Source organism: Chiloscyllium punctatum, chromosome 21 (assembly GCF_047496795.1).
Source record: "Chiloscyllium punctatum isolate Juve2018m chromosome 21, sChiPun1.3, whole genome shotgun sequence".
NCBI lineage: Eukaryota > Metazoa > Chordata > Chondrichthyes > Orectolobiformes > Hemiscylliidae > Chiloscyllium > Chiloscyllium punctatum.
The window spans coordinates 21,673,509-21,743,559 of NC_092759.1; the positions used below are offsets into that span (position 1 = coordinate 21,673,509).

The window sequence follows — 70,051 nt, forward strand, 5'->3', positions numbered from 1 at the left end:
TACTCTAACCCCCCTCCCTCAGTGTGTACTCTGACCCCTCCCTCAGTGAGTACTCTAACCCCCTCCCTCAGTGTGTTCTCTAACCCCCCTCCCTCAGTGTGTTCTCTAATCCCCCTCCCTCAGTGTGTTCTCTAACCCCTCTCCCTCAGTGTGTTCTCTAACCCCTCCCCCTCAGTGTGTACTCTAACACCCTCCCTCAGTGTGTACTCTAACCCCCTCCCTCAGTGTGTACTCTAACCCCCCTCCCTCAGTGTTAACTCTAACCCCCCCTCCCTCAGTGTGTACTCTAACCCCTCCCTCAGTGTGTACTCTAACCCCCTCCCTCAGTGTGTACTCTAACCCACCTCCCTCAGTGTTTACTATAACCCCCCCTCCCTCAGTGTGTACTCTAACCCCTCCCTCAGTGTGCACTCTAACCCCCTCCCTCAGTGTGTACTCTAACCCCCCTCCCTCAGTGTTAACTCTAACCCCCCCTCCCTCAGTGTGTACTCTAACCCCCTTCCTCAGTGTGTACTCTAACCCCCCCTCCCTCAGTGTGTACTCTAACCCCCCTCCCTCAGTGTGACCTCTAACCCCCCCTCGCTCAGTGTGTACTCTAACCCCTCTCCCTCAGTGTGTACTCTAACCCCCTCCCTCAGTGTGTACTCTAACCCCATCCCTCAGTGTGTACTCTAACCCCCCCTCCCTCAGTGTGTACTCTAACCCCATCCCTCAGTGTGTACTCTAACCCCCCCTCCCTCAGTGTGTACTCTAACCCCCCTCCCTCAGTGTGGACTCGAACCCCTCTCCCTCAGTGTGTACTCTAACCCCCTCCCTCAGTGTGTACTCTAATCCCCCTCCCTCAGTGTGTACTCTAACCCCATCCCTCAGTGTGTACTCTAACCCCCCTCCCTCAGTGTTTACTATAACCCCCCCTCCCTCAGTGTGTACTCTAACCCCCCTCCCTCAGTGTGTACTCTAACCCCTCCCTCAGTGTGTACTCTAACCCCCCTCCCTCAGTGTTTACTATAACCCCCCCTCCCTCAGTGTGTACTCTAACCCCCCTCCCTCAGTGTGTACTCTAACCCCCCTCCCTCAGTGTGTACTCTAACCCCTCCCTCAGTGTGTACTCTAACCCACCTCCCTCAGTGTGTACTCTAACCCCCCTCCCTCAGTGTGTACTCTAACCCCTCCCTCAGTGTGTACTCTAACGGACCTCCCTCAGTGTGTACTCTAAGCCCCCTCCCTTAGTGTGTACTCTGACCCCTCCCTCAGTGAGTACTCTAACCCACTCCCTCAGTGTGTACTCTAACCCCCCTCCCTCAGTGTGTTCTCTAACACCTCTCCCTCAGTGTGTCCTCTAACCCCCTCCCTCAGTGTGTACTCTAACCCCCCCTCCCTCAGTGTGTACTCTAACCCCCCTCCCTCAGTGTTAACTCTAACCCCCCCTCCCTCAGTGTGTACTCTAACCCCTCCCTCAGTGTGTACTCTAACCCCCTCCCTCAGTGTGTACTCTAACCCCCCTCCCTCAGTGTGTACTCTAACCCCCCTCCCTCAGTGTGTACTCTAACCCCCCCTCCCTCAGTGTGTACTCTAACCCCCCTCCCTCAGTGTGAACTCTAAACCCCCCTCCCTCAGTGTGTACTCTAACCCCCTTCCTCAGTGTGTACTCTAACCCCCCTCCCACAGTGTGTACTCTAACCCCCCTCCCTCAGTGTGTACTCTAACCCCCCTCCCTCAGTGTGTACTCTAACCCCCTTCCCTCAGTGAGTACTCTAACCCCCTCCCTCAGTGAGTACTCTAACCCCCCCTCTTTCGGTGTGTACTCTAACCCCCCTCCCTCAGTGTGAACTCTAACCCCCTCCCTCAGTGTGTACTCTAACCCCCCTCCCTCAGTGTGTACTCTAACCCCCCCTCCCTCAGTGTGTACTCTAACCTCCCTCCCTCAGTGTTAACTCTAACCCCCCCTCCCTCAGTGTGTACTCTAACCCCCTTCCCTCAGTGAGTACTCTAACCCCCTCCCTCAGTGAGTACTCTAACCCCCCCTCTTTCGGTGTGTACTCTAACCCCCCTCCCTCAGTGTGAACTCTAACCCCCTCCCTCAGTGTGTACTCTAACCCCCCTCCCTCAGTGTGTACTCTAACCCCCCCTCCCTCAGTGTGTACTCTAACCTCCCTCCCTCAGTGTTAACTCTAACCCCCCCTCCCTCAGTGTGTACTCTAAACCCTCCCTCAGTGTTAACTCTAAACCCCCCTCCCTCAGTGTGTACTCTAACCCCATCCCTCAGTGTGTACTCTAACCCCCCCTCCCTCAGTGTGTACTCTAACCCCCCTCCCTCAGTGTGGACTCGAACCCCTCTCCCTCAGTGTGTACTCTAACCCCCTCCCTCAGTGTGTACTCTAATCCCCCTCCCTCAGTGTGTACTCTAACCCCATCCCTCAGTGTGTACTCTAACCCCCCTCCCTCAGTGTTTACTATAACCCCCCCCTCCCTCAGTGTGTACTCTAACCCCCCTCCCTCAGTGTGTACTCTAACCCCTCCCTCAGTGTGTACTCTAACCCCCCTCCCTCAGTGTTTACTATAACCCCGCCTCCCTCAGTGTGTACTCTAACCCCCCTCCCTCAGTGTGTACTCTAACCCCCCTCCCTCAGTGTGTACTCTAACCCCTCCCTCAGTGTGCACTCTAACCCACCTCCCTCAGTGTGTACTCTAACCCCCCTCCCTCAGTGTGTACTCTAACCCCTCCCTCAGTGTGTACTCTAACCCACCTCCCTCAGTGTGTACTCTAAGCCCCCTCCCTTAGTGTGTACTCTGACCCCTCCCTCAGTGAGTACTCTAACCCACTCCCTCAGTGTGTACTCTAACCCCCCTCCCTCAGTGTGTTCTCTAACCCCTCTCCCTCAGTGTGTACTCTATCCCCCCCTCCCTCAGTGTGTTCTCTAACATCTCTCCCTCAGTGTGTACTCTAACACCCTCCCTCAGTGTGTCCTCTAACCCCCTCCCTCAGTGTGTACTCTAACCCCCCCTCCCTCAGTGTGTACTCTAACCCCCCTCCCTCAGTGTTAACTCTAACCCCCCCTCCCTCAGTGTGTACTCTAACCCCTCCCTCAGTGTGTACTCTAACCCCCTCCCTCAGTGTGTACTCTAACCCCCCTCCCTCAGTGTGTACTCTAACCCCCCTCCCTCAGTGTGTACTCTAACCCCCCTCCCTCAGTGTGAACTCTAAACCCCCCTCCCTCAGTGTGTACTCTAACCCCCTTCCTCAGTGTGTACTCTAACCCCCCTCCCACAGTGTGTACTCTAACCCCCCTCCCTCAGTGTGTACTCTAACCCCCCTCCCTCAGTGTGTACTCTAACCCCCTTCCCTCAGTGAGTACTCTAACCCCCTCCCTCAGTGAGTACTCTAACCCCCCTCTTTCGGTGTGTACTCTAACCCCCCTCCCTCAGTGTGAACTCTAACCCCCTCCCTCAGTGTGTACTCTAAACCCTCCCTCAGTGTGTACTCTAACCCCCTCCCTCAGTGTGTACTCTAACCCCCCTCCTTCAGTGTTTACTATAACCCCCCCTCCCTCAGTGTGTACTCTAACCCCCCTCCCTCAGTGTGTACTCTAACCCCCTCCCTCAGTGTGTACTCTAACCCCCCCTCCCTCAGTGTGTACTCTAACCTCCCTCCCTCAGTGTTAACTCTAACCCCCCCTCCCTCAGTGTGTACTCTAACCCCCCTCCCTCAGTGTGTACTCTAACCCCCTCCCTCAGTGTGTACTCTAACCCCCCCTCCCTCAGTGTGTACTCTAACCCCCCCTCCCTCAGTGTGTACTCTAACCTCCCTCCCTCAGTGTTAACTCTAACCCCCCTCCCTCAGTGTGTACTCTAACCCCCTCCCTCAGTGTGTACTCTAACCCCCCCTCCCTCAGTGTGTACTCTAACCTCCCTCCCTCAGTGTTAACTCTAACCCCCCCTCCCTCAGTGTGTACTCGAACCCCTCCCTCAGTGTGTACTCTAACCCCCTCCCTCAGTGTGTACTCTAACCCCCCTCCCTCAGTGTGTACTCTAACCCCCTCCCTCAGTGTTAACTCTAACCCCCCCTCCCTCAGTGTGTACTCTAACCCCCTTCCTCAGTGTGTACTCTAACCCCCCCTCCCTCAGTGTGTACTCTAACCCCCCTCCCTCAGTGTGACCTCTAACCCCCCTCGCTCAGTGTGTACTCTAACACCCTCCCTCAGTGTGTACTCTAACCCCCCCTCCCTCAGTGTGTACTCTAATCCCCCTCGCTCAGTGTGACCTCTAACCCCCCTCCCTCAGTGTGTACTCTAACCCCCTCCCTCAGTGTGTACTCTAACCCCCTCCCTCAGTGTGTACTCTAACCCCCCCCCCTCAGTGTGTACTCTATCCCCCCTCCCTCAGTGTGTACTCTAACCCCATCCCTCAGTGTGTACTCTAACCCCCCCTCCCTCAGTGTGTACTCTAACCCCCCTCCCTCAGTGTGGACTCGAACCCCCCTCCCTCAGTGTGTACTCTAACCCCCCTCCCTCAGTGTGTACTCTAACCCCTCCCTCAGTGTGTACTCTAACCCACCTCCCTCAGTGTGTACTCTAACCCCCCTCCCTCAGTGTGTACTCTGGCCCCTCCCTCAGTGAGTACTCTAACCCCCTCCCTCAGTGTGTACTCTAACCCCCCTCCCTCAGTGTGTTCTCTAACCCCCCTCCCTCAGTGTGTACTCTAACCCCCCTCCCTCAGTGTGTTCTCTAACCCCCCTCCCTCAGTGTGTTCTCTAACCCCTCTCCCTCAGTGTGTACTTTAACACCCTCCCTCAGTGTGTTCTCTAACCCCTCTCCCTCAGTGTGTACTTTAACACCCTCCCTCAGTGTGTACTCTAACACCCTCCCTCAGTGTGTACTCTAACCCCCTCCCTCAGTGTGTACTCTATCCCCCCTCCCTCAGTGTGTTCTCTAACCCCTCTCCCTCAGTGTGTACTTTAACACCCTCCCTCAGTGTGTACTCTAACCCCCTCCCTCAGTGTGTACTCTATCCCCCCCTCCCTCAGTGTGTACTCTAACCCCTCTCCCTCAGTGTGTACTTTAACACCCTCCCTCAGTGTGTTCTCTAACCCCTCTCCCTCAGTGTGTACTTTAACACCCTCCCTCAGTTTGTACTCTAACCCCTCCCTCAGTGTGTACTCTAACCCCCAACCCTCAGTGTGTACTCTAACCCCCTTCCCTCAGTGTGAACTCTAACCCCCCCTCCCTCAGTGTGTACTCTAACCCCCTTCCTCAGTGTGTACTCTAACCCCCCCTCCCTCAGTGTGTAGTCTAACCCCCCTCCCTCAGTGTGTACTCTAACCCCCCTCCCTCAGTGTGTACTCTAACCCCCTTCCCTCAGTGTGTACTCTAACCCCCTTCCCTCAGTGTGTACTCTAAACCCCTTCCCTCAGTGAGTACTCTAACCCCCTCCCTCAGTGAGTACTCTAACCCCCCTCTTTCGGTGTGTACTCTAACCACCCTCCCTCAGTGTGTACTCTAACCCCCCTCCCTCAGTGTGAACTCTAACCCCCTCCCTCAGTGTGTACTCTAACCCCCCTCTTTCGGTGTGTACTCTAACCCCCCCCTCCCTCAATGTGTACTCTAACCCCCCTCCCTCAGTGGGAACTCTAACCCCCTCCCTCAGTGTGTACTCTAACCCCCCTCCCTCAGTGTGAACTCTAACCCCCCCTCCCTCAGTGTGTACTCTAACCCCCCCTCCCTCAGTTTGTACTCTAACCCCTCCCTCAGTGTGTACTCTAACCCCCAACCCTCAGTGTGTACTCTAACCCCCTTCCCTCAGTGTGAACTCTAACCCCCCCTCCCTCAGTGTGTACTCTAACCCCCCTCCCTCAGTGTTAACTCTAACCCCCCCTCCCTCAGTGTGTACTCTAACCCCCTTCCTCAGTGTGTACTCTAACCCCCCCTCCCTCAGTGTGTACTCTAACCCCCCTCCCTCAGTGTGTACTCTAACCCCCCTCCCTCAGTGTGTACTCTAACCCCCTTCCCTCAGTGTGTACTCTAACCCCCTTCCCTCAGTGTGTACTCTAAACCCCTTCCCTCAGTGAGTACTCTAACCCCCCTCTTTCGGTGTGTACTCTAACCACCCTCCCTCAGTGTGTACTCTAACCCCCCTCCCTCAGTGTGAACTCTAACCCCCTCCCTCAGTGTGTACTCTAACCCCCCTCTTTCGGTGTGTACTCTAACCCCCCCTCCCTCAGTGTGTACTCTAACCCCCCTCCCTCAGTGTGGACTCGAACCCCCCTCACTCAGTGTGTACTCTAACCCCCTCCCTCAGTGTGTACTCTAACCGCCCTCTTTCGGTGTGTACTCTAACCCCCCTCCCTCAATGTGTACTCTAACCCCCTCCCTCAGTGTGTACTCTAACCCCCCTCCCTCAGTGTTTACTATAACCCCCCCTCCCTCAGTGTGTACTCTAACCCCCTCCCTCAGTGTGTACTCTAACCCCCCTCCCTCAGTGTGTACTCTAAACCCCCCTCCCTCAGTGTGTACTCTATCCCCCCTCCCTCAGTGTGTACTCTAACCCCCCTCCCTCAGTGTGTACTCTAACCCCCCTCCCTCAGTGTTAACTCTAAACCCCCCTCCCTCAGTGTGTACTCTAACCCCCTCCCTCAGTGTGTACACTAACCCCCCTCCCTCAGTGTTAACTCTAACCCCCTCCCTCAGTGTGTACTCTAACCCCCTTCCTCAGTGTGTACTCTAACCCCCCCTCCCTCAGTGTGTACTCTAACCCCCCTCCCTCAGTGTGACCTCTAACCCCCCCTCGCTCAGTGTGTACTCTAACCCCTCTCCCTCAGTGTGTACTCTAACCGCCTCCCTCAGTGTGTACTCTAACCCCATCCCTCAGTGTGTACTCTAACCCCCCCTCCCTCAGTGTGTACTCTAACCCCATCCCTCAGTGTGTACTCTAACCCCCCCTCCCTCAGTGTGTACTCTAACCCCCCTCCCTCAGTGTGGACTCGAACCCCCCTCACTCAGTGTGTACTCTAACCCCCTCCCTCAGTGTGTACTCTAACCCCCCTCCCTCAGTGTGTACTCTAACCCCTCCCTCAGTGTGTACTCTAACCCCCTCCCTCAGTGTGTACTCTAACCCCCCTCCCTCAGTGTTTACTATAACCCCCACTCCCTCAGTGTGTACTCTAACCCCATCCCTCAGTGTGTACTCTAACCCCCCTCCCTCAGTGTGTACTCTAACCCCTCCCTCAGTGTGTACTCTAACCCACCTCCCTCAGTGTGTACTCTAACCCCCCTCCCTCAGTGTGTACTCTAACCCCTCCCTCAGTGTGTACTCTAACCCACCTCCCTCAGTGTGTACTCTAACCCCCCTCCCTCAGTGTGTACTCTGACCCCTCCCTCAGTGTGTACTCTAACCCCCCCTCCCTCAGTGTGTACTCTAACCCCCTCCCTCAGTGTGTTCTCTAACCCCCCTCCCTCAGTGTGTTCTCTAACCCCCTCCCTCAGTGTGTTCTCTAACCCCCCTCCCTCAGTGTGTTCTCTAACCCCCTCCCTCAGTGTGTACTCTAACCCCCCTCTCCCTCAGTGTGTACTCTATCCCCCCTCCCTCAGTGTGTTCTCTAACCCCTCTCCCTCAGTGTGTACTCTAACACCCTCCCTCAGTGTGTCCTCTAACCCCCTCCCTCAGTGTGTACTCTATCCCCCCTCCCTCAGTGTGTACTCTAACCCCCCTCCCTCAGTGTTAACTCTAACCCCCCCTCCCTCAGTGTGTACTCTAACCCCTCCCTCAGTGAGTACTCTAACCCCCTCCCTCAGTGTGTACTCTAACCCCCTCCCTCAGTGTGTACTCTATCCCCCCTCCCTCAGTGTGTACTCAAACCCCCTCCCTCAGTGTGTACTCTATCCCCCCTCCCTCAGTGTGTACTCTAACCCCTCTCCCTCAGTGTTAACTCTAACCCCCCCTCCCTCAGTGTGTACTCTAACCCCTCCCTCAGTGAGTACTCTAACCCCCTCCCTCAGTGTGTACTCTAACCCCCTCCCTCAGTGTGTACTCTAACCCCCCTCCCTCAGTGTTTACTATAACCCCCCCTCCCTCAGTGTGTACTCTAAACCCCCTCCCTCAGTGTGTACTCTAACCCCTCCCTCAGTGTGTACTCTAACCCCCCTCCTTCAGTGTGTACTCTAACCCCCTTCCTCAGTGTGTACTCTAACCCCCCCTCCCTCAGTGTGTACTCTAACCCCCCTCCCTCAGTGTGTACTCTAACCCCCCTCTCTCAGTGTGTACTCTAACCCCCTTCCCTCAGTGTGTACTCTAACCCCCTTCCCTCAGTGAGTACTCTAACCCCCTCCCTCAGTGAGTACTCTAACCCCCCTCTTTCGGTGTGTACTCTAACCACCCTCCCTCAGTGTGTACTCTAACCCCCCTCCCTCAGTGTGAACTCTAACCCCCTCCCTCAGTGTGTACTCTAACCCCCCTCCCTCAGTGTGTACTCTAACCCCCCTCTTTCGGTGTGTACTCTAACTCCTCCTCCCTCAATGTGTACTCTAACCCCCCTCCCTCAGTGTGAACTCTAACCCCCTCCCTCAGTGTGTACTCTAACCCCCCTCCCTCAGTGTGAACTCTAACCCCCTCCCTCAGTGTGTACTCTAACCCCCCTCCCTCAGTGTGTACTCTAACCCCCCTCTTTCGGTGTGTACTCTAACCCCCCTCCCTCATTGGGAACTCTAACCCCCTCCCTCAGTGTGTACTCTAACCCCTCCCTCAGTGTGTACTCTAACCCCCCTCCGTCAGTGTGTACTCTAACCCCCCTCCCTCAGTGTGTACTCTAACCCCCCTCCCTCAGTGTTAACTCTAACCCCCCCTCCCTCAGTGTGTACTCTAACCCCCTTCCTCAGTGTGTACTCTAACCACCCCCTCCATCAATGTGTACTCTAACCCCCCTCCCTCAGTGTGACCCCTAACCCCCGCTCGCTCAGTGTGTACTCTAACCCCCCTCCCTCAGTGTGTACTCTAACCCCTCTCCCTCAGTGTGTACTCTAACCCCCCTCCCTCAGTGTGTACTCTAACCCCTCTCCCTCAGTGTGTACTCTAACCGCCTCCCTCAGTGTGTACTCTAACCCCATCCCTCAGTGTGTACTCTAAGCCCCCCTCCCTCAGTGTGTACTCTAACCCCATCCCTCAGTGTGTACTCTAACCCCCCCTCCCTCAGTGTGTACTCTAACCCCCCTCCCTCAGTGTGGACTCGAACCCCCCTCCCTCAGTGTGTACTCTAACCCCCCTCCCTCAGTGTTAACTCTAACCCCCCTCCCTCAGTGTGTACTCTAACCCCCCTCCCTCAGTGTGTACTCTAACACCCCTCTTTCGGTGTGTACTCTAACCCCCCCTCCCTCAATGTGTACTCTAACCCCCCTCCCTCAATGTGTACTCTAACCCCCCTCCCTCAGTGTGTACTCTAACCCCCCCTCCCTCAGTGTGTACTCTAACCCCCCTCCCTCAGTGTGTACTCTAACCCCCCTCTTTCGGTGTGTACTCTAACCCCCCTCCCTCCGTGTGTATTCTAACCCCCCTCCCTCAGTGTGAACTCTAACCCCCCCTCCCTCAGTGTGTACTCTAACCCCCCCTCCCTCAGTTTGTACTCTAACCCCCCTCCCTCAGTGTGTACTCTAACCCCCCTCCCTCAGTGTGTACTCTAACCCCCTTCCCTCAGTGAGTACTCTAACCCCCTCCCTCAGTGAGTACTCTAACCCCCCTCTTTCGGTGTGTACTCTAACCCCCCTCCCTCAGTGTGTACTCTAACCCCCCTCCCTCAGTGTGTACTCTAACCCCCTTCCCTCAGTGAGTACTCTAACCCCCTCCCTCAGTGTGTACTCTAACCCCCCTCTTTCGGTGTGTACTCTAACCCCCCTCCCTCAGTGTGAACTCTAACCCCCTCCCTCAGTGAGTACTCTAACCCCCCTCCATCGGTGTGTACTCTAACCCCCTTCCCTCAGTGTGTACTCTAACCCCCTTCCCTCAGTGAGTACTCTAACCCCCTCCCTCAGTGAGTACTCTAACCCCCCTCTTTCGGTGTGTACTCTAACCCCCCTCCCTCAGTGTGTACTCTATCCCCCCTCCCTCAGTGTGAACTCTAACCCCCTCCCTCAGTGTGTACTCTAACCCCCCTCCCTCAGTGTGTACTCTAACCCCCCCTCCCTCAGTGTGTACTCTAACCCCCTCCCTCAGTGTCTACTCTAACCCCCCTCCCTCAGTGTGTACTCTAACCCCCCTCCCTCCGTGTGTACTCTAACCCCCCTCCCTCAGTGTGTACTCTAACCCCCCCTCCCTCAGTGTGTACTCTAACCCCCTCCCTCAGTGTCTACTCTAACCCCCCTCCCTCAGTGTGTACTCTAACCCCCCCTCCCTCAGTGTGTACTCTAACCCCCCTCCCTCAGTGTGTACTCTAACCCCCCCTCCCTCAGTGTGTACTCTAACCCCCCCTCCCTCAGTGTGTACTCTAACCCACTCCCTCTGTGTGTACTCTAACCCCCCTCCCTCAGTGAGTACACTAACCCCCCTCCCTCAGTGTGTACTCTAACCCCCCCTCCCTCAGTGTGTACTCTAACCCACTCCCTCTGTGTGTACTCTAACCCCCCCTCCCTCAGTGTGTACTCTAACCCCCCTCCCTCAGTGAGTACTCTAACCCCCCTCCCTCAGTGTGAACTCTAACCCCCCCTCCCTCAGTGTGTACTCTAACCCCCTCCCTCAGTGTGTACTCTAACCCCCCTCCCTCAGTGTGTACTCTAACCCCCCCTCCCTCAGTGTGTACTCTAACCCCCTCCCTCAGTGTGAACTAACCCCCCCTCCCTCAGTGTGTACTCTAACCCCCCTCCCTCAGTGTGAACTAACCCCCCCTCCCTCAGTGTGAACTAACCCCCCCTCCCTCAGTGTGTACTCTAACCCCCCTCCCTCAGTGTGAACTCTAACCCCCCCTCCCTCAGTGTGTACTCTAACCCCCCTCCCTCAGTGTGAACTAACCCCCCCTCCCTCAGTGTGAACTAACCCCCCCTCCCTCAGTGTGTACTCTAACCCCCCTCCCTCAGTGTGTACTCTAACCCCCTCCCTCAGTGTGAACTAACCCCCCCTCCCTCAGTGTGTACTCTAACCCCCCTCCCTCAGTGTGAACTAACCCCCCCTCCCTCAGTGTGAACTAACCCCCCCTCCCTCAGTGTGTACTCTAACCCCCCTCCCTCAGTGTGTACTCTAACCCCCCTCCCTCAGTGTGAACTCTAACCCCCCTCCCTCAGTGTGTACTCTAACCCCCCTCCCTCAGTGTGAACTCTAACCCCCCTCCCTCAGTGTGAACTAACCCCCCCTCCCTCAGTGTGAACTAACCCCCCCTCCCTCAGTGTGAACTCTAACCCCCCTCCCTCAGTGTGAACTCTAACCCCCCTCCCTCAGTGTGTACTCTAACCCCCCTCCCTCAGTGTGAACTCTAACCCCCCCTCCCTCAGTGTGTACTCTAACCCCCCTCCCTCAGTGTGTACTCTAACCCCCCTCCCTCAGTGTGTCCCTTCCTCCCAAACCACACCAAAACTCATTGGTAACTGACCCGTCTTCACTGGACATTCCTGAGTGGACGACAGAGTGAGTTTATTCCTTATTGAAGTGTGAGGAACGAGAGTTAATGCAGCATGTGGACATTTGGGAGGTCACTCCAAAACAACAGGAATCCGAAACCCAAAACGACGTTTCCAAGTCCCAGCTGACGTACCGATGGACAGAGGTTGTACTGCGGACAGTCGCACGGGTCTTCCGTTGATACCTGAGCAGAGGGTTCTCAGCCCTTTGTCTTTGTGGACTGAGAATCATTGGTCTGGGCTATCTTTGAGAGTGAGTGGCCAGCAGCCAACCCCAGAATGAGTAACCTCGCTCCCTCTGTGAAATACAACCCCATCCCAAGGAGCGTGAGGGAGTCACAGTCCGAGTCCAAGACCCCCTTCAGTGTGGAAGCAGGCCATTTGGCCCATGGAGTCCATCCCCATCCTCCAAAGAGCATCCCACCCAACCAAGCCCCTATGTGTGCAACCCCACCTTTCCCATGGCCAACCCACCCTAACCTGCACATCCCTGGGCACTATGGGACAATTTCCCATGGCCAATCCACCCTAACCTGCACATCCCTGGACACTATGGGACAATTTCCGATGGCCAATCCACCCTAACCTGCACATCCCTGGGCACTATGGGACAATTTCCCATGGCCAATCCACCCTAACCTGCACATCCCTGGGCACTATGGGACAATTTCCCATGGCCAATCCACCCTAACCTGCACATCCCTGGGCACTATGGGACAATTTCCCATGGCCAATCCACCCTAACCTGCACATCCCTGGACACTATGGGACAATTTCCCATGGCCAACCCACCCTAACCTGCACATCCCTGGACACTATGGGACAATTTCCCATGGCCAATCCACCCTAACCTGCACATCCCTGGACACTAAGGGACAATTTCCCATGGCCAATCCACCCTAACCTGCACATCCCTGGACACTATGGGACAATTTCCCATGGCCAATCCACCCTAACCTGCACATCCCTGGACACTATGGGACAATTTCCCATGGCCAATCCACCCTAACCTGCACATCCCTGGGCACTATGGGACAATTTCCCATGGCCAATCCACCCTAACCTGCACATCCCTGGACACTATGGGACAATTTCCCATGGCCAATCCGCCCTAACCTGCACATCCCTGGACACTATGGGACAATTTCCCATGGCCAATCCACCCTAACCTGCACATCTTTGGACTGTGGGAGGAAACCGGAGCACCCGGAGGAAACCCACGCAGACACGGGGAGAATGTGCAAACTCCACACAAATAAGTCGCCTGAGGCTGGAATCGAACCTGGGTCGCTGGTGCTGGGAGTCGGCTGTGTGAAAAGGAATCACTCTGAGAGAAACCGATAATGGCAACATCAATGAGAGAGGAATGGGTGGGGGGGGTTAACCGATGAGGTTCATGGATTGAGGGGTGCTGGGAGTCCAGGATACACCCAAAAATGGAAACAGAGAAATGGAGAGAGAGAGAGAGAGAGAGAGAGACACGGACAGAGAGAGAGAGAGAACAGCAAATATTTATTTCTATAAGAAGGTCTGGTCTCGCTGATACATGAAGGATGTGGGGAAACTCAAAAGAGTTCAGAAAAGATTTACAAGGATGTTGCCAGGATTGGAGGGTTTGAGCTACAGGGAGAGGGTGAATAGGCTGGGGCTGTTTTCCCTGGAGCGTCGGAGGCTGAGGGGTGACCTTAGAGAGGTTTACAAAATCATGAAGGGCATGGATAGGATAAATAGACAAGGTCTTTTCCCTGGGGGTGGGGGAGTCCAGAACTAGAGGGGCATAGGTTTAGGGTGAGAGGGGAAAGATATAAAAGAGACCTAATGGACAACATTTTCACCCAGAGGGTGGGACGTGTATGGAATGAGCTGCCAGAGGATGTGGTGGAGGCTGGTACAATTACAACATTTAAGAGGCATCTGGATGGGTATATGAATAGGAAGGGTTTAGAGGGATATGGGCCGGGTGCTGGCAGGTGGGACTAGATTGGGTTGGGATATCTGGGTCAGCATGGACGGGTTGGACCGAAGAGTCTGTTTCTGTGCTGTACATCTCTATAAGTCCAAAGGGTTTGGGGATTTTATATCTAAATGAAGTAGGGTCAGGCAGAACAGGAAGCATTTGTGCATTAGTGATCATAACTCAGTTCATCTGTACACACTGATTGTGAAGGACAACAACAGAGAGGGTGTGGGTTTGAAATTGGGACAAAGTCAATTTTACTGACAGCAACAAGAACCCTCCCGGACCTGTGGAAGGGTCAGTGCTGAGGGAGAGCCGCACTGTCGGAGGGTCAGTGCTGAGGGAGTGGGCACTGTCAGAGGGTCAGTGCTGAGGGAGCGACGCACTGTTGGAGGGTCAGTGCTGAGGGAGTGGGCACTGTCGGAGGGTCAGTGCTGAGGGAGCGACGCACTGTCGGAGGGTCAGTGCTGAGGGAGTGGGCACTGTCGGAGGGTCAGTGCTGAGGGAGCGACGCACTGTCGGAGGGTCAGTGCTGAGGGAGTGGGCACTGTCGGAGGGTCAGTGCTGAGGGAGTGGGCACTTTCAGAGGGTCAGTGCTGAGGGAGTGGGCACTGTCGGAGGGTCAGTGCTGAGGGAGTGGGCACTGTCGGAGGGTCAGTGCTGAGGGAGTGGGCACTGTCGGAGGGTCAGTGCTGAGGGAGTGGGCACTGTCGGAGGGTCAGTGCTGAGGGAGCAACGCACTGTCGGAGGGTCAGTGCTGAGGGAGTGGGCACTGTCGGAGGGTCAGTGCTGAGGGAGTGGGGGTCAGGAGGCTTGTTGAGCTGTCACATGTCGGTGAGGGGGGCTGTTACAGGACAGAGGGGTTGGGCTGGATCCTACACGAGGGGCTGTGCCTCGGACTGACCGTGAGGCAGCGATAACAGAAGGAACAGCGGCAGTACGGGCACAGGATGTTGTTACAGCCTCCAGCATGGCCGAGGAGGTTCTGACAACCAGGACACTTCCGGACTCTCGGACACTGGTGGACCGCGCTCCGCACAGACTCAATGACAGAGCAGGATCTCAGCAGGAGCAGGGAGCTGCAGTCGGAATATCCACATCGGTCTCCCTGACTCCCAGTCCATTCCCGGAGGCAATCCCAACAGAAACGGCAATCCTTCCCCCCGGAACAGGGACATGACGGACAGGTGACTATTAACTCACTCTTCGACAGACGCTGCATCAGACGGGAACACGCTGGGCACTGCAGGGAACAGGGACAGCACGGGGTTAGAGACAGGGGAAAGCTCCCTCTACATTGTCCCCCCCCATCAAACACTCCCAGGGACAGGGACAGCAAGGGGTTAGATAGAGGGGAAAGCTCCCTCCACACTGTCCCCCCATCAAACACTCCCCGGGACAGGGACAGCACGGGGTTAGATACAGAGTAAAGCTCTCTCTACACTGTCCCCCCATCAAACACTCCCAGGGACAGGGACAGCACAGGGTTAGATACAGAGTAAAGCTCCCTCTACACTGTCCTCCCATCAAACACTCCCAGGGACAGAGACAGCACGGGGTTAGATCCAGAGTAAAGCTCTCTCTACACTGCCCCCCCATCAAACACTCCCAGGGACAGGGACAGCACAGGGTTAGATACAGAGTAAAGCTCCCTCTACACTGTCCCCCCATCAAACACTCCCAGGGACAGGGACAGCACGGGGTTACATACAGACTAAAGCTCCCTCTACACTGTCCCCCCATCAAACACTCCCAGGGACAGGGACAGCACAGGGTTAGATACAGAGTAAAGCTCCCTCTACACTGTCCCCCCATCAAACACTCCCAGGACAGGGACAGCACGGGGTTAGATCCAGAGTAAAGCTCTCTCTACACTGTCCCCCCATCAAACACTCCCAGGGCCAGGGACAGCACGTGGTTAGATACAGGGTAAAGCTCTCTCTACACTGTCCCCTCATCAAACACTCCCAGGACAGGGACAGCACGGGGTTAGATCCAGAGTAAAGCTCTCTCTACACTGTCCCCCCATCAAACACTCCCAGGGACAGGGTCAGCACGTGGTTAGATACAGGGTAAAGCTCTCTCTACACTGTCCCCTCATCAAACACTCCCAGGACAGGGACAGCACGGGGTTAGATACAGGGTAAAGCTCTCTCTACACTGTCCCCTCATCAAACACTCCCAGGGCCAGGGACAGCACGTGGTTAGATACAGGGTAAAGCTCTCTCTACACTGTCCCCTCATCAAACACTCCCAGGACAGGGACAGCACGGGGTTAGATCCAGAGTAAAGCTCTCTCTACACTGTCCCCCCATCAAACACTCCCAGGACAGGGACAGCACGGGGTTAGATCCAGAGTAAAGCTCTCTCTACACTGTCCCCCCATCAAACACTCCCAGGACAGGGACAGCACGGGGTTAGATCCAGAGTAAAGCTCCCTCTACACTGTCCCCTCATCAAACACTCCCAGGGCCAGGGACAGCACGTGGTTAGATACAGGGTAAAGCTCCCTCTACACTGTCCCCCCATCAAACACTCCCACGGCCAGGGACAGCACGGGGTTAGATACAGGGTAAAGCTCCCTCTACACTGTCCCCCCATCAAACACTCCCAGGACAGGGACAGCGCGGGGTTAGATACAGAGTAAAGCTCCCTCTACACTGTCCCCCCATCAAACACTCCCAGGACAGGGACAGCACGGGGTTAGGTGCAGAGTAAAACTCCCTCTACACTGTCCCCCCATCAAACACTCCCAGGGACAGGGTCAGCATGGGGTTAGACACAGAGTAAAGCTCCCTCTACACTGTCCCCCCATCAAACACTCCCAGGGACATGGTCAGCATGGGGTTAGACACAGAGTAAAGCTCCCTCTACACTGTCCCCCCATCAAACACTCCCAGGGACAGGGTCAGCATGGGGTTAGACACAGAGTAAAGCTCCCTCTACACTGTCCCCCCATCAAACACTCCCAGGGACAGGGTCAGCACGGGGTAGAAATTAGTCTGAGATGTGCAATGATGATGTATAGATTAGATTACATTACAGTGTGGCCATTACATTACGGCCCAACAAGTCCACACCGACCCGCCGAAGCGCACCCACCCAGACCCATTCCCCTACATCTACCCCTTCACCTAACACTATGGGACAATTTCCCACGGCCAGTCCACCCTGAACCTGCACATCCCTGGACTGTGGGAGGAAACCCACACAGACACGGGGGGAATGTACAAACTCCACACGGACAGTGGCCTGAGGCAGGAACTGAACCCGGGTCCCTGGCGCTGTGAGGCAGCAGTGCTAACCACTGAGCCACCCGCAAATACAGAGTAACGATACAGAGTAAAGCTCCCTCGACACTGTCCCCATTGTGCTCCCCTCCCCACACCCCCTCGGCTCCAAGCCAATGCCTGAAGATATTCCCTGAGGAAGGAGCATTCCAAGGGAATCTTACTGAGAGAGAGAGAGAGAGAGAGTGTCGCTGGAGCTGGGGTTGGAGGGAGCCGGGAACACTGGCGCTCTGACCTTGCTGAGGAGGGATGGTTGCTGGCTGTTCCTCTGCAGTTCCCTCTCACACTCCCTCAGCTCATCCTCAGGAAGATCCAGAACCAGGCGCAGCCCCTGCCACGGCATTGCCCCTCCCGGGCAGAGGGTACACACGAAGGAACTATGGCCCTGAGGGGGAATGGAGAGGGGAGGGTAAGGGTCAATCCGGAAATCACATCCCAGCATTCCCCACCTGGGAGAGGGGCAGGGAGGGAGGGAGAGGAGGGAGAGAGAGCAGGGGAGAGAGAAAGAGGTAGGGAGAGGGAGGGAGAGGGAGAGGGAGACAAAGGTGGCCGGGGGTGGGGGGGGAGAACTGGGAGCAGAGAGAGAGACGGAAAAAGACTGAGGGAGAGAAAGTGAGAGATATAATGGGTTACACAGAGAGAGGGGAGTGTGAGTGTGGGGGGAGTGAGGGGGTGTGAGTGTGGGGGGTGAGTGTGAGGGGCGTGTGAGTGTGGGGGGAGTGAGGGGGTGTGAGTGTGGGGGGAGTGAGTGTGAGGGGAGTGAGTGTGAGGGGGTGTGAGTGTGGGGGGTGAGTGTGAGGGGGTGTGAGTGTGGGGGGTGAGTGTGAGGGGCGTGTGAGTGTGAGGGGGTGTGAGTGTGAAGGGGGTGTGAGTGTGGGGCGTGAGTGTGAGGGAGTGTGAGGGGGTGTGAGTGTGAAGGAGGTGTGAGGGGGTGTGAGTGTGAGGGGGTGTGAGTGTGAGGGGGGTGTGAGTGTGAAGGAGGTGTGAGTGTGATGTGAGTGTGAGGGGGTGTGAGTGTGAGGGGGTGTGATTGTGTGGGGGTGTGAGTGTGAGAGAGTGTGAGTGTGAGTGGGTGTGAGTGTGAGAGGAGAATGAGTGTGAGGGGCGAGTGAGTGTGAAGGGGTGTGAGTGTGGGGGGTGTGAGTGTGAGGGGGTTGTGAGCATGAGGAATTATGAGTGAGTGGGGTGTGTGAGTGTGAGGGGGCACAAGTGTGAGGGGGTGTGAGGGTGAGGGGGTTGTGAGTGTGAGGGGAGTGTGAGTGAGGTATGAGTGTGAGGGGGTTGTGAGTATGAGAGGGGTGAGTATGAGGGGGTGTGAGTGTGATGGAGTGTGAGTATGAGGGGGGTTTGAGTGTGAGGGGTGTGGTTATGAGTGGGTGTGAGTGTGACGGGGTGTGAGTGTGAGGGGGTGTGAGTGTGAGGGGGTGTGAGTGTGACGGGGTGTGAGTGTGAGGGGGTGTGAGTGTGAGGGGGTGTGAGTGTGAGTGGGTGTGAGTGTGAGGGGGTGTGAGTGTGAAGGGGATGTGAGTGTGAGGGGGTGTGAGTGTGAAGAGGGTGTGAGTGTGAGGGGCGTGAGTGGGAGAGGGGTGTGAGTGTGATGGAGTGTGAGGGTGAGGGGAGTGTGAGTGTGAGAGGGGTTTGAGTGTGAGGGGGTGTGGTTATGAGTGGGTGTGAGTGTGAGGGGGTGTGAGTGTGAGGGGGTGTGAGTGTGAAGAGGGTGTGAGTGTGAGGGGGTGTGAGTGTGAAGAGGGTGTGAGTGTGAGGGGCGTGAGTGTGAGAGGGGTGTGAGTGTGAGGGGGTGTGAGGGTGAGGGGAGTGTGAGTGTGAGAGGGGTTTGAGTGTGAAGGGGTGTGGTTATGAGTGGGTGTGAGTGTGAGGGGGTGTGAGTGTGAGGGGGTGTGAGTGTGAAGGGGATGTGAGTGTGAGGGGGTGTGAGTGTGAAGAGGGTGTGAGTGTGAGGGGCGTGAGTGTGAGAGGGGTGTGAGTGTGAGGGGGTGTGAGGGTGAGGGGAGTGTGAGTGTGAGGAGCGAGTGAGTGTGAAGGGGTGTGAGTGTGAGGGGGTGTGAGTGTGAGGGGGTTGTGAGCATGAGGAAGTATGAGTGAGTGGGGTGTGTGAGTGTGAGGGGGCACAAGTGTGAGGGGGTGTGAGGGTGAGGGGGTTGTGAGTGTGAGGGGAGTGTGAGTGAGGTATGAGTGTGAGGGGGTTGTCAGTATGAGAGGGGTGAGTATGAGGGGGTGTGGTTATGAGTGGGTGTGAGTGTGATGGAGTGTGAGTGTGAAGAGGGTGTGAGTGTGAGGGGTGTGAGTGTGAGGGGGTGTGAGGGTGAGGGGAGTGTGAGTGTGGGGGGGTTTGAGTGTGGGGGGGATGTGAGTATGAGAGGGTGTGAGTGTGATGATGTGTGAGTGTGAGGGGGTGTGAATGTGAGGGGGGTGTGAGTGTGATGGAGTGTGAGTGTGAGGGGGTGTGAGTTGAAGTGAGTGTGAGTGTGATGGAGTGTGAGTGTGAGGGGGTGTGAGTGTGAAGTGAGTGTGAGGGGGCAGTGAGTGTGGGGGGAGTGAGTGTGAGGGGAGTGAGTGTGAGGGGGTGTGAGTGTGATGGAGTGTGAGTGTGAGGGGGTGTGATTGTGTGGGGGTGTGAGTGTGAGAGAGAGTGAGTGTGAGTGGGAGTGAGTGTGAGGGGGTGTGAGTGTGAGAGGAGTGTGAGTGTGAGGGGCGAGTGAGTGTGAAGGGGTGTGAGTGTGAGGTGAGTGTGAGGGGGTGTGAGTGTGAGGGGGTTGTGAGCATGAGGAAGTATGAGTGAGTGAGGTGTGTGAGTGTGAGGGGGTACAAGTGTGAGGGGGTGTGAGGGTGAGGGGTGTGAGTGTGAGGGGGTTGTGAGCGTGAGGAAGTATGACTGAGTGGGGTGTGTGAGTGTGAGGGGGTACGAGTGTGAGGGGGGTGTGAGGGTGAGGGGGTGTGAAGGTGAGGGGGTTGTGAGTGTGAGGGGAGTGTGAGTGAGGTATGAGTGTGAGGGGGTTGTGAGTATGAGAGGGGTGAGTGTGAGGGGGTGTGAGTGTGATGGAGTGTGAGTGTAACGGGGGTTTGAGTGTGAGGGGCTGTGGTTATGAGTGGGTGTGAGTGTGAGGGGGTGTGAGTGTGATGGAGTGTGAGTGTGAAGTGATTGTGAGTGGGTGTGAATGTGAGAAGGATGTGAGTGTGAGGAGGGTGTGACTGTGAGGGGGTGTGACTGTGAGAGAGTGTGAGTGTGAGGGGGTGTGAGTGTGAGGGTGTGTGTGTGATGGAGTGTGAATGTGAGTGGGTGTTGAGTGTGAGGGGGTGTGAGTGTGAAGAGGGTGTGAGTGTGAGGGGCGTGAGTGTGAGAGGGGTGTGAGTGTGAGGGGGTGTGAGGGTGAGGGGAGTGTGAGTGTGAGGGAGTGTGGATATGAGTGGGTGTGAGTGTGAGGGGGTGTGAGTGTGAGGGGGTGTGAGTGTGAGGGGGTGTGAGTGTGAAGGGGATGTGAGTGTGAGGGGGTGTGAGTGTGAAGAGGGTGTGAGTGTGAGGGGCGTGAGTGTGAGAGGGGTGTGAGTGTGAGGGGGTGTGAGGGTGAGGGGAGTGTGAGTGTGAGGGGCGTGAGTGTGAGAGGGGTGTGAGTGTGAGGGGGTGTGAGGGTGAGGGGAGTGTGAGTGTGAGGGGCGAGTGAGTGTGAAGGGGTGTGAATGTGAGAAGGATGTGAGTGTGAGGAGGGTGTGACTGTGAGGGGGTGTGAGTGTGAGAGACTGTGAGTGTGATGGAGTGTGAATGTGAGTGGGTGTTGAGTGTGAGGGGGGTGTGAGTGTGTGGGGGTGTGAGTGTGAGAGAGTGTGAGTGTGAGTGGGTGTGAGTGTGATGGAGTATGAGTGTGAGGGGGTGTGATTGTGTGGGGGTGTGAGTGTGAGAGAGAGTGAGTGTGAGTGGGAGTGAGTGTGAGGGGGTGTGAGTGTGAGAGGAGTGTGAGTGTGAGGGGCGAGTGAGTGTGAAGGGGTGTGAGTGTGAGGTGAGTGTGAGGGGGTGTGAGTGTGAGGGGGTTGTGAGCATGAGGAAGTATGAGTGAGTGAGGTGTGTGAGTGTGAGGGGGTACAAGTGTGAGGGGGTGTGAGGGTGAGGGGGTTGTGAGTGTGAGGGGAGTGTGAGTGTGAGGGGGGTTTGAGTGTGTGGGGGATGTGAGTATGAGAGGGTGTGAGTGTGATGATGTGTGAGTGTGAGGGGGTGTGAATGTGAGGGGGGTGTGAGTGTGATGGAGTGTGAGTGTGAGGGGGTGTGAGTTGAAGTGAGTGTGAGTGTGATGGAGTGTGAGTGTGAGGGGGTGTGAGTGTGAAGTGAGTGTGAGGGGGCAGTGAGTGTGGGGGGAGTGAGTGTGAGGGGAGTGAGTGTGAGGGGGTGTGAGTGTGATGGAGTGTGAGTGTGAGGGGGTGTGATTGTGTGGGGGTGTGAGTGTGAGAGAGAGTGAGTGTGAGTGTGAGTGAGTGTGAGGGGGTGTGAGTGTGAGAGGAGTGTGAGTGTGAGGGGCGAGTGAGTGTGAAGGGGTGTGAGTGTGAGGTGAGTGTGAGTGTGAGGGGGTTGTGAGCATGAGGAAGTATGAGTGAGTGAGGTGTGTGAGTGTGAGGGGGTACAAGTGTGAGGGGGTGTGAGGGTGAGGGGTGTGAGTGTGAGGGGGTTGTGAGCGTGAGGAAGTATGACTGAGTGGGATGTGTGAGTGTGAGGGGGTACGAGTGTGAGGGGGGTGTGAGGGTGAGGGGGTGTGAAGGTGAGGGGGTTGTGAGTGTGAGGGGAGTGTGAGTGAGGTATGAGTGTGAGGGGGTTGTGAGTATGAGAGGGGTGAGTGTGAGGGGGTGTGAGTGTGATGGAGTGTGAGTGTAACGGGGGTTTGAGTGTGAGGGGCTGTGGTTATGAGTGGGTGTGAGTGTGAGGGGGTGTGAGTGTGATGGAGTGTGAGTGTGAAGTGATTGTGAGTGGGTGTGAATGTGAGAAGGATGTGAGTGTGAGGAGGGTGTGACTGTGAGGGGGTGTGAGTGTGAGAGAGTGTGAGTGTGAGGGGGTGTGAGTGTGAGGGTGTGTGTGTGATGGAGTGTGAATGTGAGTGGGTGTTGAGTGTGAGGGGGTGTGAGTGTGAAGAGGGTGTGAGTGTGAGGGGCGTGAGTGTGAGAGGGGTGTGAGTGTGAGGGGGTGTGAGGGTGAGGGGAGTGTGAGTGTGAGGGGGTGTAGATATGAGTGGGTGTGAGTGTGAGGGGGTGTGAGTGTGAGGGGGTGTGAGTGTGAAGGGGATGTGAGTGTGAGGGGGTGTGAGTGTGAAGAGGGTGTGAGTGTGAGGGGCGTGAGTGTGAGAGGGGTGTGAGTGTGAGGGGGTGTGAGGGTGAGGGGAGTGTGAGTGTGAGGGGCGAGTGAGTGTGAAGGGGTGTGAATGTGAGAAGGATGTGAGTGTGAGGAGGGTGTGACTGTGAGGGGGTGTGAGTGTGAGAGACTGAGTGTGATGGAGTGTGAATGTGAGTGGGTGTTGAGTGTGAGGGGGGTGTGAGTGTGTGGGGGTGTGAGTGTGAGAGAGTGTGAGTGTGAGTGGGTGTGAGTGTGCAGGGGTGTGAGTGTGAGAGTGAGTGTGAGGGGGAGTGAGTGTAGGGGGAGTGAGTGTGAGGGGAGTGAGTGTGAGGGAGTGTGAGTGTGATGGAGTGTGAGGAGATGTGAGTGTGTGGGGGTGTGAGTGTGAGAGAGTGTGAGTGTGAGGGGGTGTGAGTGTGAGGGGGTGTGAGTGTGAGGGGGTTGTGAGCGTGAGGAAGTATGAGTGAGTGGGGTGTGAGTGTAAGGCGGTATGAGTGTGAGTGGGGTGTGAGGGTGAGGGGGTTGTGAGTGTGAGGGGAGTGTGAGTGAGGTATGAGTGTGAGGGGGGTGTGAGTGTGAGAGGGGTGTGAATGTGAGGGGGTGTGAGTGTGAGGGGGTGTGAGTGTGAAGTGAGTGTGAGTGTGAGGGGGGAGTGAGTGTGGGGGTGTGTGAGTGTGATGGAGTGTGAGTGTAAGGGGATGTGAGTGTGAGGGGGGTGTGACTGTGAGGGGTTGTGAGTGTGAGAGAGTGTGAGTGTGAGGGGTATTAGTGTGAGAGGGAGTGTGAGTGTGAGGGGTGTGAGTGTGAGAGTGAGTGTGAGTGTGAGGGGGTGTGACTGTGAGGGGGGTGTGACTGTGAGGGGTTGTGAGTGTGAGAGAGTGTGAGTGTGAGGGGTATTAGTGTGAGAGGGAGTGTGAGTGTGAGGGGGAAGTGAGTGTGGGGGAGTGAGTGTGAGGGGAGTGAGTGTGAGGGGATGTGAGTGTGAGGGGATGTGAGTGTGATGGAGTGTGAGTGTGAAGGGGTGTGAGTGTGAGGGGGTGTGAGTGTGAGAGGAGTGTGAGTGTGAGGGGCGAGTGAGTGTGAAGGGGTGTGAGTGTGAGGTGAGTGTGAGGGGGTGTGAGTGTGAGGGGGTTGTGAGCGTGAGGAAGTATGAGTGAGTGAGGTGTGTGAGTGTGAGGGGGTATAAGTGTGAGGGGTGTGTGAGGGTAAGGGGGTGTGAGGGTGGGGGGGGTTGTGAGTGTCAGGGGAGTGTGAGTGAGGTATGAGTGAGAGGGGATTGTGAGTTTGAGAGGGGTGTGAGTGTGAGGGGGTGTGGTTATGAGTGGGTGTGAGTGTGAGGGAGTGTGAGTGTGATGGAGTGTGAGTGTGAAGTGATTGTGAGTGGGTGTGAGTGTGAGAGGGGTGTGAGTGTGAGGAGGGTGTGAGTGTGAGGGGTGTGAGAGTGAGTGTGAGTGTGGGGGGAGTGAGTGTGGGGGGAGTGAGTGTGAGGGGGAGTGAGAGTGTGGGTGAGTGTGTGATGGAGTGTGAGTGCGTGTTGAGTGTGAGAGGGGTGTGAGTGTGAGAGTGAGTGTGAGGGGGAGTGAGTGTGAGGGGAGTGAGTGTGAGGGGGTGTGAGTGTGATGGAGTGTGAGGTGGTGTGAGTGTGTGGGGGTGTGAGTGTGAGAGAGTGTGAGTGGGTGTGAGTGTGAGTGGGTGTGAGTGTGAGGGGAGTGTGAGTGTGAGGAGATGTGAGTGTGACGGGGCGTGAGTGTGAAGGGGTGTGAGTGTGAGGTGAGTATGAGGTGGTGTGAGTGTGAGGGGGTTGTGAGCGTGAGAAAGTATGAGTGAGTGGGGTGTGTGAGTGTGAGGGGGTACGAGTGTGAGGGGTGTGTGAGGGTGAGGGGGTGTGAGGGTGAGGGGGTGTGAGGGTGAGGGGAGTGTTAGCGAGGTATGAGTGTGAGGGGGGTGTGAGTGTGAGAGGGGTGTGAGTGTGAGGGGGTGTGGTTATGAGTGGGTGTGAGTGTGAGGGAGTGTGAATGTGAGGGGGATGTGAGTGTGATGTGGTGTGAGTGTGAGGGGAGGGTGAGTGTAAGGGGTATGAGTGTGAGGGGGTGTGGGTGTGACGGGGCGTGAGTGTGGGAGGAGTGTGAGTGTGAGGGGCATTAGGGTGAAGGGAGTGTGAGTATGAGTGGGTGTGAGTGCGAGAGGGTGTGAGTGTAATGGAGTTTGAGTGTGAAGGGGTGTGAATGTGAGGGGGGTGTGAGTGTGAGGGGGTGTGAGTGTGGGGGGAGTGAATGTGAGGGGAGTGAGTGTGAGGGGAGTGAGTGTGAGGGGGTGTGAGTGTGATGGGGTGTGAGTGTGAGGGGATGTGAGTGTGAGGTGGGTGTGACTGTGAGGGGTTGAGTGTGAGAGAGTGTAAGGGGGAAGTGAGTGTGGGGGAGTGTGAGAGTGGTGTGAGTATGAGGGAGTGTGAGTGTGAGGGGTGTGTGAGTGTGAGGGGGTGTGAGTGTGAGGGTGGTGTGAGTGTGAGGGGGTGTGAGTGTGAGAGTAAGTGTGAGTGTGAGGGGGGAGTGAGTGTGGGCGGAGTGAGTATGAGGGGGACTGAGTGTGAGGGGGTGTGAGTGTGACAGGGCGTGAGTGTGAGAGGAGTGTGAGTGTGAGGGGTGAGTGAGTGTGAAGGGGTATGAGGGTGAGGGGAATGTGAGGGGGGTGTGAGTATAAGGAGATGTGAGTATGAGGTAGTGTGTGTGTGACGGGGTGTGAGTGTGAGGGAATGTGAGTGTGAGGGGGTGTGAGTGTGAGGGGTGTGTGAGTGTGAGGGGGTGTGAGTGTGAGGGGGGAGTGAGTGTGAGGGGGTGTGAGTGTGAGGGGGTGTGAGTGTGAGAGGGTGCGAGTATGAGTGGGTGTGATTGTGAGGGGGTATGAGTGTAAGGGGTGTGTGAGTGGGAGGGGGTGAGTGAGTGTGAGTGTGAGGGAAGTGTGAGGGGTGAGTGAGTGTGAGTGTGAGGGAAGTGTGAGTGTGAGGGGGTGTGAGTGTGCAGGGGTGTGAGTGTGAGGGGAGTGAGTGTGAGGTATGAGTGTGAGGGGGTTGTGAGTATGAGAGGGGTGAGTGTGAGGGGGTGTGAGTGTGATGGAGTGTGAGTGTAACGGGGGTTTGAGTGTGAGGGGCTGTGGTTATGAGTGGGTGTGAGTGTGAGGGGGTGTGAGTGTGATGGAGTGTGAGTGTGAAGTGATTGTGAGTGGGTGTGAATGTGAGAAGGATGTGAGTGTGAGGAGGGTGTGACTGTGAGGGGGTGTGAGTGTGAGAGAGTGTGAGTGTGAGGGGGTGTGAGTGTGAGGGTGTGTGTGTGATGGAGTGTGAATGTGAGTGGGTGTTGAGTGTGAGGGGGTGTGAGTGTGAAGAGGGTGTGAGTGTGAGGGGCGTGAGTGTGAGAGGGGTGTGAGTGTGAGGGGGTGTGAGGGTGAGGGGAGTGTGAGTGTGAGGGGCGAGTGAGTGTGAAGGGGTGTGAATGTGAGAAGGATGTGAGTGTGAGGAGGGTGTGACTGTGAGGGGGTGTGAGTGTGAGAGACTGAGTGTGATGGAGTGTGAATGTGAGTGGGTGTTGAGTGTGAGGGGGGTGTGAGTGTGTGGGGGTGTGAGTGTGAGAGAGTGTGAGTGTGAGTGGGTGTGAGTGTGCAGGGGTGTGAGTGTGAGAGTGAGTGTGAGGGGGAGTGAGTGTAGGGGGAGTGAGTGTGAGGGGAGTGAGTGTGAGGGAGTGTGAGTGTGATGGAGTGTGAGGAGATGTGAGTGTGTGGGGGTGTGAGTGTGAGAGAGTGTGAGTGTGAGGGGGTGTGAGTGTGAGGGGGTGTGAGTGTGAGGGGGTTGTGAGCGTGAGGAAGTATGAGTGAGTGGGGTGTGAGTGTAAGGCGGTATGAGTGTGAGTGGGGTGTGAGGGTGAGGGGGTTGTGAGTGTGAGGGGAGTGTGAGTGAGGTATGAGTGTGAGGGGGGTGTGAGTGTGAGAGGGGTGTGAGTGTGATGGTGTGTGAGTATGAGGGGTGTGAATGTGAGGGGGTGTGAGTGTGAGGGGGTGTGAGTGTGAAGTGAGTGTGAGTGTGAGGGGGGAGTGAATGTGGGGGTGTGTGAGTGTGATGGAGTGTGAGTGTAAGGGGATGTGAGTGTGAGGGGGGTGTGACTGTGAGGGGTTGTGAGTGTGAGAGAGTGTGAGTGTGAGGGGTATTAGTGTGAGAGGGAGTGTGAGTGTGAGGGGTGTGAGTGTGAGAGTGAGTGTGAGTGTGAGGGGGTGTGACTGTGAGGGGGGTGTGACTTTGAGGGGTTGTGAGTGTGAGAGAGTGTGAGTGTGAGGGGTATTAGTGTGAGAGGGAGTGTGAGTGTGAGGGGAAGTGAGTGTGGGGGAGTGAGTGTGAGGGGAGTGAGTGTGAGGGGATGTGAGTGTGAGGGGATGTGAGTGTGATGGAGTGTGAGTGTGAAGGGGTGTGAGTGTGAGGGGGTGTGAGTGTGAGAGGAGTGTGAGTGTGAGGGGCGAGTGAGTGTGAAGGGGTGTGAGTGTGAGGTGAGTGTGAGGGGGTGTGAGTGTGAGGGGGTTGTGAGCGTGAGGAAGTATGAGTGAGTGAGGTGTGTGAGTGTGAGGGGGTATAAGTGTGAGGGGTGTGTGAGGGTAAGGGGGTGTGAGGGTGGGGGGGGTTGTGAGTGTCAGGGGAGTGTGAGTGAGGTATGAGTGAGAGGGGATTGTGAGTTTGAGAGGGGTGTGAGTGTGAGGGGGTGTGGTTATGAGTGGGTGTGAGTGTGAGGGAGTGTGAGTGTGATGGAGTGTGAGTGTGAAGTGATTGTGAGTGGGTGTGAGTGTGAGAGGGGTGTGAGTGTGAGGAGGGTGTGAGTGTGAGGGGTGTGAGAGTGAGTGTGAGTGTGGGGGGAGTGAGTGTGGGGGGAGTGAGTGTGAGGGGGAGTGAGAGTGTGGGTGAGTGTGTGATGGAGTGTGAGTGCGTGTTGAGTGTGAGAGGGGTGTGAGTGTGAGAGTGAGTGTGAGGGGGAGTGAGTGTGAGGGGAGTGAGTGTGAGGGGGTGTGAGTGTGATGGAGTGTGAGGTGGTGTGAGTGTGTGGGGGTGTGAGTGTGAGAGAGTGTGAGTGGGTGTGAGTGTGAGTGGGTGTGAGTGTGAGGGGAGTGTGAGTGTGAGGGGATGTGAGTGTGACGGGGCGTGAGTGTGAAGGGGTGTGAGTGTGAGGTGAGTATGAGGTGGTGTGAGTGTGAGGGGGTTGTGAGCGTGAGAAAGTATGAGTGAGTGGGGTGTGTGAGTGTGAGGGGGTACGAGTGTGAGGGGTGTGTGAGGGTGAGGGGGTGTGAGGGTGAGGGGGTGTGAGGGTGAGGGGAGTGTTAGCGAGGTATGAGTGTGAGGGGGGTGTGAGTGTGAGAGGGGTGTGAGTGTGAGGGGGTGTGGTTATGAGTGGGTGTGAGTGTGAGGGAGTGTGAATGTGAGGGGGATGTGAGTGTGATGTGGTGTGAGTGTGAGGGGAGGGTGAGTGTAAGGGGTATGAGTGTGAGGGGGTGTGGGTGTGACGGGGCGTGAGTGTGGGAGGAGTGTGAGTGTGAGGGGCATTAGGGTGAAGGGAGTGTGAGTATGAGTGGGTGTGAGTGCGAGAGGGTGTGAGTGTAATGGAGTTTGAGTGTGAAGGGGTGTGAATGTGAGGGGGGTGTGAGTGTGAGGGGGTGTGAGTGTGGGGGGGAGTGAATGTGAGGGGAGTGAGTGTGAGGGGAGTGAGTGTGAGGGGGTGTGAGTGTGATGGGGTGTGAGTGTGAGGGGATGTGAGTGTGAGGTGGGTGTGACTGTGAGGGGTTGAGTGTGAGAGAGTGTAAGGGGGAAGTGAGTGTGGGGGAGTGTGAGAGTGGTGTGAGTATGAGGGAGTGTGAGTGTGAGGGGTGTGTGAGTGTGAGGGGGTGTGAGTGTGAGGGTGGTGTGAGTGTGAGGGGCATTAGGGTGAAGGGAGTGTGAGTATGAGTGGGTGTGAGTGCGAGAGGGTGTGAGTGTAATGGAGTTTGAGTGTGAAGGGGTGTGAATGTGAGGGGGGTGTGAGTGTGAGGGGGTGTGAGTGTGGGGGGAGTGAATGTGAGGGGAGTGAGTGTGAGGGGAGTGAGTGTGAGGGGGTGTGAGTGTGATGGGGTGTGAGTGTGAGGGGATGTGAGTGTGAGGTGGGTGTGACTGTGAGGGGTTGAGTGTGAGAGAGTGTAAGGGGGAAGTGAGTGTGGGGGAGTGTGAGAGTGGTGTGAGTATGAGGGAGTGTGAGTGTGAGGGGTGTGTGAGTGTGAGGGGGTGTGAGTGTGAGGGTGGTGTGAGTGTGAGGGGGTGTGAGTGTGAGGAGGGTGTGACTGTGAGGGGGTGTGAGTGTGAGAGAGTGTAAGTGTGAGGGGGTGTGAGTGTGAGAGTAAGTGTGAGTGTGAGGGGGGAGTGAGTGTGGGCGGAGTGAGTATGAGGGGGACTGAGTGTGAGGGGGTGTGAGTGTGACAGGGCGTGAGTGTGAGAGGAGTGTGAGTGTGAGGGGTGAGTGAGTGTGAAGGGGTATGAGGGTGAGGGGAATGTGAGGGGGGTGTGAGTATAAGGAGATGTGAGTATGAGGTAGTGTGTGTGTGACGGGGTGTGAGTGTGAGGGAATGTGAGTGTGAGGGGGTGTGAGTGTGAGGGGTGTGTGAGTGTGAGGGGGTGTGAGTGTGAGGGGGGAGTGAGTGTGAGGGGGTGTGAGTGTGAGGGGGTGTGAGTGTGAGAGGGTGCGAGTATGAGTGGGTGTGATTGTGAGGGGGTATGAGTGTAAGGGGTGTGTGAGTGGGAGGGGGTGAGTGAGTGTGAGTGTGAGGGAAGTGTGAGGGGTGAGTGAGTGTGAGTGTGAGGGAAGTGTGAGTGTGAGGGGGTGTGAGTGTGCAGGGGTGTGAGTGTGAGGGGAGTGAGTGTGAGGTATGAGTGTGAGGGGGTTGTGAGTATGAGAGGGGTGAGTGTGAGGGGGTGTGAGTGTGATGGAGTGTGAGTGTAACGGGGGTTTGAGTGTGAGGGGCTGTGGTTATGAGTGGGTGTGAGTGTGAGGGGGTGTGAGTGTGATGGAGTGTGAGTGTGAAGTGATTGTGAGTGGGTGTGAATGTGAGAAGGATGTGAGTGTGAGGAGGGTGTGACTGTGAGGGGGTGTGAGTGTGAGAGAGTGTGAGTGTGAGGGGGTGTGAGTGTGAGGGTGTGTGTGTGATGGAGTGTGAATGTGAGTGGGTGTTGAGTGTGAGGGGGTGTGAGTGTGAAGAGGGTGTGAGTGTGAGGGGCGTGAGTGTGAGAGGGGTGTGAGTGTGAGGGGGTGTGAGGGTGAGGGGAGTGTGAGTGTGAGGGGGTGTAGATATGAGTGGGTGTGAGTGTGAGGGGGTGTGAGTGTGAGGGGGTGTGAGTGTGAAGGGGATGTGAGTGTGAGGGGGTGTGAGTGTGAAGAGGGTGTGAGTGTGAGGGGCGTGAGTGTGAGAGGGGTGTGAGTGTGAGGGGGTGTGAGGGTGAGGGGAGTGTGAGTGTGAGGGGCGAGTGAGTGTGAAGGGGTGTGAATGTGAGAAGGATGTGAGTGTGAGGAGGGTGTGACTGTGAGGGGGTGTGAGTGTGAGAGACTGAGTGTGATGGAGTGTGAATGTGAGTGGGTGTTGAGTGTGAGGGGGGTGTGAGTGTGTGGGGGTGTGAGTGTGAGAGAGTGTGAGTGTGAGTGGGTGTGAGTGTGCAGGGGTGTGAGTGTGAGAGTGAGTGTGAGGGGGAGTGAGTGTAGGGGGAGTGAGTGTGAGGGGAGTGAGTGTGAGGGAGTGTGAGTGTGATGGAGTGTGAGGAGATGTGAGTGTGTGGGGGTGTGAGTGTGAGAGAGTGTGAGTGTGAGGGGGTGTGAGTGTGAGGGGGTGTGAGTGTGAGGGGGTTGTGAGCGTGAGGAAGTATGAGTGAGTGGGGTGTGAGTGTAAGGCGGTATGAGTGTGAGTGGGGTGTGAGGGTGAGGGGGTTGTGAGTGTGAGGGGAGTGTGAGTGAGGTATGAGTGTGAGGGGGGTGTGAGTGTGAGAGGGGTGTGAGTGTGATGGTGTGTGAGTATGAGGGGTGTGAATGTGAGGGGGTGTGAGTGTGAGGGGGTGTGAGTGTGAAGTGAGTGTGAGTGTGAGGGGGGAGTGAATGTGGGGGTGTGTGAGTGTGATGGAGTGTGAGTGTAAGGGGATGTGAGTGTGAGGGGGGTGTGACTGTGAGGGGTTGTGAGTGTGAGAGAGTGTGAGTGTGAGGGGTATTAGTGTGAGAGGGAGTGTGAGTGTGAGGGGTGTGAGTGTGAGAGTGAGTGTGAGTGTGAGGGGGTGTGACTGTGAGGGGGGTGTGACTTTGAGGGGTTGTGAGTGTGAGAGAGTGTGAGTGTGAGGGGTATTAGTGTGAGAGGGAGTGTGAGTGTGAGGGGGAAGTGAGTGTGGGGGAGTGAGTGTGAGGGGAGTGAGTGTGAGGGGATGTGAGTGTGAGGGGATGTGAGTGTGATGGAGTGTGAGTGTGAAGGGGTGTGAGTGTGAGGGGGTGTGAGTGTGAGAGGAGTGTGAGTGTGAGGGGCGAGTGAGTGTGAAGGGGTGTGAGTGTGAGGTGAGTGTGAGGGGGTGTGAGTGTGAGGGGGTTGTGAGCGTGAGGAAGTATGAGTGAGTGAGGTGTGTGAGTGTGAGGGGGTATAAGTGTGAGGGGTGTGTGAGGGTAAGGGGGTGTGAGGGTGGGGGGGGTTGTGAGTGTCAGGGGAGTGTGAGTGAGGTATGAGTGAGAGGGGATTGTGAGTTTGAGAGGGGTGTGAGTGTGAGGGGGTGTGGTTATGAGTGGGTGTGAGTGTGAGGGAGTGTGAGTGTGATGGAGTGTGAGTGTGAAGTGATTGTGAGTGGGTGTGAGTGTGAGAGGGGTGTGAGTGTGAGGAGGGTGTGAGTGTGAGGGGTGTGAGAGTGAGTGTGAGTGTGGGGGGAGTGAGTGTGGGGGGAGTGAGTGTGAGGGGGAGTGAGAGTGTGGGTGAGTGTGTGATGGAGTGTGAGTGCGTGTTGAGTGTGAGAGGGGTGTGAGTGTGAGAGTGAGTGTGAGGGGGAGTGAGTGTGAGGGGAGTGAGTGTGAGGGGGTGTGAGTGTGATGGAGTGTGAGGTGGTGTGAGTGTGTGGGGGTGTGAGTGTGAGAGAGTGTGAGTGGGTGTGAGTGTGAGTGGGTGTGAGTGTGAGGGGAGTGTGAGTGTGAGGGGATGTGAGTGTGACGGGGCGTGAGTGTGAAGGGGTGTGAGTGTGAGGTGAGTATGAGGTGGTGTGAGTGTGAGGGGGTTGTGAGCGTGAGAAAGTATGAGTGAGTGGGGTGTGTGAGTGTGAGGGGGTACGAGTGTGAGGGGTGTGTGAGGGTGAGGGGGTGTGAGGGTGAGGGGGTGTGAGGGTGAGGGGAGTGTTAGCGAGGTATGAGTGTGAGGGGGGTGTGAGTGTGAGAGGGGTGTGAGTGTGAGGGGGTGTGGTTATGAGTGGGTGTGAGTGTGAGGGAGTGTGAATGTGAGGGGGATGTGAGTGTGATGTGGTGTGAGTGTGAGGGGAGGGTGAGTGTAAGGGGTATGAGTGTGAGGGGGTGTGGGTGTGACGGGGCGTGAGTGTGGGAGGAGTGTGAGTGTGAGGGGCATTAGGGTGAAGGGAGTGTGAGTATGAGTGGGTGTGAGTGCGAGAGGGTGTGAGTGTAATGGAGTTTGAGTGTGAAGGGGTGTGAATGTGAGGGGGGTGTGAGTGTGAGGGGGTGTGAGTGTGGGGGGGAGTGAATGTGAGGGGAGTGAGTGTGAGGGGAGTGAGTGTGAGGGGGTGTGAGTGTGATGGGGTGTGAGTGTGAGGGGATGTGAGTGTGAGGTGGGTGTGACTGTGAGGGGTTGAGTGTGAGAGAGTGTAAGGGGGAAGTGAGTGTGGGGGAGTGTGAGAGTGGTGTGAGTATGAGGGAGTGTGAGTGTGAGGGGTGTGTGAGTGTGAGGGGGTGTGAGTGTGAGGGTGGTGTGAGTGTGAGGGGCATTAGGGTGAAGGGAGTGTGAGTATGAGTGGGTGTGAGTGCGAGAGGGTGTGAGTGTAATGGAGTTTGAGTGTGAAGGGGTGTGAATGTGAGGGGGGTGTGAGTGTGAGGGGGTGTGAGTGTGGGGGGAGTGAATGTGAGGGGGTGTGAGTGTGAGGGGGTGTGAGTGTGAAGTGAGTGTGAGTGTGAGGGGGGAGTGAATGTGGGGGTGTGTGAGTGTGATGGAGTGTGAGTGTAAGGGGATGTGAGTGTGAGGGGGGTGTGACTGTGAGGGGTTGTGAGTGTGAGAGAGTGTGAGTGTGAGGGGTATTAGTGTGAGAGGGAGTGTGAGTGTGAGGGGTGTGAGTGTGAGGGGGGTGTGAGTGTGAGGGGGTGTGAGTGTGGGGGGAGTGAATGTGAGGGGTGTGTGAGTGTGAGGGGAGGATGAGTGTAAGGAGGTGTGAGTGTGAGGGGGTGTGGGTGTGACAGGGCATGATGTGAGAGGAGTGTGAGTGTGAGGGGTGAGTGAGTGTGAAGGGGTGTGAGTGTGAGGTGAGTGTGAGGAGGTGTGAGTGTGAGGGGGTTGTGAGTGTGAGAGGGGTGTGAGGATGACAGGGTGTGATGGTGAGGAGAGTGTGAGAGGATGTGAGTGTGAGTGTGAGTGGGTGTGAGGGGATGTGGGTGTGAGGGGGTGTGAGTGTGAGGTGGGTGGGACTGTGAGGGGGAGTGAGTGTGAGGGGATGCAAGTATGAGGGGGGTGTGAGTGTGAAGGGGTTTGAGTGTGATGGAGTGTGAGTGTGAGGGGGGTGTGTGAGGCTGTGAGTGTGAGAGAGTGTGAGTGTGAGTGGGTGTGAGGGGGTGTGAGTGTGAGGAGGCTATGACTGTGAGGGGGTGTGAGTGTGAGTGTGAGGGGTTGTGAGTGTGAGGGGGTTGTGAGTGTGAGGGAGTGTGAGTGAGTGGGGGTGAGAGTGAGTGGGGGTGAGAGTGTGAGGGAGTGTGAGTGTGAGGGGCATGTGAGGGTGAGGGTGTGTGAGGGTGAGGGGATTGTGAGGGGGTTGTGAGTGTGAGTGGATGTGAGTACGGGGGTGCATGTGAGGGGGTGTGAGTATGAGAGGGTGCGAGTATGAGTGGGTGTGATTGTGAGGGGGTATGAGTGTAAGGGGTGTGTGAGTGTGAGGGGTGAGTGAGTGTGAGTGTGAGGGAAGTGTGAGTGTGAGGGGGTGTGAGTGTGAGGGGGTGAGTGTGCAGGGGTGTGAGTGTGCGGGGAGTGAGTATGAGGGGTTGTGAGTGTGATAGAGTGTGAGTGTGATGGGGTATGAGTGTGAGAGAGTGTGAGGGGGTGTGAGTGTGAAAGGGTGTATGTGTGAGGGGCAGGTGAGTGTGAAGGGGTGTGGGTGTGAGGTGAGTGTGAATGCGAGGGGGTGTGAATGAGTCTGGGGTTTGAGTATGAGGGGGTGTGAGTGTAAGGGGTGTGTGAGTGTGAGGGGTGTGTGAGTGTGAGGGGGTGTGAGTGTGAGGGAATATGAGTATGGGGGGTGCTTGTGAGTGGGTGTGAGAGTGAGGGGGTGCAAGTATGAGTGGGTGTGAGTGTGAGGGGTGTGTGAGTGTGAGGGGGTATGAGTGTGAGGGTGTGTGAGTGTCAGGGGTGTGAGTGTGAGGGGGTGGGAGTGTGAGGGGGTGGGATTGTGAGGGGGTGTAAGTGTGAGGGGGTGTGAGTGTGAGGGGGTGTGAGTGTGAGGGAGGTGTGAGTTTGGGGGGGTGTGAGTGTGAGGGGCTGTGAGTGTGAGAGAGTGTGAGGGGGTGTGAGTGTGGGGGTGTGTGAGTGTGAGGAGGGTGTGACTGTGAGGGGGTGTGAGTGTGAGGGGGGTATGAATGTGAGGGGGTGTGAGTACGAGGGGTGTGTGAGTGTGATGGGGTGTGAGTGTGAGGGGGTGTGAGTGTGAGGGGGGAGTGAGTGTAAGGGGGTGTGAGTGTGATGGAGTGTGTGAGGGGGTGAGTGTGTGGGGGTGAGTGAGTCTGAAGGGGTGTGAGGTGAGTGTGAATGCGAGGGGGTGTGAGTGAGTGGGGTGTGTGTGTGAGGGGGTGTGAGTGTGAGGGGGTGTGAGTGTGAGGGGGGAGTGAGTGTAAGGGGGTGTGAGTGTGATGGAGTGTGTGAGGGGGTGAGTGTGTGGGGTGAGTGAGTCTGAAGGGGTGTGAGGTGAGTGTGAATGCGAGGGGGTGTGAGTGAGTGGGGTGTGTGTGTGAGGGGGTGTGAGTGTGAGGGAGGTGTGAGTGTGGGGGTGTGTGAGTGTGAGGGGCTGTGAGTGTGAGAGAGTGTGAGGGGGTGTGAGTGTGGGGGGTGTGAGTGTGAGGAGGGTGTGACTCTGAGGGGGTGTGAGTGTGAGGGGGGTATGAATGTGAGGGGGTGTGAGTATGAGGGGTGTGTGAGTGTGATGGAGTGTGGGAGTGAGGGGGGTGTGAGTGTGAGGGGGTGTGAGTGTGAGGGGGTGTGAGTGTGATGGAGTGTGAGAGTGAGGGGGGTGTGAGTGTGAGGGGGTGGGATCCTGCGGGGGTGTAAGTATGAGGGGGTGTGAGTGTGTGGGGGTGTGAGTGTGAGGGGTGAGTGAGAGTGAAGGGGTGTGAGTGTAAGGGCGGTGTGAGGGTGAGGGGATGTGAAGGTGAGGTGAATGTGAGGGGGGTGTGAGTGTGAGGGTGTGTGAGTGTAGGGTGTGTGTGTGAGGGAGGTGTGAGTGTGAGGGGGTGTGAGTGTGAGGGGCTGTGAGTGTGAGAGAGTGTGAGGGGGTGTGAGTGTGGGTGTGTGTGAGTGTGAGGGGGGTATGAATGTGAGGGGGTGTGAATATGAGGGGGGTGTGAGTGTGATGGAGTGTGAATGTGGGGTGTGTGAGTGTGAGGGGATGTGAGTGTGATGGAGTGTGAGTGTGAGGGGGTGTGAGTGTGAGTGAGTGTGGGGGTGTGTGAGTGTGAGGAGGGTGTGACTGTGAGGGGGTGTGAGTGTGAGGGGGATATGAGTGTGAAGGGGTATGAGTATGAGGGGGTGTGAGTGTGAGGGGGTGTGAATGTGAGTGTGGGGGTGTGTGAGTGTGAGAAGGGTGTGAGTGTGAGGGGGTGTGAGTGTGAGGGGTATGAGTGTGAGAGGGATGTGAGTGTGAGGGGGGTGTGAGTGTGAGGCAGTGTGAGTGTGAAGGAGGTGTGAGCGTGAGGGGGTATGAGTGTGAGTGTGAGTGGGTGTGAGTGTGAAGGGGTGTGAGTGTGAGTGTGAGACGGTGTGAAGGTGAGGTGGTGTGTGTGAGGGGTGTGTGAGTGTGTGGGTGTGTGAGTGTGAGAAGGGTGTGACTGTGAGGGGGTGTGAGTGTGAGGGGTATGAGTGTAAGCGAGTGTATGTGTGTGGGGGGTCAGTGTGAGGGGGTGTGAGTGAGGGGTGTGAGTGTGAGAGGGATGTGAGTGTGAGGCAGTGTGAGTGTGAGGGAGGTGTGAGTGTGAGGGGGGTATGAGTGTGAGTGTGAGTGAGTGTGAGGGTGAGGTGGGGTGTGTGTGAGGGGGGTGTGAGTGTGGGGGGGTGTGAGTGTGAGAAGGGTGTGACTGTGAGAGGGTGTGAGTGTGAGGGGGTATGAATGTGAGAGAGTGTGCGTGTGAGGGGGTGAGTGTGAGGGGGTGTGACTGTGAGGGTTGTGAGTGTGAGGCAGTGTGAGTGTGGGGGAGGTGTGAGTGTGAGTGGGGTAGGAGTGTGAGTGGGTGTGAGTGTGAAGGGGTGTGAGTGTGAGACGGTGTGAGGGTGAGGTGGTGTGTGTGTGAGGGGGGTGTGAGTGTGAGGGGCTGTGAGTGTGAGGGGGTATGAGTGTGAAGGGGGTGTGAGTGTGAAGGGGGTGTGAGTGTGAGGGTGAGGGTGTGAGTGTGAGGGTGAGGGTGTGAGTGTGAGGGGGTGTGAGTGTGAGGGTGAGGGTGTGAGTGTGAGGGTGAGGGTGTGAGTGTGAGGGGGTGTGAGTGTGAGGGTGAAGGGTTCAGTCAGACTGAGGGCGAAGGGGTTGGTGAGTTATAGTTGGATTGTCCATTGCACACTTCACTCACACACTCACATAGACACACACACACAGACACATAGACACACACTCACACACTCACACAGATACACACTCACAGACACACACTCACAGACACACACTCACACACTCACACAGATACACACTCACAGACACACACTCACAGACACACACTCACAGACACACATAGACACACACACACAGACACACACTCACAGACACACACTCACAGACGCACACTCACACACTCACATAGACACACACTCACACAGACACACACTCACACACTCACATAGACACACACTCACACAGACATACAGACACACACTCACACAGACACACACTCACACTCACATAGACACACACTCACACACTCACATAGACACACACACACTCACACACTCACATAGACTCACACTCACACAGACACACAGACACACACACAGACATACAGACACACACTCACACAGGCACACATTCACATAGACACACACTCACATAAACTCACACTCACACAGACACACACTCACACAGACACACACTCACACACTCACATAGACACACTCACACAGACATACAGACACACACTCACACAGACACACACTCACACAGACACACAGACACACACACACACATACACTCACACAGACACACACTCACACATTCACCCACAGACACGCACTCACACGGATACATACTCACACAGACACACACTCACACAGACATACTCTCACACAGACACACAGACACACACTCACACACTCACACAGACACACAGGCACACACACACAGTCACACAGACACACACACACTCACACACTCACACTCACACAGACACACACACACACATACACTCACACAGACACACACTCACACATTCACCCACAGACACGCACTCACACGGATACATACTCACACAGACACACACTCACACAGACATACTCTCACACAGACACAGACACACACTCACACACTCACACAGACACACAGGCACACACACACAGTCACACAGACACACAGACACATACTCACACAGACACACACTCACACAGTCACACACTCACACAGACATACCCTCACACAGACACACAGACACACACTCACACACTCACACAGACACACAGGCACACACACACAGTCACACAGACACACAGACACACACTCACACACTCACACTCACACAGACACACACACACACATACACTCACACAGACACACACTCACACATTCACCCACAGACACGCACTCACACGGATACATACTCACACAGACACACACTCACACAGACATACTCTCACACAGACACAGACACACACTCACACAGACACACAGGCACACACACACAGTCACACAGACACACAGACACACAGACACATACTCACACAGACACACACTCACACAGTCACACACTCACACAGACATACCCTCACACAGACACACAGACACACACTCACACAGACACACAGGCACACACACACAGTCACATAGACACACAGACACACACTTACACAGTCACACACACACAGACACACACACACACACACACAGGCACACACACAGACACACACATTCACACACAGACACACACTCACACAGACACACACAGACACAGACACACACAGACACACACTCACACAGACACACACAGACACAGACACACACTCACACAGACACACAGGCCTGTACCCCCGGGATAGTAAACGAATGGCCTGCTCACTACCTTGTTCAGCAGCCACTTTACCAACATCCTGAGCTTTCCCACATCGGCGTAGTGTTCACACGGCAACTGCACCACCCGGCACACTGACTCTGTATAGACACAACACCACAGGGTTAGACACCGAGGAAAGCTGCCTCTACACTCTCCCCCCTCCATCAAACACTCCCAGGGACAGGGACAGCATGGGGTTAGATACAGAGTAAAGCTCCCTCTACACTGTCCCCCCATCAAACACTCCCAGGGACAGGGACAGCACGGGGTTAGATACAGAGTAAAGCTCCCTCTACACTCTCCCCCCTCCATCAAACCCTCCCAGGACAGGGACAGCATGGGGTTAGATACAGAGTAAAGCTCCCTCTACACTCGGTGAACAGTGCAGTGTCCAGTCCGAAGGGTAAATTGTGAATATTCCCAGTAAACAGCTGCTTGGTTTTCCCTGGAATGTGAAAGTGGAAGTTTCTCCTCACTGTGAGAGACTGTCTGATTCCTGAGGGACTCACTCACCACTTGGTTTTCTCTGGTAGAAGATGGTTCCTGTCGGTTTCTCCATGCTGGGGGGAGACTGTCCTGCTGGGGGGAGTCTGTCCTGCTGGGGGGAGTCTGTCCTGCTGGGGGGAGACTGTCCTGCTGGGGGGAGACTGCCCTGCTGGGGGGAGTCTGTCCTGCTGGGGGGAGACTGTCCTGCTGGGGGGAGCCCTGCGTCACACCAGAGACTGGGACAGTTGGTGCAGCCTTCACTTCCTCTTCCCCCGAACTGGAATCTCCCTGACAAAATATCACTTTCACTTTCAGTATCACTCTCTCTGTCTCTCTCTCTCTCTCACTGTCTCTGTCTGTCTGTCTGTCTCTCCCTCTCTCTTTTTCTCTCTGTCTCTCTCTTTCTCCCTCCCTCTCTCTCACCCTCTCTGTCTCTCTTCCTCTCTCTCTCTGTGTCTCTCTCTCTCTCCTTCTCTGTCTGCCTGTCTGTCTCTCTCTCTCTCTCTCTCTGTCTCTCTCTCTCTCTCTCGCTGTCTCTCTCTCTCTTTCTCCCTCCCTCTCTCTCACTCTCTCTGTCTCTCTCTGTGTCTCTCTCTCACTCTCTCTGTCTCTCTTCCTCTCTCTCTCTGTGTGTCTCTCTCTCTCTCCTTCTCTGTCTGCCTGTCTGTCTCTCTCTGTGTCTCTCTCTCACTCTCTCTGTCTCTCTCTCTGTGTCTCTCTCTCCTTCTCTGTCTGCCTGTCTTTCTCTCTCTGTGCCTCTCTCACTCTCTCTGTCTCTCTTCCTCTCTCTCTCTGTGTCTCTCTCTCACTCTCTCTGTCTCTCTTCCTCTCTCTCTCTGTGTCTCTCTCTCTCCTTCTCTGCCTGTCTCTCTCTCTGTCACTGTGTCTCTCTGTGTAACAAGCAGTACGGTGTCAAGGTGACAAGATGCTGATAGTGATGTGACCAACATTGCAATTGGAGTCATAGAGATGTACAGCACAGAAACAGACCCTTCGGCCCAACCCGTCCATGCCGACCAGATATCCCAACCCAATCTAGTCCCACTTGCCAGCACCCGGCCCATATCCCTATAAACCCTTCCTATTCATATACCCATCCAAATGCCTCTTAAATGTTGCAATTGTACCAGCCTCCACCACATCCTCTGGCAGCTCATTCCATACACGTACCACCCTCTGCGTGAAAAAGTTGCCCCTTAGGTCTCTTTTATATCTTTCCCCTCTCACCCTAAACCTACGCCCCTCTATTCCTGATGAAGAGCTTTTGCCCAAAACCTCGATTCTCCTGCTCCTTGGATGCTGCCTGACCTGCTGTGCTTTTCCAACCCCACACTATTCCACCCTGATCACCAGCATCTGCAGGACCCACTTCCACCTAAACCTATGCCCCTCTAGTTCTGGACTCCCCGACCCCAGGGAAAAGACTTTGTCTATTTACCCTATCCATGCCCCTCATGATTTTATAAACCTCAATGGGGTCACCCCTCAGCCTCCGATGCTCCAGGGAAAACAGCTCCAGCCTGTTCAGCCTCTCCCTGTAGCTCAAACCCTCCAACCCTGGCAACATCCTTGTAAATCTTTTCTGAACCCTTTCAAGTTTCACAACATCCTTCTGCTGAGTGTTTAAAAATCACAAACACCAGGTTATAGTCCAACAGGTTTATTTGGAAGCTCTAGCTTTCGGAGCGACGCTCCTTCATCAGGTGGTTGTGGAGTATACTTGATGAAGGGGCAGCGCTCCGAAAGCTAGTGCTTCCAAATAAACCTGTTGGACGGTAACCTGGGGGTGTGTGATTTTTAATTTGGTCCACCCCAGTCCAACACCGACTCCTCCACGTCATCCCTCTGTTGAGAGAGTGATCAATATTGGAATTCGATGCTTGCTAGTTTGAGGGGAAATCGATCTCACTGCACCAATGGGACCCCTCCACACCAACCTGATCCAGGTCACTAGCCAAGGGGATTCTGTAGCCACCTAATAGCCCCTGGGTCTGAACCCACACCGACACTGCTCAGCTGAAGTCACCCGCTGCCCACCAACTCAAGAAACACGGTCTAAGCTTTCTCTCGTTTACTGGACAAGAGCCGGGGCCCAGGATTTATCACCCCGTCCCTAGTTGCCCCCCTTGAGAAGGTGGGGGTGAGCTGCCTTCTTGACCCGCTGCAGTCCATGTGCTGGAGGGTAGACCCACAATGTCCCTGAGGGAGGGAATTCCAGGATTCTGACCCAGTCACACTGAGGGAACGGTGATATATTTCCAGGTCGGGATGGTGAGGGGCTCAGAGGAGAACTTGCAGGGGGTGGGGTTCCCATGTACCTGCTGCCCCTTGTCCTTCTAGATGGAAGTGGCCGTGGGTTTGGAAGGTGCTGCCTGAGGATCTTTGGTGAGTTTCTGCAGTGCATCTTGTAGCTGGTACACACTGCTGTTACTGAGCGTCGGGGGGTAAGGGAGGAAGGGGGTGTTTGTGGGTGTGGGGCCAATCAAGCGGAGGCTGCTTTGTCCCTGGATGGTGTCGAGCTTCTTGAGTGTTTTTTTAGATTAGATTCCCTACAGTGTGGAAACAGGCCCTTCGGCCCAACAAGTCCACACTGACCCTCCGAAGAGTAACCCACCCAGATACATTTCCCTCTGACAAATGTACCTAACACTATGGGACAATTTCCCAAGGCCAATCCACCCTGACCTGCACATCTTCGGACTGTGGGAGGAAACCGGAGCACCCGGAGGAAACCCACGCAGACACGGGGAGAACGTGCAAACTCCACACAGTCAGTCGCACAAGGTTGGGATTGAACCTGGGACCCTGGTGCTGGGAGGCAGCAGTGCTAACCACTGAGCCACCGTGCCGCCCCCATCAGGGGGCAAGTAGGGAGTATTCCCTCACCCTCCTGACCTGTGCCTTGTAGATGATGGGACAGATTTTGGGGGGTGTCAGGAGGGGAGTTACTCGCTGCAGGATTCCCAGCCTCTGCCCTGCTCTTAGAGGCACTTTAAATATCTCATCCAAGTTTACAAACTACTCCATGTCCCACCGTGTAATCCCCTCCCCCCCATACCCCCTCCCTATCTCTGTAACCCCCACCAGCCCCTACACCCCCTCCCTATCTCTGTAACCCCATTCAGCCCCTACAACCCCTCCCTATCTCTGTAACCCCCTCCAGCCCCTACACCCGCTCCCTATCTCTGTAACCCCCTCCAGCCCCTACACCCCCTCCCTATCTCTGTAACCCCCACCAGCCCCTACACCCCCTCTCTATCTCTGTAACCCCATTCAGCCCCTACAACCCCTCCCTATCTCTGTCACCCCCTCCAGCCCCTACACCCCCTCCCTATCTCTGTAACGTCCACCAGCCCCTACACCCCCTCCCTATCTCTGTAACCCCATCCAGCCCCTACACCCCCTCCCTATCTCTGTAACCCCCTCCAACCCCTACACCCCCTCCCTAATCTGTAACCCCCTCCAGCCCCTACACCCCCTCCCTATCTCTGTAACTCCCTCCAGCCCCTACACCCCGTCCCTAATCTGTAACCCCCTCCAGCCCCTACACCACCTCCCTATCTCTGTAACACACTCCAGCCCTTACACCCCCTCCCTCTCTCTGTAACCCCCTCCAACCCCTACACCCCCTCCCTAATCTGTAACCCCCTCCAGCCCCTACACCCCCTCCCTATCTCTGTCACCCCCTCCGGCCCCTAAACCCCCTCCCTATCTCTGTAACCCCCACCAGCCCCTACACCCCCTCTCTATCTCTGTAACCCCATTCAGCCCCTACACCCCCTCCCTATCTCTGTAAACCCCTCCAGCCCCTACACCCCCTCCCTATCTCTGTTACCCCCTCTGGCCCCGACACCCCCTCCCTATCTCTGTAACCCCCTCCAGCCCCTACACCCCCTCCCTATCTCTGTAACCCCCTCCAGCCCCTACGCCCCCTCCCTGTCTCTGTAACCCCCTCCGGCCCCCACACCCCCTCCCTATGTCTGTAACACCCCCTCCAGCCCCTAAACCCCCTCCCTATGTCTATTACCCCCTCCAGCCCCTACACCCCCTCCCTATCTCTGTAACCCCCTCCGTCCCCTACACCCCCTCACTGTCTCTGTAACCCCCTCCGGCCCCTACACCCCCTCCATATCTCTGTAACCCCCTCCAGCCCCTACACCCCCTCCCTATCTCTGTAACCCCCTCCAGCCCCTACACCCCCTCCCTATCTCTGTAACCCCCTCCAGCCCCTACACCCCCTCCCTATCTCTGTAACCCCCTCCAGCCCCTACACCCCCTCCCTATCTCTGTAACCCCCCTCCAGCCTCTACACCCCCTCCCTATCTCTGTAACCCCCTACACCCCTCCCTATCTCTGTAACCCCCTCCAGCCCCTACACCCCCTCTCTATCTCTGTGACCCCCTCCAGCCCCTACGCCCCCTCCCTATCTCTGTAACCCCCTGCAACCCCTACACCCCCTCCCTATCTCTATAACTCCCTCCAACCCCTACACCCCCTCCCTATCTCTGTCACCCCATCCAGCCGCTACACCCCCTCCCAAATCTGTAACCCCCTCCAGCCCCTACACCCCCTCCCTATCTCTGTAACCCCCTCCAGCCCCTACACCCCTTCCCCATCTCTGTAACCCCCTCCAGCCCCTACACCCCTTCCCCATCTCTGTAACCCCCTCCAACCCCTACACCCCCTCCCTATCTCTGTCACCCCCTCCAGCCCCTACATCCCCTCCCTATCTCTGTAACCCCCTCCATCCCTCCCTATCTCTGTAACCCCCTCCGGCCCCTACACCCCCTCCCTATCTCTGTAACCCCCTCCAGCTCCTACACCCCCTCCCCATCTCTGTAACCCCCTCCAGCCCCTACACCCCCTCCCTATCTCTGTAACCCCCTCCAGCCCCTACACCCCCTCCCTATCTCTGTCACCCCCTCCAGCCCCTACACCCCCTCCCTATCTCTGTCACCCCCTCCAGCCCCTACACCCCCTCCCTATCTCTGTAACCCCTTCCGGCCCCCAAACACCCCTCCCCCTCTCTGTAACCCCCTCCAGCCCCTACACCCCCTCTCTATCTCTGTCACACCCTCCAGCCCCTACTGCCCCTCCCGATCTCTATCACCCCCTCCAGCCAATACACCCCCTCCCTATCTCTGTAACCCCCTCCAGCCCCTTCACCCCCTCCCTATCTCTGTAACCCCCTCTGGCCCCTACACCCCCTCCCTATCTCTGTAACCCCCTCCAGCCCCTACACCCCCTCCCTATCTCTGTCACCCCCTCCAGCCGCTACACCCCCTCCCTATCTCTGTAACCCCCTCCAGCCCCTACACCCCCTCCCTATCTCTGTCACCCCCTCCAGCCCTTACACCCCCTCACTATCTCTGTAACCCCCTCCAACCCCTACACCCCCTCCCTATCTCTGTAACCCCCTCCAACCCCTACACCCCCTCACTATCTCTGTAACCCACTCCAACCCCTACACCCCCTCACTATCTCTGTAACCCCCTCCAGCCCCTACACCCCCTCCCTATCTCTGTAACCCCCTCCAGCCCCTACACCCCCTCCCTATCTCTGTAGCCCCTCCAGCCACTTCACCCCCTCCCTATCTCTGTAACCACCTACACCCCCTCCCTATCTCTGTAACCCCCTCCAGCCCCTACACCACCTCCCTATATCTGTAACCCCCTCCAGCCCCTACACCCCTTTCCTATCTCTGTAACCCCCTCCAGCCCCTAAAACCCCTCCCTATGTCTATTACCCCCTCCAGCCCCTACACCCCCTCCCTATCTCTGTAACCCCCTCCATCCCTCCCTATCTCTGTAACCCCCTCCGTCCCCTACACCCCCTCACTGTCTCTGTAACCCCCTCTGGCCCCTACACCCCCTCCATATCTCTGTAACCCCCTCCAGCCCCTACACCCCCTCCCTATCTCTGTAACCCCCTCCAGCCCCTACACCCCCTCCCTATCTCTGTAACCCCCCTCCAGCCTCTACACCCCCTCCCTATCTCTGTAACCCCCTACACCCCTCCCTATCTCTGTAACCCCCCTCCAGCCTCTACACCCCCTCCCTATCTCTGTAACCCCCTCCAGCCCCTACAACCCCTCCCTGTCTCTGTAACCCCCTCCGGCCCCCACACCCCTCCCTATCTCTGTAACCCCCTCCAGCCCCTACACCCCCTCCCTATCTCTTTAACCACCTCCAGCCCCTATACCCCCTCCCTATATCTGTAACCCCCCCTACAAACCCCTCCCTATCTCTGTAACCCCCTCCAGCCCCTACACCCCCTCCCTATCTCTGTAACCCCCTCCAGCCCCTACACCCCCTCCCTATCTCTGTAAACCCCTCCAGCCCCTACACCCCCTCCCTATCTCTGTAACCCCCTCCAGCCCCTACACCCCCTCCCTATCTCTGTAACCCCCCCAGCCCCTACACCCCCTCCCTATCTCTGTAACCCCCCCTACACCCCCTCCCTATCTCTGTAAACCCCTCCAGCCCCTACACCCCCTCCCTATCTCTGTAACCCCCTCCAGCCCCTACACCCCCTCCCTATCTCTGTAACCCCCCCTACACCCCCTCCCTATCTCTGTAAACCCCTCCAGCCCCTACACCCCCTCCCTATCTCTGTAACCCCCTCCAGCCCCAACACCCCCTCTCTATCTCTGTAACCCCCTCCAGCCCCTACACCCCCTCCCTATCTCTGTAAACCCCTCCAGCCCCTACACCCCCTCCCTATCTCTGTAACCCCGTCCGAGCCCTACACCCTCTCCCTATCTCTGTAACCACCTCCAGCCCCTACACCCCCTCCCTATCTCTGTAACCCCCCCCCCACACCCCCTCCCTATCTCTTTAACCCCCTCCGGCCCCTACACCCCCTCCCTATCTCTGTAACTCCCTCCAGCCCCTACACCCCCTCCCTATCTCTGTCACCCCCTCCGGCCCCTAAACCCCCTCCCTATCTCTGTAACCCCCTATAGCCCCTACACCCCCTCCCTATCTCTGTAACCCCCTCCAGCCCCTACACCCCCTCCCTATCTCTGTGACCCCCTCCAGCCCCTCCACCCCCTCCCTATCTCTGTAACTCCCTCCAACCCCTACACCCCCTCCCTATCTCTGTAACCCCCTACACCCCCTCCCTATCTCTGTAACCCCCTCCAGCCCCTACACCCCCTCCCTATCTCTGTAACCCACTACACCCCCTCCCTATCTCTGTAACCCCCTCCAGCCCCTACACCCCCTCCCTATCTCTGTAACCACCTCAAGCCCCTACACCCCCTCCCTATCTCTGTAACCCCCTCCAGCCCCTACACCCCCTCCCTATCTCTGTAAACCCCCCCCCCACACCCCCTCCCTATCTCTGTAACCTCCTCCAGCCCCTACACCCCCTCCCTATCTCTGTCACCCCCTCCCGCCCCTACACCCCCTCCCTATCTCTGTAACCCCCTCCAGCCCCTACACCCCCTCCCTATCTCTGTAACCCCCTCCAACCCCTACACCCCCTCCCTAATCTGTAACCCCCTCCAGCCCCTACACCCCCTCCCTATCTCTGTAACCCCCTCCAACCCCTACACCCCCTCCCTAATCTGTAACCCCCTCCAGTCCCTACACCCCCTCCCTGTCTCTGTAACCCCCTCCGGCCCCCACACCCCCTCCCTATCTCTGTCACCCCCTCCGGCCCCTAAACCCCCTCCCCATCTCTGTAACCCCCACCAGCCCCTACACCCCCTCTCTATCTCTGTAACCCCATTCAGCCCCTACACCCCCTCCCTATCTCTGTAAACCCCTCCAGCCCCTACACCCCCTCCCTATCTCTGTTACCCCTTCTGGCCCCTACACCCCCTCCCTATCTCTGTAACCCCCTCCAGCCCCTACACCCCCTCCCTATCTCTGTAACCCCCTCCAGCCCCTACGCCCCCTCCCTGTCTCTGTAACCCCCTCCGGCCCCCACACCCCCTCCATATCTCTGTAACCCCCTACAGCCCCTACACCCCCTCCCTATCTCTGTAACCCCCTCCAGCCCCTACACCCCCTCCCTATCTCTGTAACCCCCTCCAGCCCCTACACCCCCTCTCTATCTCTGTGACCCCCTCCAGCCCCTACACCCCCTCCCTATCTCTGTAACCCCCTCCAACCCCTACACCCCCTCCCTAATCTGTAACCCCCTCCAGCCCCTACACCCCCTCCCTATCTCTGTAACCCCCTCCAACCCCTACACCCCCTCCCTAATCTGTAACCCCCTCCAGTCCCTACACCCCCTCCCTGTCTCTGTAACCCCCTCCGGCCCCCACACCCCCTCTCTATCTCTGTAACCCCATTCAGCCCCTACACCCCCTCCCTATCTCTGTAAACCCCTCCAGCCCCTACACCCCCTCCCTATCTCTGTAACCCCCTCCAGCCCCTACACCCCCTCCCTATGTCTGTAACCCCCTCCAGCCCCTAAACCCCCTCCCTATGTCTATTACCCCCTCCAGCCCCTACACCCCCTCACTGTCTCTGTAACCCCCTCCGGCCCCTACACCCCCTCCATATCTCTGTAACCCCCTACAGCCCCTACACCCCCTCCCTATCTCTGTAACCCCCTCCAGCCCCTACACCCCCTCCCTATCTCTGTAACCCCCTCCAGCCCCTACACCCCCTCCCTATCTCTGTAACCCCCTCCAGCCCCTACACCCCCTCCCTATCTCTGTAACCCCCTCCAGCCCCTACACCCCCTCTCTATCTCTGTGACCCCCTCCAGCCCCTACACCCCCTCTCTATCTCTGTGACCCCCTCCAGCCCCTACGCCCCCTCCCTATCTCTGTAACCCCCTGCAACCCCTACACCCCCTCCCTATCTCTGTAACTCCATCCAACCCCTACACCCCCTCCCTATCTCTGTAACTCCCTCCAACCCCTACACCCCCTCCCAAATCTGTAACCCCCTCCAGCCCCTACACCCCCTCCCTATCTCTGTAACCCCCTCCAGCCCCTACACCCCTTCCCCATCTCTGTAACCCCCTCCAACCCCTACACCCCCTCCCTATCTCTGTAACCCCCTCCAGCCCCTACACCCCCTCCCTATCTCTGTCACCCCCTCCAGCCCCTACATCCCCTCCCTATCCCTGTAACCCCCTCCAACCCCTACACCCCCTCCCGATCTCTGTAACCCCCTCCAGCCCCTACACGCTCTCCCCATCTCTGTAACCCCCTCCCGCCCCTACATCCCCCCATCTCTGTAACCCCCTCCAGCCCCTACACCCCCTCCCTATCTCTGTCACACCCTCCAGCCCCTACACCCCCTCCCTATCTCTGTAACCCCCTCCGGCCCCTACACCCCCCCCCTATCTCTGTCACCCCCTCCAGCCCCTACATCCCCTCCCTATCTCTGTAACCCCCTCCAGCCACTACACCCCCTCCCTATCTCTGTAACCCCCTCCAGCCCCTTCACCCCCTCCCTATCTCTGTAACCCCCTCCAGCCCCTACACCCCCTCACTATCTCTGTAACCCCCTCCAACCCCTACACCCCCTCCCTATCTCTGTCACCCCCTCCAGCCGCTACACCCCCTCACTATCTCTGTAACCCCCTCCAACCCCTACACCCCCTCCCTATCTCTGTAACCACCTCCAGCCCCTACACCCCCTCACTATCTCTGTAACCCCCTCCAACCCCTACACCCCCTCCCTAATCTGTAACCCCCTCCAGCCCCTACACCCCCTCCCTATCTCTGTAGCCCCTCCAGCCACTTCACCCCCTCCCTATCTCTGTAACCACCTACACCCCCTCCCTATCTCTGTAACCCCCTCCAGCCCCTACACTCCCTCCCTATATCTGTAACCCCCTCCAGCCCCTACACCCCTTTCCTATCTCTGTAACCCCCTCCAGCCCCTAAACCCCCTCCCTATGTCTATTACCCCCTCCAGCCCCTACACCCCCTCCCTATCTCTGTAACCCCCTCCATCCCTCCCTATCTCTGTAACCCCCTCCAGCCCCTACACCCCTTTCCTATCTCTGTAACCCCCTCCAGCCCCTAAACCCCCTCCCTATGTCTATTACCCCCTCCAGCCCCTACACCCCCTCCCTATCTCTGTAACCCCCTCCATCCCTCCCTATCTCTGTAACCCCCTCCAGCCCCTACACCCCCTCCATATCTCTGTAACCCCCTCCAGCCCCTACACCCCCTCCCTATCTCTGTAACCCCCTCCAGCCCCTACACCCCCTCCCTATCTCTGTAACCCCCCTCCAGCCCCTACACCCCCTCCCTATCTCTGTAACCCCCACCAGCCCCTACAACCCCTCCCTGTCTCTGTAACCCCCTCCGGCCCCCACACCCCCTCCCTATGTCTGTAACCCCCTCCAGCCCCTACACCCCCTCCCTATCTCTTTAACCACCTCCAGCCCCTACACCCCTTCCCTATATCTGTAACCCCCCCTACACCCCCTCCCTATCTCTTTAACCCCCTCCAGCCCCTACACCCCCTCCCTATCTCTGTCACCCCCCCTACACCCCCTCCCTATCTCTGTAACCCCCTCCAGCCCCTACACCCCCTCCCTATCTCTGTAACCCCCTCCAGCCCCTACACCCCCTCCCTATCTCTGTAACCCCCTCCAGCCCCTACACCCCCTCCCTATCTCTGTAACCCCCTCCAGCCCCTACACCCCCTCCCTATCTCTGTAACCCCCTCCAGCCCCTACACCCCCTCCCTATCTCTGTAACCCCCCTCCAGCCCCTACACCCCCTCCCTATCTCTGTAACCCCCACCAGCCCCTACAACCCCTCCCTGTCTCTGTAACCCCCTCCGGCCCCCACACCCCCTCCCTATGTCTGTAACCCCCTCCAGCCCCTACACCCCCTCCCTATCTCTTTAACCACCTCCAGCCCCTACACCCCTTCCCTATATCTGTAACCCCCCCTACACCCCCTCCCTATCTCTTTAACCCCCTCCAGCCCCTACACCCCCTCCCTATCTCTGTCACCCCCCCTACACCCCCTCCCTATCTCTGTAACCCCCTCCAGCCCCTACACCCCCTCCCTATCTCTGTAACCCCCTCCAACCCCTACACCCCCTCCCTATCTCTGTAACCCCCTCCAGCCCCTACACCCCCTCCCTCTCTCTGTAATCCCCTCCGGCCCCTCCACCCCCTCCCTATCTCTGTAACCCCCTCCAGCCCCTACACCCCGTCCCTATCTCTGTAACCCACTACACCCCCTCCCTATCTCTGTAACTCCCTCCAGCCCCTACACCCTCTCCCTACCTCTGTCACCCCCACCAGCCCCTACACCCCCTCCCTATCTCTGTAACCCCCTCCAGCCCCTACACCCCCTCCCTATCTCTGTAACCCCCTCCAGCCCCTACACCCCCTCCCTATCTCTGTCACCCCCTCCAGCCCCTACACCCCCTCCCTATCTCTGTAACCCCTTCTGGCCCCCAAACACCCCTCCCCCTCTCTGTAACCCCCTCCAGCCCCTACACCCCCTCCCTATCTCTGTCACACCCTCCAGCCCCTACACCCCCTCCCTATCCCTGTAACCCCCTCCGGCCCCTACACCCCCTCCCTATCTCTGTCACCCCCTCCAGCCCCTACATCCCCTCCCTATCTCTGTAACCCCCTCCAGCCCCTACTGCCCCTCCCGATCTCTGTAACCCCCTCCAGCCCCTACACCCCCTCACTATCTCTGTAACCCCCTCCAACCCCTACACCCCCTCCCTAATCTGTAACCCCCTCCAGCCCCTTTACCCCCTCCCTATCTCTGTCACCCCCTCCAGCCGCTACACCCCCTCACTATCTCTGTAACCCCCTCCAACCCCTACACCCCCTCCCTAATCTGTAACCCCCTCCAGCCCCTACACCCCCTCCCTATCTCTGTAGCCCCTCCAGCCACTTCACCCCCTCCCTATCTCTGTAACCACCTACACCCCCTCCCTATCTCTGTAACCCCCTCCAGCCCCTACACTCCCTCCCTATATCTGTAACCCCCTCCAGCCCCTACACCCCTTTCCTATCTCTGTAACCCCCTCCAGCCCCTAAACCCCCTCCCTATATCTATTACCCCCTCCAGCCCCTACACCCCCTCCCTATCTCTGTAACCCCCTCCATCCCTCCCTATCTCTGTAACCCCCTCCAGCCCCTACACCCCCTCACTGTCTCTGTAACCCCCTCTGGCCCCTACACCCCCTCCATATCTCTGTAACCCCCTCCAGCCCCTACACCCCCTCCCTATCTCTGTAACCCCCTCCAGCCCCTACACCCCCTCCCTATCTCTGTAACCCCCCTCCAGCCTCTACACCCCCTCCCTATCTCTGTAACCCCCTACACCCCTCCCTATCTCTGTAACTCCCGCCAGCCCCTACACCCCCTCCCTATCTCTGTAACCCCCCTCCAGCCTCTGCACCCCCTCCCTATCTCTGTAACCCCCTCCAGCCCCTACAACCCCTCCCTGTCTCTGTAACCCCCACCAGCCCCTACACCCCCTCCCTATCTCTTTAACCACCTCCAGCCCCTACACCCCCTCCCTATCTCTTTAACCACCTCCAGCCCCTACACCCCCTCCCTATCTCTGTAACCCCCCTCCAGCCTCTGCACCCCCTCCCTATCTCTGTAACCCCCACCAGCCCCTACACCCCCTCCCTATCTCTTTAACCACCTCCAGCCCCTACACCCCCTCCCTATCTCTGTAACCCCCCCTACACCCCCTCCCTATCTCTGTAAACCCCTCCAGCCCCTACACCCCCTCCCTATCTCTGTAAACCCCTCCAGCCCCTACACCCCCTTCCTATCTCTGTAACCCCCTCCAGCCCCTACACCCCCTCCCTATCTCTGTAACCCCCTCCAGCCCCTACACCCCCTCCCTATCTCTGTAACCCCCTCCAGCCCCTACACCCCCTCCCTATCTCTGTAACCCCCTCCGGCCCCTCCACCCCCTCCCTATCTCTGTAACCCCCTCCAGCCCCACACCCTCTCCCTATCTCTGTCACCCCCTCCAGCCCCTACATCCCCTCCCTATCTCTGTAACCCCCTCCAGCCCCTACACCCCCTCCCTATCTCTGTCACACCCCTCCAGCCCCTACACCCCCTCCCTATCTCTGTCACCCCCTCCAGCCCCTACATCCCCTCCCTATCTCTGTAACCCCCTCCAGCCCCTACACCCCCTCCCCATCTCTCTAACCCCCTCCAGCCCCTACACCCTCTCCCTATCTCTGTCACCCCCTCCAGCCCCTACATCCCCTCCCTATCTCTGTAACCCCCTCCAGCCCCTACACCCCCTCCCTATCTCTGTCACACCCCTCCAGCCCCTACACCCCCTCCCTATCTCTGTCACCCCCTCCAGCCCCTACACCCCCTCCCTATCTCTGTCACCCCCTCCAGCCCCTACATCCCCTCCCTATCTCTGTAACCCCCTCCCGCCCCTACATCCCCCCATCTCTGTAACCCCCTCCAGCCCCTACACCCCCTCCCTATCTCTGTCACCCCCTCCAGCCCCTACACCCCCTCCCTATCTCTGTCACCCCCTCCAGCCCCTACACCCCCTCCCTATCTCTGTCACCCCCTCCAGCCCCTACACCCCCTCCCTATCTCTGTAACCCCTTCCGGCCCCCAAACACCCCTCCCCCTCTCTGTAACCCCCTCTGGCCCCTACACCCCCTCCATATCTCTGTAACCCCCTCCAGCCCCTACACCCCTTTCCTATCTCTGTAACCCCCTCCAGCCCCTACACCCCCTCACTGTCTCTGTAACCCCCTCTGGCCCCTACACCCCCTCCATATCTCTGTAACCCCCTCCAGCCCCTACACCCCCTCCCTATCTCTGTAACCCCCTCCAGCCCCTACACCCCCTCCCTATCTCTGTAACCCCCCTCCAGCCTCTACACCCCCTCCCTATCTCTGTAACCCCCTACACCCCTCCCTATCTCTGTAACTCCCTCCAGCCCCTACACCCCCTCCCTATCTCTGTAACCCCCCTCCAGCCTCTACACCCCCTCCCTATCTCTGTAACCCCCTCCAGCCCCTACAACCCCTCCCTGTCTCTGTAACCCCCTCCGGCCCCCACACCCCCTCCCTATGTCTGTAACCCCCTCCAGCCCCTACACCCCCTCCCTATCTCTTTAACCACCTCCAGCCCCTACACCCCCTCCCTATATCTGTAACCCCCCCTACACCCCCTCCCTATGTCTGTAAACCCCTCCAGCCCCTACACCCCCTCCCTATCTCTGTAACCCCCCCTACACCCCCTCCCTATCTCTGTAACCCCCTACACCCCTCCCTATCTCTGTAACTCCCTCCAGCCCCTACACCCCCTCCCTATCTCTGTAACCCCCCTCCAGCCTCTACACCCCCTCCCTATCTCTGTAACCCCCTCCAGCCCCTACAACCCCTCCCTGTCTCTGTAACCCCCTCCGGCCCCCACACCCCCTCCCTATGTCTGTAACCCCCTCCAGCCCCTACACCCCCTCCCTATCTCTTTAACCACCTCCAGCCCCTACACCCCCTCCCTATATCTGTAACCCCCCCTACACCCCCTCCCTATCTCTGTAAACCCCTCCAGCCCCTACACCCCCTCCCTATCTCTGTAACCCCCCCTACACCCCCTCCCTATCTCTGTAACCCCCTCCAGCCCCTACACCCCCTCCCTATCTCTTTAACCACCTCCAGCCCCTACACCCCCTCCCTATCTCTGTAACCCCCCCTACACCCCCTCCCTATCTCTGTAACCCCCTCCAGCCCCTACACCCCTCCCTATCTCTGTAACTCCCTCCAGCCCCTACACCCCCTCCCTATCTCTGTAAACCCCTCCAGCCCCTACACCCCCTCCGTATCTCTGTAACCCCCCCAGCCCCTACACCCCCTCCCTATCTCTGTAACCCCCCCTACACCCCCTCCCTATCTCTGTAAACCCCTCCAGCCCCTACACCCCCTCCCTATCTCTGTAACCCCCTCCAGCCCCTACACCCCCTTCCTATCTCTGTAACCCCCTCCAGCCCCTACACCCCCTCCCTCTCTCTGTAACCCCCTCCAGCCCCTACACCCCCTCCCTATCTCTGTAACCCCGTCCGGGCCCTACACCCCCTCTCTATCTCTGTAACCCCCTCCAGCCCCTACACCCCCTCCCTATCTCTGTAACCCCCTACACCCCCTCCCTATCTCTGTAACCCCCTCCAGCCCCTACACCCCGTCCCTATCTCTGTAACCCACTACACCCCCTCCCTATCTCTGTAACTCCCTCCAGCCCCTACACCCTCTCCCTATCTCTGTAACCCCCTCCAGCCCCTACACCCTCTCCCTACCTCTGTCACCCCCACCAGCCCATATATCCTCTCCCTATCTCTGTAACCACCTCCAGCCCCTACACCCCCTCCCTATCTCTGTAACCCCCTCCAGCCCCTACACCCTCTCCCTACCTCTGTCACACCCCTCCAGCCCCTACACCCCCTCCCTATCTCTGTAACCCCCCCCCCACACCCCCTCCCTATCTCTTTAACCCCCTCCGGCCCCTACACCCCCTCCCTATCTCTGTAACCCCCTCCAGCCCCTACACCCCCTCTCTATCTCTGTAACCGCCCTCCAGCCCCTACACCCCCTCCCTATCTCTGTAACCCCCCTCCAGCCCCTACACCCCCCTCCCTATCTCTGAATTGAATTTACTGTCACTTGTACCGAGACACACTGAAAAGCTGTGTCTTGTAATGAATCCAGGCCGATCACACAGTTAAGTCGCGTAGATAAGTAAATAATAGGTCAACAGCAGCAAAAACAAAAACACAGGGACAGTTGAATGTGAAGAGTTTGTGAGTCTATTCAGTATTCTAACAACAGTCGGGTAGACACTGTTTCCAAACCGGCTGGTGTGTGTGTTCAGGTTTCTGTACCTTCTTCCCGATGGGAGAGGTTGTAGAAAAACATTGCCAGGGTGGGATGGATCTTTGAGAATGCTGGCGGCCTTTCCCTGACAGCGGGGCCTGGTAGATGGATCCTATAGATGGGAGGTTGGTCTTTGTGATTGTCTGGGCCGAGTTCACCACTCTCTGTAACCATCTCTGATCTTGCATGGTACAGTTACCATACCAGGTAGTGATACGCCCAGACAGAATGCTCTCAATGGTGCACCTATAAAAGTTGGCAAGGGTATTCGCTGTCATGCCAAATTTCCCCAGCTGCCTGAGGAAGGAGAGACCTTGTTGGGCCTTTGTAACCAGTGCATCCACATGGAGAGTCCAAGAAAGCTTGTTGTGGATGACCACTCCCAGGAGCTTGACACTCTCCACTCATTCCACCTCTGTACTGTTAACGTGTAGAGGGGGGGTCATGAGTAACATCCTGCTGAAAGTCAATAATGAGTTCCTTGGCTTTGCCAGCATTGAGAGCTCGGTTGTTCTCAGTGCATCATTTTTCCAGGTCTTCCACCTCCCATCTGTAGTCTGTTTCATTGGCATCTGAGATGTGACCGACTATGGTGGGGTCATCAGCGAACTTGTAAATGGCATTAGTCTGGTATTTGGTGATGCAGTCATGGGTATACAGTGAGTACAGTAGAGGGCTGAGTACATACCCCTGGGGGGCTCCAGAGTAGAGAGTTACTGAGGATGAAATATTGTCCCCAATCTTCACGGATTTTGGCCTGTGGGTCAGGAAACTGAGGATCCAGTTGCAGAGAGTGGGGCTTAGTCCGAGATCATAAAGTTTGGTAATCAGTCCCAAGGGAAAATAGTGTTGAAGGCTGCACTGTAGTTTATGAGTATGATTCTTACGTAGCTGTTCTTGGTGTCAGGATGTTCTCGGGAGGAGTGAAGGGCAAGTGATATGGCATCTGACATGGATCTGTTGGTCCAATAGGCAAGTTGGAGTGGGTCAAGAGTAGTGGGGAGGCTGGAGTTGATTAATGACATGACCAGAGTCAAGATTAGAGTGGTGCTGGAAAAGCACAGCAGGTCAGGCAGTATCCAAGGAGCAGGAAAATCGATGTTTGGGGCAAAAGCCCTTCAGGATGCTGCCTGACCTGCTGTGCTTTTCCAGCACCACTCTAATCGGACTCCAATCTCCAGCATCTGCAGTACCCACTTCTGCCTAATGCCATGGTCATGACCACTGAAGTTAGGGCCACTGGGTGGTAATCATTGAGACATGCTGCATGAGCCTTCTTAGGCACAGGAATGATGTTGGCCCTCCTGAAACAGTCAGGGACAGTGGCCTGCTGCAGGGAGAGGTTGAAGATGTCCGAGAAATTTAAAAAGGAGGTCCTCAAGGGCAGTAATATCTGGATTACTCCCAGGGCTACGAGCTAGTGAGGGCAGGAATAGGAGGATAGAGCAGATGAATGCATGGCTGAGGAGCTGGTGTATGGGAGAAGGACTCACATTTTTGGATCACTGGAATCTCTTTTGGGGTAGAAGTGACCTGTACCAGAAGGACAGATTGCACCTAAATTGGAAGGGGACTAATATACTGGCAGGGAAATTTGCTAGAACAGCTTGGGAGGATTTAAACTAGTAAGGTGGGGGTATGGGACCCAGGGAGATAGTGAGGAAAGAGATCGATCTGAGACAGGTACAGCTGAGAACAGAAGTGAGTCAAACAGTCAGGGCAGGCAGGGACAAGGGGTAGGACTAATAAATTAAACTGCATTTATTTCAGTACAAGGGGCCTAACAGGGAAGGCAGATGAACTCAGGGCATGGTTAGGAACATGGGACTGGGATATCATAGCAATTACAGAAACATGGCTCAGGGATGGGCAGGACTGGCAGCTTAATGTTCCAAGATACAAATGCTACAGGAAGGGTAGAAAGGGAGGCAAGAGAGGAGGGGGAGCGGCATTTTTGATAAGGGATAGTATTACAGCTGTGCTAAGGGAGGATATTCCCGGAAATACATCCAGGGAAGTTATTTGGGTGGAACTGAGAAATAAGAAAGGGATGATCACCTTATTGGGATTGTATTATAGATCCCTAATAGTCAGAGGGAAACTGAGAAACAAACTTGTAAGGAGATCTCAGCTATCTGTAAGAATAATAGGGTGGTTATGGTAGGGGATTTTAACTTTCCAAACATTGACTGAGACTGCCATAGTGTTAAAGGTTTAGATGGAGAGGAATTTGTGCGTACGGGAAAAGTTTCTGATTCAGTATGTGGATGTACCTACTAGAGAAGGTGCAAAACCTGACCTACTCTTGGGAAATAAGGCAAGGCAGGTGACTGAGGTGTCAGTGGGGGAGCACATTGGGGCCAGCGACCATAATCCTATTAGTTTTAAAATAGTGATGGAAAAGGATAGACCAGATCTAAAAGTTGAAGTTCTAAATTGGAGAAAGGCCAATTTTGATGGTATTAGGCAAGAACTTTCAAAAGCTGATTGGAGGCAGATGTTTGCAGGTAAAGGGACGGCTGGAAAATGGGAAGCCTTCAGAAATGAGATAACAAGAATCCAGAGAAAGTATATTCCTGTCAGGGTGAAAGGGAAGGCTGGTAGGTATAGGGAATGCTGGATGACTAAAGAAATTGAGGGTTTGGTTAAGAAAAAGAAGGAATCATATGTCAGGTATAGACAGGATAGATCGAGTGAATCCTTAGAAGAGTATAAAGGCAGTAGGAGTATACTTAAGAGGGAAATCAGGAGGCCAAAAGGGGACATGAGATAGCATTGCCAAATAGAATTAAGGAGAATCCAAAGGGGTTTTACAAATATATTAAGGACCAAAGGGTAACTAGGGAGAGAATAGGGCCCCTCAAAGATTAACAAGGCGGCCTTTGTGTGGAGCCACAGAAAATGGGGGAGATACTAAATGAATATTTTGCATCAGTATTTACTGTGGAAAAGGATATGGAAGATATAGACTGGAGGGAAATAGATGGTGACAGCTTGCAAAATGTCCAGATTACAGAGGAGGAAGTGCTGGATGTCTTGAAACGGGTAAAGGTGAATAAATCCCCAGGACCTGATCAGGTGTACCCAAGAACTCTGTGGGAAGCTAGAGAAGTGATTGCTGGGCCTTTTGCTGAGATATTTGTATCATCGATAGTTACAGGTGAGGTGCCGGAAGACTGGAGGTTGGCTAACATGGTGCCACTGTTTAAGAAGGGCGGTAAGGACAAGCCAGGGAACTATAGACCAGTGAGCCTGACTTCAATGGTGGACAAGTTGTTGGAGGGAATCCTGAGGGACAGGATGTACATGTATTTAGAAAGGCAAGGACTGATTAGGGATAATCAACGTGGCTTTGTGCGTGGGAAATCATGTCTCACAAACTTGATTGAGTTTTTTGAAGAAGTAACAAAGAAGATTGATGAGGGCAGAGCAGTAGATGTGATCTATATGGACTTCAGTAAGGCGTTCGACAAGGTTCCCCATGGGAGACTGGTTAGCAAGGTTAGATCTCTTGGAATATAGGGAGAACTAGCCATTTGGATACAGAACTGGCTCAAAGGGAGAAGACAGAGGGTGGTGGTGGAGGGTTGTTTTTCAGACTGGAGGCCCGTGACCAGTGGAGTGCCACAAGGATCGGTGCTGGACCCTCTACTTTTTGTCATTTACATAAATGATTTGGATGCGAGCATAAGAGGCACAGTTAGTAAGTTTGCAGATGACACCAAAATTTGAGGTATAGTGGATAGTGAAGAGGGTTACCTCAGATTACAACAGGATCTGGACCAGATGGGCCAATGGGCTGAGAAGTGGCAGATGGAGTTTAATTCAGATAAATGTGAGGTGCTGCATTTTGGGAAAGCAAATCTTAGCAGGACTTATACACTTAATGGTAAGTCCTAGGGAGTGTTGCTGAACAAAGAGACCTTGGAGTGCAGGTTCATAGCTCCTTGAAAGTGGAGTCACAGGTAGATAGGATAGTGAAGAAGGCATTTGGTATGGTTTCCTTTATTGGTCAGAGTATTGAGTACAGGAGTTGGGAGGTCATGTTGCGGCTGTACAGGACATTGGTTAGGCCACTTTTGGAATATTGTGTGCAATTCTGGTCTCCTTCCTATCGGAAAGATGTTGTGAAACTTGAAAGGGTTTAGAAAAGATTTACAAGGATGTTGCCAGGGTTGGAGGATTTGAGCTACAGGGAGAGGCTGAACAGGCTGGGGTTATTTTCCCTGGAGTGTAGGAGGCTGAGGGGTGACCTTATAGAGGTTTATAACATCATGAGGGGCATGGATAGGGTAAATAGACAAAGTCTTTTCCCTGGGGTGGGGGAGTCCAGAACTAGAGGGGCATAGATTTAGGGTGAAAGGGGAAAAATATAAAATAGACCTTAGGGGCAACCTTTTCACCCAGAGGGTGGTATGTGTATGGAATGAGCTGCCAGAGAATGTGGTGGAGGCTGGTACAATTACAACATTTAAGAGGCATCTGGATGGGTATATGAATAGGAAGGGTTTGGAGGGATATGGGCCGGGTGCTGGCAGGTGGGACTAGATTGGGTTGGGATATCTGGTCTGCATGGACGGGTTGGACCGAAGGGTCTGTTTCCGTGCTGTACATCTCTATGACTCTATGAGAAGACCTCTGCCAGTAGATCTGCGCATTTCCGAGTGCAGCACTCCCTCAGCACTGACCCTCCGACAGTGCGGCACTCCCTCAGCACTGACCCTCCGACAGTGCGGCACTCCCTCAGCACTGACCCTCCGACAGTGCGGCACTCCCTCAGCACTGACCCTCCGACAGTGCGGCACTCCCTCAGCACTGACCCTCCGACAGTGCGGCGCACCCTCAGCACTGACCCTCCGACAGTGCGGCACTCCCTCAGCACGGACCCTCCGACAGTGCGGCACTCCCTCAGCACTGACCCTCCGACAGTGCCCACTCCCTCAGCGCTGACCCTCCGACAGTGCAGCACTCCCTCAGCACTGACCCTCCGACAGTGCCCACTCCCTCAGCACTGACCCTCCGACAGTGCGGTGCTCCCTCAGCACTGACCCTCTGACAGTGCCCACTCCCTCAGCACTGACCCTCCGACAGTGCCCACTCCCTCAGCACTGACCCTCCGACAGTGCCCACTCCCTCAACACTGACCCTCCGACAGTGCCCACTCCCTCAGCACTGACCCTCCGACAGTGCCCACTCCCTCAACACTGACCCTTCGACAGTGCCCACTCCCTCAGCACTGACCCTCTGCCAGTGCCCACTCCCTCAGCACTGATCCTCCGACAGTGCCCACTCCCTCAGCACTGACCCTCCAATGGTGCGGCACTCCCTCAGCACTGACCCTCCGACAGTGCCCACTCCCTCAGCACTGACCCTCCGACAGTGCCCACTCCCTCAGCACTGACCCTCCGACAGTGCCCACTCCCTCAGCACTGACCCTCCGACAGTGCCCACTCCCTCAACACTGACCCTCCGACAGTGCCCACTCCCTCAACACTGACCCTCCGACAGTGCCCACTCCCTCAGCACTGACCCTCCGACAGTGCCCACTCCCTCAACACTGACCCTCCGACAGTGCCCACTCCCTCAGCACTGACCCTCTGCCAGTGCCCACTCCCTCAGCACTGATCCTCCGACAGTGCCCACTCCCTCAGCACTGACCCTCCAATGGTGCGGCACTCCCTCAGCACTGATCCTCCGACAGTGCCCACTCCCTCAGCACTGACCCTCCAATGGTGCGGCACTCTTTCAGTGCTGCTGTGTACCTATTCCATGTCTTTATGTGTTTAGTGTGTGTGTGTGTACGTGTGTGTAAGTGTGAGTCAGTATGTGTATAAGTGTGAGTCAGTGTGTGTGTGAGTCAGTGTGTGTCAGTCAGTGTGTGTGTCATTGTGAGTCTGTGTGTGTAAGTGTAAGTCAGTGTGTATAAGTGTGTGTGTGTATGTCAATGTGTGTGTGAGTCTGTGTGAGTCTGTGTGTGTGTGTCAGTTTGAGTCAGTGTGTGTGTGTCAGTGTAAGTCTGTGTGTGTGTCAGTGTGAGTGTGTGTGTGAGTCTGTGTTTGTGTACTTGTGAGTGAGTGTGTGTGTGTGAGTGTGTCTGGAGGTGAGAGTGTGTAAGAGAGTGTTGTACACTGAGTGCTCACACTCGGTCAGTGTAGGCCTGTGCTGTGTGTTGCAGTCCCCTCTGTGGGAGGGGTGACTGTGAGCTGCTTCTCTTGGGGGTCCCACCCCCCCCCCCCCCGGGGTAGGCATTTGCTGAAAGCTCCGAGGTGATTGCAGTCCCTTGGCGTGGAATCTTGCTGTGCGATTCCCAGTCCCACGGTGGGGGTGAGGGGTGAGGTGGGGGTCCAGGACCCCTGTCAGCCCGGTGACGTCAAGGTGGTTGTAAATTTGCCCTCAGCCTGACGTCAGAGCGAGAAATGATGGCGTTCCCCTGCCCATTATTCCCACACGACCAAATCCTCTCCATCCATCATCATGACACAGCCCGAGGGAGAGACAAAGACTGGGGTCAGCACTGCCCTCCCCCTCAGCGTCACACTCTCCCCAGGAATGTCCCAGTCCGTGCGTCACTCCCTCTCTCCCGACAATGGGAAGCTGCTGATCCCATTGTCCTGTCGGACAGTAAACCACAAAAGCGCAGCAACTCAGTCCGAGATGGAGAACGTCAAACTGCGCTCTCTCAGCTGTGGCTGGCTTCCTTTCTCTGCTCTCGGTGTCACGGTCGCCATTGTGAGAGGGAGTGACAGATCAGGAAGGCGTCCCAGTAACGGCCAGGGCCTGGAGTGAACTGGAGCAGACCCTCCTCACCTGGATTGGGCAGGTTACCCCCCAACTGCAGGGGAGCGGGGACGGGTCAGGAGCAATGTGACTCTTTTCCCCCTCACACGACCCCCTGACACGCATAGAACGACAGAACCGCTACAGCGTGGAAACAGGCCCTTTGGCCCAACAGGTCCACACCAACCCCCTGAAGGTTAACCCACCCAGACCTATTGACCTACTCTGCATTTACCCCTGACTAACGCACCGAACACTACAGGACAATTTTCCATGGCCAATCCACCCTAACCCGCACATCCCTGGGCACTTTGGGACAATTTCCCATGGCCAACCCACCCTAACCTGCACATCCCTGGGCACTATGGGACAATTTCCCATGGCCAATCCATCCTAACCTGCACATCCCTGGACACTATGGGACAATTTCCCATGGCCAATCCACCCTAACCTGCACATCCCTGGACACTATGGGACAATTTCCCATGGCCAATCCACCCGAACCTGCACATCCCTGGACACTATGGGACAATTTCCCATGACCAATCCACCCTAACCTGCACATCCCTGGGCACTATGGGACAATTCCCCATGACCAATCCACCCTAACCTGCACATCCCTGGGCACTATGGGACAATTTCCCATGGCCAATCCACCCGAACCTGCACATCCCTGGACACTATGGGACAATTCCCCATGACCAATCCACCCTAACCTGCACATCCCTGGGCACTATGGGACAATTTCCCATGGCCAATCCACCCTAACCTGCACATCCCTGGGCACTATGGGACAATTTCCCATGGCCAACCCACCCTAACCTGCACATCCCTGGGCACTATGGGACAATTTCCCATGGCCAACCCACCCTAACCTGCACATCCCTGGGCACTATGGGACAATTTCCCATGGCCAACCCACCCTAACCTGCACATCCCTGGGCACTATGGGACAATTTCCCATGGCCAACCCACCCTAACCTGCACATCCCTGGACACTATGGGACAATTTCCCATGGCCAACCCACCCTAACCTGCACATCCCTGGGCACTATGGGACAATTTCCCATGGCCAACCCACCCTAACCTGCACATCCCTGGGCACTATGGGACAATTTCCCATGGCCAACCCACCCTAACCTGCACATCCCTGGACACTATGGGACAATTTCCCATGGCCAACCCACCCTAACCTGCACATCCCTGGACACTATGGGACAATTTCCCATGACCAATCCACCCTAACCTGCACATCCCTGGACTGTGGGATGAAACCCACACAGACACGGGGGGAACGTGCAAACTCCACACAGACAGTGGCCCGAGGCTGGAATCGAACCTGGGTCCCTGGTGTTGGGAGGCAGCAGTGCCAACCACTGAGCCACCGTGCCGCCATCTTGGGGCAGGATATACCCTGAGGGAGAGCAAGGAGCCGGGGAGCAGGCTGTCTGGTTTGGAACCCCCCTCCCACAGCTGAGGGCCCTGGGTCAGGCACATGTTACAGACTCAGCTGAGCCATCCACAGAACAGTGAGAGAGACAGAGAGAGAGAGAGAGACAGAGTGAGAGAGTCAGGGACAGAAAGAGAGTGAGAGAGAGAGAGACAGAGAGAGTGAGACAGAGAGAGAGACAGACAGAGTGAGAGAGTCAGGGACAGAAAGAGAGTGAGAGAGAGAGACAGAGAGACAGAGAGAGGGAGAGAGAGAGACAGAGTGAGAGAGACAGAGTGAGAGGGGAGACAGAGAGTGAGAGAGACAGAGAGAGGGAGAGAGACAGAGTGAGACAGAGAGATAGAGAGAGACAGAGAGACAGAGAGAGACATCGAGACAGAGTGAGAGAGTCAGGGACAGAAAGAGAGTGAGAGAGAGAGACAGAGAGAGCGAGACAGAGAGAGAGACAGACAGAGTGAGAGAGTCAGGGACAGAAAGAGAGTGAGAGAGAGAGAGAGAGAGACAGAGTGAGAGGGGAGACAGAGAGTGAGAGAGACAGAAAGAGGGAGAGAGAGAGAGACAGAGAGACAGAGTGAGAGAGTCAGGGACAGAAAGAGAGTGAGAGAGAGAGAGAGAGACAGAGAGACAGAGAGGCAAGGATAGACAGAGAGAGGGAGAGAGAGAGACAGAGTGAGAGAGACAGAGTGAGAGATGCAGAGAGACAGAGAGAGCGATACAGAGTGATAGAATCAGGGACAGAAAGAGTGAGAGAGAGAGAGACAGAGAGAGAGAGAGAGGGGAGACAGAGAGAGAGACACACAAAGAGTGAGAGACAGAGAGAGAGAGAGAGGGAGACAGAGAGAGGGAGAGACAGAGAGAGAGAGAGAGGGAGACAGGGAGAGAGAGAGAGAGCCCCCTGATCCTGGGGGTGGGTGGAGTGTGGGGGTGTCACAGATTACAGATAATCCCATTTTCATCCAACAAGTAGAGGGGTTCAGACTGAGCAACCCAGAGTCTGAGCTACTGCTAACACAAAACACACAAACCCACAACAATCCCCCGCCCCGGGACACAGGGTTCCCTCTACACTGTCTCCAGAGTAAAGCTCCCTCTACACTGTCCCCCATCAAACACTCCCAGGGACAGGGACAGCACGGGGTTAGATACAGAGTAAAGCTCCCTCTACACTGTCCCCCCTCAAACACTCCCGGGGACAGAGACAGCACGGGGTTAGATACAGAGTAAAGCTCCCTCTACACTGTCCCCCCATCAAACACTCCCAGGGACAGAGACAGCACGGGGTTAGATACAGAGTAAAGCCCTCTCTACACTGTCCCCCCATCAAACACTCCCAGGACAGGGACAGCACGGGGTTAGATACAGAGTAAAGCTCCCTCTACACTGTCCCCCCTCAAACACTCCCGGGGACAGAGACAGCACGGGGTTAGATACAGAGTAAAGCCCTCTCTACACTGTCCCCCCATCAAACACTCCCAGGACAGGGACAGCACGGGGTTAGATACAGAGTAAAGCTCCCTCTACACTGTCCCCCCATCAAACACTCCCAGGGACAGAGACAGCACGGGGTTAGATACAGAGTAAAGCTCCCTCTACACTGTCCCCCCCATCAAACACTCCCAGGGACAGGGACAGCACGGGGTTAGATACACAGTAAAGCTTCCTCTACACTGTCCCCCCTCAAACACTCCCGGGGACAGAGACAGCACGGGGTTAGATACAGAGTAAAGCTCTCTCTACACTGTCCCCCCATCAAACACTCCCAGGGACAGAGACAGCACGGGGTTAGATACAGAGTAAAGCCCTCTCTACACTGTCCCCCCATCAAACACTCCCAGGACAGGGATAGCAAGGACTCAGATACAGAGTAAAGCTCCCTCTACACTGTCCCCCCCATCAAACACTCCCAGGGACAGGGACAGCACGGGGTTAGATACACAGTAAAGCTCCCTCTACACTGTCCCCCCATCAAACACTCCCAGGGACAGGGACAGCGCGGGGTTAGATACAGAGTAAAGCTCTCTCTACACTGTCCCCCCATCAAACACTCCCAGGACAGGGACAGCAAGGACTCAGATACAGAGTAAAGCTCCCTCTACACTGTCCCCCCCATCAAACACTCCCAGGGACAGGGACAGCACGGGGTTAGATACACAGTAAAGCTCCCTCTACACTGTCCCCCATCAAACACTCCCAGGGACAGGGACAGCGCGGGGTTAGATACAGAGTAAAGCTCCCTCTACACTGTCCCCCATCCAGAGAGGGCCAGACGGAGGGTAATTTAGTTTAAGCTGTGACACTGAGTCTCTGGTCTTGTTGCTCACGTCCCTCCTCCCTGGGGTATGTATGTACGGAGGGCTGTGTGAGTGTATGTGCTCAGCACGGTGGGCTGAGTCAGGCAGTATCCTCCCTAACCCCCTGCAGCTCCTGAATATTCCCTCCCGCTGCCTGTGTTAATGGGAACAGGGTTTGTTCAATCGAGAGCATTAATGAGGAATAAGTTTGTCTAGTCGCTCCACAGAGAGCCGGTACTGCCTCATCATCCAGCTCTGCGTGGGACGCCTCTCTCCCAGCGAGGGCTGGCCTTTTGAAAGGAGGAATTCGAGCCTTTCCCCATGTCACACCGAATCCCGGCGTGTGGTCACTCAGGAGGGAGCTGAGCTCATTAGTGTCACTCTGTTACTGACCCTGACCCCACTGCCCCCCTCACTCCTGCTGACACAGGGACTGAGTGCACTGCACCCACTCAGCACACACCCCTCTGCTCCTGAGCTTCATAATTCCAGTTACCAAGGTAAAGAATCATGGAATCCCCTACAGTGTGGGAGCAGGCCATTCGGCCCATCGAATCCACACTGACCCTCCAAAGAACATCCACCCAAACCTACCTTTTCCCTGCATTTCCCACGACCAATCCACCCTAACCTGCACATCCCTGGGCACTATGGGACAATTTCCCACGACCAATCCACCCTAACCTGCACATCCCTGGGCACTATGGGACAATTTCCCATGGCCAATCCACCCTAACCTGCACATCCCTGGACACTATGGGACAATTTCCCATGACCAATCCACCCTAACCTGCACATCCCTGGACACTATGGGACAATTTCCCATGGCCAATCCACCCTAACCTGCACATCCCTGGACACTATGGGACAATTTCCCATGGCCAATCTACCCTAACCTGCACATCCCTGGGCACTATGGGACAATTTCCCATGACCAATCCACCCTAACCTGCACATCCCTGGGCACTATGGGACAATTTCCCACGGCCAATCCACCCTAACCTGCACATCCCTGGGCACTATGGGACAATTTCCCATGGCCAATCCACCCTAACCTGCACATCCCTGGGTACTATGGGACAATTTCCCATGGCCAATCCACCCTAACCTGCACATCCCTGGACACTATGGGACAATTTCCCATGGCCAACCCACCCTAACCTGCACATCCCTGGACACTATGGAACAATTTCCCACAGCCAACCCACCCTAACCTGCACATCCCTGGGCACTATGGGACAATTTCCCATGGCCAATCCACCCTAACCTGCACATCCCTGGACACTATGGAACAATTTCCCACAGCCAACCCACCCTAACCTGCACATCTTTGGACTGTGGGAGGAAACTGGAGCACCCGGAGGAAACCCACACAGACACGGGGAGAATGTGCAAACTCCACACAGTCAGTCACCCGAGGGGGGAATCCTGGGGCTCATGCCCAAAACATCGATTCTCCTGCTCCTTGGATGCTGCCTGACCTGCTGCGCTTTTCCAGCAACACATTTTCAGCTCTGATCTCCAGCATCTGCAGTCCTCACTTTGTCCTGGGGGGCAGCAGTGCTAACCACTGAGACACTGTGTTGGGCTGAGTCTCAGCTCGCCTCTGATGCCAGCTAATGTTTCCATGGCCCAGTCTCACCCACCGGCTGGAGGACGCTAGCCAAATGCAATGAGCTAACACTGGGTTTCCTCTCCTGTTTGCGAGAGTGAGTCAACCTCTCTCCCAATGTGCCTACATTTTCACATCCTTTCACAGGGGGATAGGGGGATGTCACTCACTAAGACCTGCCCTTAATGACCCCTTGATCGAAGGTCTCCCTGGACCATTCCAGAGGGTAGGTAAGAATCAGCCACATTGGGCTGTGGTCTGGAGTCACATGTAAGCCAGACTGGGGAAAGGATGGTATCGTGTTTCCCTAACGGACATGAGTGAACCACAGGGATTTGACGACAATCAGCAGGAGGTTGCCTGGTTACTATTAACGTCAGATTTCATTGTGTCCTTATTTTACCAACGGTAGGGTTCAAACCAAGGACATTACTCTGGGGCTTTGGGGTACAGGTCCAATTATACAACCAGAGCTGAAAATGTGTTGCTGGAAAAGCGCAGCAGGTCAGGCAGCATCCAAGGAGCAGGAGAATCGACGTTTCGGGCATCAGCCCTTCTTCAGGATTCTCCTGCTCCTTGGATGCTGCCTGACCTGCTGCGCTTTTCCAGCAACACATTTTCAGCTCTGGTCTCCAGCATCTGCAGTCCTCACTTTCTCCTCGAAGTTTGAGAGTCATTGTCTTGATGAGAGACAGAACTGAGTTTAAGTTTTCTTAAAATCAAATAACACCTTCAGGTCACTAACCAAGCACAACTGAGCTGGAGTCTTCAACCAAAACCATTCCTCTATTTCCTGGCTTTCCTCATCTAACTCCTTCCCCATATATTGAACTGTGACCCGGGCGCCTGCAGACTGAATCCACGAAGGAAAGAATCCAATTCCTCATTCTTCCAAATGGAAAACAAGCTAGCGTTTTCCCAAGTTACCTCAGACCGATTGGAAAACTCTCACGAGGGAAACAGATTCTCAGTCTTACTGCAGGGATTCTCTCTCCCTCTCTCTCGTTCTGACTTTTACAAATATCACAGCTTCAGAAATGCTGATTAATTAATCAATAAACTCCCTTATTCACACAGACCAAATTCCACACAACACCATTCAAATTCCAAAGTCTCAAAGAAATGAAATTAACACCCCACCTTGTCTCAGTCCCAACCCTCGAACTCAGCACCACCTTCCTAACCTGCAATCTTCTTCCTGACCTCTCCGTCCCCACCCCCTCTCCGGCCTATCACCCTCACCTTAACCTCCTTCCACCTATCGCATTCCCAAGGCCCCTCCCCCAAGTCCCTCCTCTCTACCTTTTATCTTAGCCTGCTGGACACACTTTCCTCATTCCTGAAGAGGGGCTCATGCCCGAAACGTCGATCCTCCTGCTCCTTGGATGCTGCCTGACCTGCTGCGCTTTTCCAGCAACACATTTTCAGCAATGACTCTCAAACTCTCAAAGTTGGGAACTGATGGGAACATGTACGTGAGGTGTCGCTGTGATAGAGAATGGAATTCTCTCTGGTATTTGAGAATTGTAAAATGACGGTGTTGGTATTACTTTATAGTTTATAGTTTGAACTCTTTCAAGTTGTGTTTTCTATGGAAATAGCTGGGTTGATTTTATTTAATTTTTGTTCTGCAAAATAAACTGTTTTATTATTAAAACCAAATCTGCCCCGTTGTCGACTGGTCTTGTATTGAGGACAACTACAGTAAATAGAACAGAACAAAATATGATCTCTCGAGGCAGGTTTTAGTCTGAGATCAGACCTGTCCAGTTAGTAGATGAGCTGGGATGGGAACAGTATGTGCTGGGAGAGAGGGAGAGAGAGAGAGAGAGCTGCTGCTGGTATTCCTGAAGGAATAATCGCAGGCCCTCAGTCCAAAGGTTTCAGATTGACTGTGGGAGACAGCGAGGATCCCAGGACACAGACACCCCGTCAGAAAGGGGAGGAAAAAAAGCAGAGAAGAAGGATTGACGAGAATTTCCAGTCTCCAGGGTAACACTCACACAGACACAGGACCGTCCCAAACCTTTATGGCTGGGAGTTTCTGAAGAATGATCAAGATCAGACAAAGGGGCAGAATGAAAGACGTGGACAATAAAGGTGTCAGGGTAAGTCTAGTGACCCGGCCTGTGGGGGTGGGGGACAGAGGGAGGGTGCAGAGTGACGGACAGACTGGGTGGTACGGTCAATTCAAAGGCAGACCCACAGGCCACGGGCTGCAAGGTTTGACAATATTGGACAATGCACAGCAGCAGAGGCCAATCAGCCCACTCAGACTATCCCATTCCACTCAATCATGGTCAAATTGCCCTTGAAACCCAAGCCGATCAGCTCCAATTCAGAATGCATCAGGCCTCCCAAACCCCTCACAACTCTCACCTGGCAATCGCTGTCCCTCAGTGACTGGCAGAAACGACCCACCACAACCAGATATATCTCCCCACACCCCCTCACCACCCTGATACACTCCACTACCCAGATAAACTGTCGGAGGGTCAGTGCTGAGGGAGTGCCGCACTGTCGGAGGGTCAGTGCTGAGGGAGTGGGCACTGTCGGAGGGTCAGTGCTGAGGGAGTGGGCACTGTCGGAGGGTCAGTGCTGAGGGAGTGGGCACTGTCGGACGGTCAGTGCTGAGGGAGTGCCGCACTGTCGGAGGGTCAGTGCTGAGGGAGTGCCGCACTGTCGGAGGGTCAGTGCTGAGGGAGTGGGCACTGTCAGAGGATCAGTGCTGAGGGAGTGGGCACTGTTGGAGGGTCAGTGCTGAGGGAGTGCCGCACTGTCGGAGGGTCAGTGCTGAGGGAGTGCTGCACTGTCGGAGGGTAATTACTGAGGGAGTGCCGCACTGTCGGAGGGTCAGTGCTGAGGGAGTGTGCACTGTCGGAGGGTCAGTACTGAGGGAGTCCCGCACTGTCGGAGGGTCAGTGCTGAGGGAGTGCCGCACTGTCGGAGGGTCAGTGCTGAGGGAGTGCCGCACTGTCGGAGGGTCAGTGCTGAGGGAGTGCCGCACTGTCAGAGGGTCAGTGCTGAGGGAGTGCCGCATTGTCGGAGGGTCAGTGCTGAGGGAGTCCCGTACTGTCGGAGGGTCAGTGCTGAGGGAGTCCCGTACTGTCGGAGGGTCAGTGCTGAGGGAGTGGGCACTGTCGGAGGGTCAATGCTGAGGGAGTCCCGCACTGTCGGAGGATCAGTGCTGAGGGAGTGCCGCACTGTCGAGGGTCAGTGCTGAGGGAGTGCCGCACTGTGGGAGGGTCAGTGCTGAGGGAGTGCCGCACTGTCGGAGGGTCAGTGCTGAGGGAGTCCCGCACTGTCGGAGGGTCAGTGCTGAGGGAGTGCCGCACTGTTGGAGGGTCAGTGCTGAGGGAGTCCCGCACTGTCGGAGGGTCAGTGCTGAGGGAGTGCCGCACTGTCGGAGGGTCAGTGCTGAGGGAGTGCTGCACTGTCGGAGGGTAATTACTGAGGGAGTGCCGCACTGTCGGAGGGTCAGTGCTGAGGGAGTGTGCACTGTCGGAGGGTCAGTACTGAGGGAGTCCCGCACTGTCGGAGGGTCAGTGCTGAGGGAGTGCTGCACTGTCGGAGGGTCAGTGCTGAGGGAGTGCCGCACTGTCGGAGGGTCAGTGCTGAGGGAGTGCCGCACTGTCAGAGGGTCAGTGCTGAGGGAGTGCCGCATTGTCGGAGGGTCAGTGCTGAGGGAGTCCCGTACTGTCGGAGGGTCAGTGCTGAGGGAGTCCCGTACT

General features: G+C 56.2%; 1 protein-coding gene across 1 annotated transcript; it reads right to left on the minus strand.

Moving 5' to 3' along the window:
- Positions 1-14,179: 14,179 nt before the first annotated feature.
- Positions 14,180-38,611, minus strand: LOC140492385 (uncharacterized). Its single transcript, XM_072591302.1, has 4 exons — positions 38,397-38,611; positions 37,893-37,981; positions 17,071-17,220; positions 14,180-14,788 (listed from the first exon to the last, which is right to left on the minus strand). Exons 1-4 carry the CDS (start codon positions 38,440-38,442, stop codon positions 14,393-14,395), a joined length of 681 nt encoding a protein of 226 aa, XP_072447403.1. The 5' UTR covers positions 38,443-38,611; the 3' UTR covers positions 14,180-14,392.
- Between the last annotated feature and the right edge of the window lie 31,440 nt (positions 38,612-70,051).

What these genes read in the sequence shown, in the direction of transcription:
- LOC140492385 (XM_072591302.1), bottom strand. Translation starts at nt 38,442, where the DNA reads ATGGAGAAACCGACAGGAACCATCTTCTACCAGAGAAAACCAAGTG. An exon ending in CTACCAGAGAAAACCAAGTG is followed by an intron (nt 37,982 to 38,396) that starts GTGAGTGAGTCC and finishes GTGTCTATACAG; the next exon opens with AGTCAGTGTGCCGGGTGGTG. An exon ending in AACCATCCCTCCTCAGCAAG is followed by an intron (nt 14,789 to 17,070) that starts GTCAGAGCGCCA and finishes TGTTCCCTGCAG; the next exon opens with TGCCCAGCGTGTTCCCGTCT.